Genomic DNA, 72,089 nt, shown 5'->3' with positions numbered 1-72,089 from the left:
AGAGGATTGGGAAGTCATATTAATAACCAGTCAATATTAATGTTTTCAATAGTACTTAAATATAATATCAATTTGATTATCACACATTTTTTCTTACATTCCAACTGTAGGAGAAAAAAGGAATGCTACTATGACGAAAAGTTTGTTGCATCCGATAAGAAAGTAACTGAACACCTAGAAAAAGTGTACGGAAATGAAAAAAGGGTATGTCATTGTACAGTTGAAATGGGGCCGTTGTAATATACACATGCAACTGTATTTGGTTTCGTTGCTTTTTAAATTGTGCTGTGTTTTATAGCGCACGATGTAACTACAAATACATGTGGAGACACCAGTTGGAGAGCTGCCAAGAATATTTTGAAGAAGAAAGCGAAGCTGGATGAAACTGGACTGGAAATTGCTGGTTGCAGACACGCTATTGCACAGCATTCTGTTAACATGAAGTTTGGTGAAGTTTATGGATATGCCCATTATTTGCAAACAACTTACTTTATACCGCTGCATGTCCGGTATTTTTTGTATGATGTTGTTTGCAAATATTGGCCATGGCTTCGAAAACATGATAACCAAACTGCGCAATTGATGCGACCAGCACTTTCTGTTATGCATGCGAAAGCTCATTCGTGGTCGTGCCAGGTTTGTTTTGCTGTGTTTGGTATAATTATTTGGTTTAATTATGTGGGATAATTAAATAAGGCCACGGTCAAACGTGGAACTTTTCATGCGTCGAACCTAATGCAAATGAAGTGAAACAAAGAACTTAGCTCAACAAAGTTCGGCGTTTGACTCTGGCCTTAACCTTAAACCCATGTTAAGAGGCAATATTTAGATACAGAATCATGTTATCTACAGTATAAAAAGTGATCGCAGAGTTACAGTATATGAAGATAGCTGTATTCTAGCCTGTCGACACTTTTTTCACATACTATATTCTAAAGAAATGAAAAATGAAACTATTGATATGGAAAATGTCGGCAGGACGCGCTCACAATTTCCTAAATTAAATAATAGTCTATGTAAAAAATATAAAATTCAATTTTACTAACCTACACTGTTGTATTCTAAGGTTTTATGGAGGGGAAGGTGGCAGGATGGAGCTTGTGGCACCACTGGAGAGGAAGTAGAAATGATCAATTCTCATTTTTCAAGATTAGGGACGACTACAAAACATATGTTACCAGAAGGTACAGTACATATGTATCACCTTATTCTATCCCATTGTCATTGATATCAAACATTGTGATCCTATTCAAAGGGTAGAATGAGAACTTAGTCTGCAAGTTATTTCAATTTAATAAACCTAATATGGGAGAAAATATGTTGCAGGGTGTGGAGAAAAGCGTCAGTGGAAAGATCTTGGACAATTTCTAGGTGTATGGCACGAACCGTCGTGCAGGTGAAAACTGCTCCCCAAGCCTTGATTTTCTTATTTCTACCGTACTTGAGATAGAATGGACCAAATAGATCCACGCCAGTGACTGAGAAGGGTGGAGAAAACAACTTTAGCCTTTCTGGGGGTAAGTCAGCCATGAGTGTGGTGTAAGGATACTGCCTTAATTTACGACAAGTGACGCAATCTTTAACAATCTTTTTTACCAGGTTTCTGCCACGGACAATCCAGAATTTCCGTCGTGTCTCGCACAGGGTACGTTCACGACCCGCGTGGAATACTCGGTTGTGGGAATCTTTGGCAACTAATTTCAACACAACGTGGTCTGCTGGTAGGAGCATAGGATGGGTTTCGTCGTACGATAAAGGCTAGTGCTTCAGTCGTCCTCCAACACGAATGATTTCGTCCTTTTCAAAGGGGGCTAATTCTTGATAGCGTTCTTTCCAGTTTTTTAATTGCTGTTGGGCGGACTTGATCCAATACTGTTCGCCTGATTCTTTTTCCTTGGGAAGAAGCGGGCCTTGTACTCGACTTCGAGACTTCGCATTATTGATGAAGCGCAGGCAATAGGCTAAGACGCGACATAATTTCTGCCAGTTTGAAAATCTGGATGGGTCGATGATGGGACCTTTCACAGGTTGCAATGTAAATAACGGTTTGTTGACCTTCGTTTCGGGTACTTCTGGAAATGTTTCCTTGACTTCGGTTGGCCAATGTTCTGGACACTCTCTTAGGAACAACGGGCCATTCATCCAACGCTCGTTCATCTCATGGACCGCAATGCCACAACTAAGGTCATCAGCTGGATTAAGGTCTGTTGGAACATACCGCCAAACGTGGGGCTCCCAGGTGCTTTGGATTTCTGCGACGCGTACGCCAACAAACGATTTGAGTAAAGTGGATTCCGAACGTAGCCATGCAAGTACTATCATGGAGTCTGACCATAACGTCACCCTTATAGGTTTGATTTTGAACTCATCGTGGATGGTTTTTGCTAATCTTGTCGCTAACAAGGCCGCCATCAATTCCAGTTGTGGAATAGTCGTTTGGCGTAATGGGGCAACTCTGGCCTTGGCGGAGATGAGGCGTACTTCTGTCCTTCCAGATGACGAGGACCAAACTAGATACGCTGCTGCTCCATATGCGAGGACGCTGGCGTCAGCGAATACATGCAACTCTGGTGAACCAATGGGTGATGGTGGTTGTAGGCATCGAGGAAACTGTATGGTCTTTAATTCTTCGATCTCCGCAAACAACTTTCTCCAGGTCAATTGCATTTCCATCTTCCAAATCTCACAACCGACGCAAGACCTAAAGGGTCGAACAATCTTGAGATGTTGGACAGGATCACTCGCTTGGTGTATGGCTCTGCTTGTGTCACCTTCACTTCGAAATGTATGGTATCCGTCACTGGATTCCAAGAAACTCCTAGCGCTTTGACTCCTTGCTCTCCATCTAAATTGAATTGGTTATTTTCTTTGACGCTTTCTTTAGGGTTGGAAGTTTCGGTGGTTGGAAGGGAAACAGGATTTAACTGGGACGTCACTTTGGTACCTTTAGACACACAATCTCGCACTTTCTTCGAAGAACAATGCCACTCTTTGATTGGGAAACTGCCAGTATTCAAAATCTTCTCGATATCAGAGATTCTCTGGATAGCGTCTGTGTTTGATGGGCACGAGTGAAGCAGGTCGTCGACGTATCTGTCACGCTCGATGATTTTTGATGCTTCTGGAGTAGTCTCTGGATGTTCCTCCGCTATCTTTAACATAACAAAGCTCGCCATATCTGGTGATGGTTTATCGCCAAAGGTAACTCGAAGGAGAACATAGGTTGACGGTTCTCGAGACGTTTCCATGTCTCTCCAAAGGAATCTGTGGACCTGACAATCACTTTCCGGTAATAAGACTTGTAGGAACATCTTCAAAATGTCCCCAGCAAACGCGACTGCTTCTTCTCTGAAGCGGAGTAGAACACCAAGCAAATTCCTGATTAGACATGGACCCTTGTACAGCAAAGAGTTCAGTGAAACTCCTTGGTAGGGGGATGCAGGATCAAACACAATCCGCAGGGGAGTGCTCCTTTTCTCTGGGCGATACACACCATGGTGAGGCAGGTAATACACAGGGCCTTTCGTATTCTTGATCTCCAGATCCGTCAATCTCTGTGCCCATCCATTCTTTTCATACTCAAGAATGGCGTTCGCGTAACTCTTGGCTTTACTGAGATTTCTTGCTAAGCTTCTTTCAAGGGATTCGAGGCGTCGTTTTGCAAGTGGGTAGTTGTTTGGAAGGTTGGCCGGATCTCTCTTCCAAGGGAGGCCAATCAGGTATCTTCTACCGAGCCTTTTACATGATGATTCAAACAAATCCACTGCTTTCTTTCCTTCTCTGGTCATGGTTTCTTCTGGACAGCTACACTCGGGCGCTCGCACTCCGACTGTTTCAAACTGATAGAACTTCTCTAGGTCAATCTTCCGAGCAAAATTCAAGTAGCTCATGCTTGGGTTTCGCGTGGCGGAGTCCGGGCCGATGACATACCATCCCAATCTCGTTCGTTTGGCGATAGGCTGGAAAGGAGAACCTTGTCTAACTTCGTTCTCCGCGTGGAGATGGCTATACTGCACCCCGAGGATGAGATCTACCTGACCAGCACGATGTGGAAACTCTATGTCGCTAAGGTGATCGAATGACTTTAACCAGTTACGGTTGATTGCAGGGATACTGATGATGGTTTGGTCTAACTCGTGGGCTTCAATAGGGTAAGATTCTCTTCCCCTAAGTGGCGAAATCTAAAACTGACTCTTCTACTGTCATTCTGGGTGATACGTTTGCCGCCAACAACGGCTATGTCAACTCGTTCTCATTGTCCTTGCAGTCCCAGTGACTTCGCGAAATCCTTGCGAATTACCGTAGTACCGGCGCCGCTATCAACGAGCACATTCCCTTCTAGAACTCTTCTGTTTGCGGATTTAAATTGGACTCTTACAACGGGCATAATACTGTCGCTATCGAGTGCTGATGTTGCTAAACTGAGTGGTGCTGGAGGAGGTTCGGTGTTCGGGTGGAGTCGTTGGTGATGAAAACGAGAACAACCGTCTATACCACATTTTGTTTTGGACTTGCATTCTCTAGTCAGATGACCGCGATTCAAACAAGAAAAGCACAACCGTTCATTTTTAGCGTGCTGAATTCTTTGATCCGTTGTACAATTAGAAAAGGTCGGACATTCAACAACACGATGCTCTTCTGAACATACGTAACATTTCAACGGTTTCTTAGAGTTCCCTTGATTAAAGTAAACACCATTTCTTTCTCGGGCTGGCTTTCGAGAACTAAAGTTATAAATGTCTCCAAAATCTGGATCGAATTCGGCTTTTACGCGCTTTCTGAGGAATTTACTGATGTGCTCAAGGGACTTTCTCCCCTTTCTCTAAGGCCAGACGCGACGTCTTTCCACTTGTGAACAAGGTGATCGGGTAATCTCATTATAATCTTGCGGAGATTGTCGGTAGCATTGACGTCTGCTAAATGATTAATTTGTTTCAAAGTCGCTACGCAATTTACAACGTCGAAAGACAGTTCTTGTAACGCTTGTTTATCGTTACCTTTGATCCTTTGCTCATCAATTAATTTTGTAATATACGCTCTTGCTATAACGCTTGGCTGGCCAAACTGTTCCTTAATGATTTTGAGCGCTGTTGCGTACATAGTTCCCTGTGAGCCTAATCCGCTTATAGTACGCTCAGCCTTTCCGGTTACATGCATTTTCAGTTGCGCCATTCTCACGTCGTCAGACAGATGTGGCTTATCATGTATAAGCAATTTGAAACGGTCGATAAATTCAACGTACTTAAGTGGATCTCCGTCATATTTAATTAACTTTATACTTGGAATATCTTTACTAGCTTCTAGTTTATATAACGCTTCTCCTATAGACATTTTTGAAACTCCGGTAGGCAGAACTGTTTCTTTAAACTCAATCAAATCATCTATCCAACTGTCAAAGGATTGCAGCAATGACAGGTTAGCTTTTAGATCAAGTTTCGGAAGGCCGCCGGCGCTGACTTGCTCTGGATTTTACGTTGTTAAATCACTAGTTAAATTCCGCCGATTGTCTAATTCCGTATTATCTACGCTACTGTTGATTACCAACTCGCTGTTTTCAGTCGTTTCCCTGGTTTCGATCTGTACGGTGGGGAGTTCCTCAGGGGGGTTTTGATGTAATTTTACACTATTGCCTCCGGCTGCTATATTTTCGCTGTTGCTAGCTGATTGTCCCGAAATCTGTTTACTAGTTGAAGACGTTGTGTTAGCGTGTTGTGGCACAGGAACGGACTGAATGTAGTGTTCAACATATTCTTCCACATCGTAAAAGTCTTTGATCAAATTATCTTCCCAACTGTCCATGGCTGAGGTTTGACTTTCGTCAGCAAACTCATATAACTCAGCATGACACTCACGCGCTAACTCAAAGTCCTTGCGGATTTCTATCATTACTTTTTCGACTCGTTTGCGCATCTCCGGGCCCTGGTCGATAAGCTTTCTTACTCTATTAATGGTTCGAGTCATCTTACCTCGTTGAAGTGCGCGCTTTTTCTTTATCTTGCTCATTTGCGGGTTTAACTCACCAACGCCATGTGTTACTGTCGTCTCTTGTGATACTTCGCCTACGCCACTTTGGCCTTCTTTATCGCTCATGATTTCACCCAATAACCACGATAATTTGCCTGCTATCTCGGTACCAGATTGTACTACAGTCCTCTTTTGAACATCTCAACGTGTTAACCAATCTTCAAAACTTGTTTCCAATGGGCAAAACCACGCTCAACACCGTAGAGATTTTCGTAATATTTATTTATATATTCTAAAATGATTGCGTTTGATTAGATTACATTATATTATTGATTGGTGAATAAAGAACTTAACACATTACAAATAAAGATTATAGTACCTGAAGAGTGGGTCTCTACGGCTTGAAACAGCACTTCATTTCATTTCATACACAAGCTATATGCTCAATATCAAACTCAAATCTCTTTGTTCTTATCCTAATATATATAACTGTCCCGAATCAAATTACAAATCAACACATATCCTATTGCAGGCAAATCAAGTTGAATCAAAGTATAATCAAGATAAATTAAATATGACGTAACAAATATAAATAAGATGTAAAGTTCTGTCCAAAGGTGGACTGTCCGAAACACTAAGTGCCCAAAGAGTAGAAGAACTTTGCTAACAGAGGATCTGGACATGAGAATTGCGAAGCTCAGCAGGATATTGCCAGCAGGATGTTTTCCTAACACTAATGGTTGGCTTCTCCATGTGTAAGACCCTTTGCATGATTTGCATCTTTTTTCCACTATTGCCATTATTGTTCCACAAACTTTTATGTCAACACTTGGCGATTCGGTCTTGCAGTGAAAGCAGAACAATGAAAACAGTTAAACCAACATACTGTAAAAAACTATAAACTTTGGCTCTGTATCCGCTAATCTAAAAAACAACAGGTGTAATAAGTCGCAATAATATTTCTGTGTTTTTCAAAGTACTTTATGAATTATTCACTGATGCTGCGTGTATATAAAAACCTACCTTGCATCTTGTGATGTGCCCTCTTGTATTTCCTTTCCATCGTCTTCGAGCTCATCATCAGCTGATGAGTCTGTTTCTTCATCCTCCATATTGGCATTCCAATCTGGATCTTTAAAATTATCGATCAATTCATGTTCAGAGCTGTTTGGCAGTGATCCATCTTCATCATGCAAAGCCTCATTCAAGATGCCTATATCTTCACCAGTTTTATTTTCATCGGAATCGTAGTTACTTCTGCTCTCGTCTTCAGACGAACTAGAGGACATCTCTTGTTGCAAAGATTCAACGATCTTAGAAAATGATAATTTCTCTAGTGAAATTTTAGTTTAAAAAAATAACAAAATATTTATAGTAGCTCATTCTAAAGAAATCACTTAAACAAGCCCTAAAACAATCATGTAGATTGTGGTATCACTTTCATAGTAATCATGTAACTTTGAACCAACCTTTTTGAGGTTTTTACTCTTCTTCCTTAGTGCTGTTATTTGCCACTTTCTCTTTAAAAGGCGTTTTTTTTGCACAGAACGTACTCTCTGAAGGTGCTCTAGTTTTTCTTTTTCCAGATCACATTTGGTGCACGGAAGCAATTCCTGATCTTCAGATATAAAACTTACTTCGTTTAGATTGTCAGAAAGAATCGGACTTTCGCATCTGTCTCTTGTGTGGGCTAATTCAATTTTATCTGCTTCATCTTCATCTGAAGTTGTGTGCTCTTCCTCGTCTTGGTTGGAATCACACGATAGCGGCGATAACTGGTGACATATTATCTGTGGATAAAAAAAGAGATTGTTATAACAAATAATATTCAACACGCAAAAAAATATTCAAATATTTCTTGTCAAGTTGTTTTTAAGGCTCACCCTTCTTTTAGCATGTGATGTAGTTGGCATTTCATCCAGGATGACAGTATCCTTAGTTGGAACAGACCCTGGTGTTAGATATCTAGCTTTTGGTTTGAGTTCGTCAGGCACCCCAACATGATACCTTGTTGCGAAGCAAGATTTCTCGAAATGCCTTGAACATATGACTGACGATTTGCTTGGAACAAAATTTGGCCGATGTCTTCGCACTAATTTTATCCAGTTTTTCCGCTGTTCCTCATTCTCGATAAACTTGTGCATTGATATTCTTCAATGTGATAGGTATTTGTGCAACTGCGCAATCCAGGACCTCCACAAACACAGTATTTACCCCTTTTCGTCTTTTTTATGCTAGAAGCCATTGCTCGATCGCGTTCGATAGAAATTGAATAATGATTGTTGCTGCGCAGTTTTTATAGAGGGCTTCTGTGTGAATGCGCAGATGTGATGGCAGTGGAAATGCGACAGTGGAAATCCGCCCTCCGGAATTGCGCACAGCATGTTTTTAAAAACACATAATTTTTAACGGAAACAAAACACGCTAAAAGGTTAATGCCTAAAATACGCAATCCACCTTGGTTTATGTGGTTATATATCTACGCAGTAACAACTAATATTTTAGCATAAGTGTGTATACCCATATTGACGCAGCAACCACAATCAGTGACTAAGGAATAAATTGCGCGTAAACAGGATACCGATACAGCGCGTCTAATCACCACAAATAGACGAAAATAGGACTTGTCAAAAGACTGAAACGTCAGGCAAACGAGGTACTTAAATGTCTATAAATCTACCTAGGTTTACAGAATAACATATTATACAAAGTTTGCTGAATCAACGAAGTGAAGTCCATGCATTTGCTAAGCCAATATTATGTAGATACACTACGAATGTCTACAGTTCAAATGTTAAAAGCTACATTCGGCCACTTATATAAGCGATTAAAAAGTAAAAATTGATTAAAAGTTTTCTGCGCTTAGGAGCAAAGAACCTGGGTAGGAGGTTGGGCTTGAGGGCGTTTGTTGAAAATATGGCGTATGAAAATTACTAACTGACGTAACATTCCTGTAATTTAGTTTATGGCTAAATTTAAAAAACTGAAATAACTAGCAAAACCACTTCAATCTTGTTCCCCGAGCCCGTGATAACCTTTGGTCAGAGCAAATCGCAGGCTTGAGGAACGAGATTATACAAATCTGATTTATGTACAGTAAAAAGACTGGGAATGAGTCATACCGACGAAAATGGTCAAAACGCAAAAATGATCAATTGTGAAAATGGCGTAAACATAAACACAGATGGGCATATCAGACCATTTCGTCTGCAAACTTTCTTTAATATTGTCCACAGGACATGTTTATACTTACGTTGTGAAATACGTTTACAGATTAAGGCTAACTTTGTCCGTCATAGTATTTAATAAAACACCATTTTTAGTTGTACACAGCAGAGATGATTCGTTCAACAAGTGACGAGCTGTTACGGGCTTGTAACATCAAAGCAGGCCAAATAATGTTAATAAAAAAAGCAGTATGTGAAGTTAAATTGCCTATCTTGCATGTGAAAGTGAATACCCAGGTCCTATACCACAAGCAAATCTGCCTCCAGAAATGGCTCAGCAAAATGAAGTGTTAGATATTTCCAAGTTCCCTATCACGTTAAATGTGAACACCATTCCCATCCCTCAAGAGGTTAGACCAGTTTTTAGAACAGAGGTATCAACAAGTGACGACAAGTGGCTTACTTTCTTCCAGTTACCTACAAAGGTACACAAAATAATTCTATTGTGTTACCAGGGGCCAGTTGTATAAACCTAACCTTTAAGTGCAGTCAAGAACAAAATTGGCCAAGAACAAAAATGTATTTCTGAGTTAACTGATGCAAAATGTAGTTAGAGTTTTAAACAACCGGCATCAGTATATGTAATATCGTTTTTTACGATCAAACTTGTTACACATTCATGTCTTAAGGACTGAATCAGTTGCAGCACACCGTTTCACTATAATGATACGTTGCGACACGACTGTAGACAAACCCTTTTTAAATTAACATTCCCACACATAAAAATGCATAGTTCGTAACAAGTCTGTAAGCCAGTTGTTACGATGTTCACAAACTGTCTACAAGTTTTATCATACCTGCCTGTTGTATAATTGTAAGTCGTCAAAATTGACCAAAATGGTAAGGGGTAAGCCTTACCATTTCCGTCAATTTTGACGAATTTTTCAATTTTGAAAAACCAACCAAATATGCTCTAAAATTAAAGATATTAGTCTTAAGTAGCCATTCTTAGCATTTTAAGACACTTTTTGAACAATTGAAAAAGTCATAAAAATTGACCAAAATGGTAAGGGTAACGCTTACCATATTGGTCAAAATTGATGACTTTTTCAATGTGCCAAAAACCAACCAAATATGCTCTAAAATGAAAGATATTAGTCTTAGGAAGCCATTTTTAGCATTTTAAGATACTTTTTGAACAGTTGAAAAAGTCGTCAAAATTGACGAAAATAGTAAGGGGTATATATAAAAGAACTTTATTGACATGACCTAGCTATTTACAGGTATTGTCAAAGTTATAATGACACATAATAACTTACACTAATATACAATAATAACAAAGATAACAGAACAAGTATGATTATGAAAATCTTAGAGTTCATGAAGCAATTGATATTATACAGTAATTGTATTTGTATCATTATTTTGATTTTCGAGGTTATTTTGGCACATGTCTCTAACCTTGAAACACTTCATAATAAAATTTGAGAAGAGATTTGTTAACACTGGGTCTGCATTGATCATAATATGCGTTAACAAATCTTCTCTTGAACTTTTAGGTAAATCTAGTTCGAACATGTTTTTGAGAATATTATTAGAATTGTTTCTCAGATTGTCATAATTTGGACATTCGAAGGCAAAGTGAAATTCGTCCTCAATAGCATTCAAATTGCAATGTTTACATATCCTCTCTTCCCGAGGTATTTGTTGGTATCGACCATATTCAATTAATAATTTATGGTTACTTATCCGTAATTTTGTATATAGTTGTCTTTGACATGGATTTTTTATTATAGTTAGGTAGTTTTCTTGTTTATAATCATTCTTAATTTTGTCATAAAAAGTAAGTTTAGAGGAGTTGCTCAGTTCATGTTTCCACTCTAAAATGTAGTTAGTTTTTATTACGTCAATTATACTTTTTATTGTGTTTTCGTTGATAAATGACTCTAGGTCGATTGGTTCTTGTAGTAATGGAAAATGTTTTTTCATTTGGTTTACTATATTTGAGTAGAAAGATTCTCTACCGTTGAGATATAATTCTTTTGAGGTTATAAATGCTAGTTTTGCTAATGACGAATTTGGTAATTTGTATAGATTCTTGATATAAGTTAGTATTTTCTGAATTACATGTATTAGTAGAGGGAATTTACCAAGTTCTCCTCTGCTTCCATTATTACTTGCTTTCCGGTTTACGCCTAAGTAGAGTTTGCAGAATTTTAGGTGAGTTTTTTCAGTCTGGGTTTTGTCCCATTTTGTGAAATCTATGCCAGTGTAGGATCCCCATACTTCTGAATTATATAGTAATATAGGAGATATTAGGCCCTGTTCATATGACCCCGCTTACCGGGACGTCTCGCTTACCTATGATCTAGTCGTGTGTTACTTTTACTAGTAAAACTTACAACGCGTTCATATGAGAAAACGAATTGTCCCGCTAGCCGGGATCTCGCCTTTGAGAGGCGAGATCATAAGTAGATGGGATAAATCGATTCCCATATGAACACGCTATCCCGCTTGGCGGGATGAAATCTAAACACTATAAATACTCGATTTTAACGCTAATTTGCACGATTTTTAGCAAATTTTACGTTTGGGTTAGTACAACTTATCAAAAATATTGCTTAACTAATGTCCTACGATGCACAACAATCATTAAAGGCAAAAAAAATCGCGTTAGCGATCGTTTTATTCTGTATCGATGAAAATTATTTCCACAAAGTTACCATGGAAACGAAGAATTTTTATCTCGGCAAGCGGGATGAAAACACCATATGAACACATGGAACTTTTCATCTCGCTAGGTGAGACATCTCAGTAAGCGGGATCATATGAACAGGGCCTTACACCATCAAAGATCCTACATGCTAGTTTCGGAGGCAGTTCATTACCAATGTTAAATATCATGTTTTTATGTTTGGATTTATGTTTTTGCAAAATCATGATTTTCGTTTTTTTTAAATTGATTTCGAGTGACCATTTCTTACTCCAGGTGTGGAGTGTGTTTAGACAATTTTGAAGACCGGAGTATGATTGCGATAATATTACCAAGTCGTCGGCATATAAAAGGCTATTGATCTTATTATTTGATAATAAAAAAGGATCGGAGCTTGTTGTTTCCTGGAGCAATTTTGGTAATTCATTAATGTAGAGATTAAATAAAATGGGACTTAATACACAACCTTGGCGAACTCCTGTAGAGTATGGAAAGAATGAAGTTCTATGATCATCAATTTTAACTGCACATTGGGTATTTAAATACAAGTTTTTAATTAAATCATAGAATCTACCCCTATTTTGCTCTCTAATAGTTTCAATAAAAGGCCATCATGCGAGACAGAATCAAAAGCTTTTTTGAAATCAATAAAACAAGCATAAATTTTTTTGTTTTGATGGGGTTTTATGTAATTGTCATGTAGGGTTTTTAAAGTTAATATATGATCAGCTGTTCTATTTCCTGGCATGAATCCTATTTGTGAGGGGTGTATTATATTTTCTTCTTTTGTATAGGTCATTAGTCTGTTGTTTAGAATTGAACAAAAAAATTTTCCTAGACAACTTGATATACAATTTCCCCGGTAATTATTGGGGTCTTGTTTGTCACCAGATTTAAAAATGGGAGTAATAAGCCCTTCACACCATGGTTGTGGGAATATGCTTACACTTAAGATGGTGTTGAACAGTTTAATATATCCTTTTGCTAAAATGTCTATCCCACATTTTATCATTTCATTTTTTATTTTGTCTGAATAGGCTGCTTTTCTCGTTTTCAAATTTTTAGCAATGATCTGTATTTCATGTTTAGTAATTTCCTTATCAAGCACATATTCGTTACTAGTTTTTTCCTTGTCTTTAAGGATTTCAATTATCTTAAGATGTTCTTCATTTATTTCGTGCTTGTGGTGAAGTTTTGAGAAATGACTAAACCATTCATCGTCTTTTGGGCCATTGTGCCTATTATTTCCATTTTCAACCTCGTCAGTACTATTTTGTAGGGTTTTCCAGAAGGAGTTTGGGTCATTTTCTGCAGCCCTTTCTAATTCTATTATTCGGTTATTTTCAAATTGTTCTCTCTTATTTTCTAGTGTCCCTTTATACGTTTTCAGAGCAATATGCTATTCATTTCTTAGATTAATGTTTGTGGGATCTCTGTGTTTTCTATTTGCAAGTTTACGGACTTCGTGTCTTTTAAATCTGCATTCTTTATCAAACCATTTTTTATTATGTATATTATTTATTTTCCTTCTAAATTTTTTCCGTTTTGGCTTAAGTAATTTCTTTGATGCATCAATTAAAATATCTTGGAACTGTTTCATACATTCATTAATGCCGTCTTGGTCTTTACTGAATGTACGTTGTGTAAAATCATTTAGCTTTTCCTGGGTTTCAATAGATTCTAATTTTTGCCTGAATATATCAGTTGAGTTGCTTGACCATTGAAATTTGAGTGGCAGTTTGTATAGAGGAATGTGTTCGTCAACGTTGCTTGTATTAAGTATTGGTTGATAAATATCAGTCCATGCAATCAATTGGCTGTGATCCGAAAGATATGTTGGTTTCTTTACCACAAAATGATTAACATTTTGAAATATTTCTTGATCACATATTATATAATCTATGCTGCTTATGCCATTTTTTTTATGGTCAGAGGAATTGATGTTGTTTGAAAGTGGTTAATCTTATTGAATGCTGAATAATTTAAAGTCTCTTCATCTTTTACCTAGGATGATGAGTCTGTGATTGCCCCAATGCTGATTGGTGCTGGGGAATATGGGGCAATCAGCCCTTTATACCTTGCAGCGGAAGGGGCCATCATCCTCAAATTCACAAACACAAATCTGATAAAAGCTATTGTGGTATTGATGTGCTCATACTATGTATACAACATTACTTACCCTGTAAGAGGAAAGAATGTTTATGCATTTCTGGAGGCGGCGTTGCTTGGAAACACGGATGAGGCTAGAAAAAGGGTGACCATCAACCGCCTGATGCAAGAGATGGACTTGTAAGCCCATATGGACAACCATATATGGCATGTACTATATATATTTTTATTTAGTTGTTACAAGCGTTCTCTAGCCACATCACTAGTACTGTACATATTTATATTTTTATGAGTCTTAGTTCTTTGTATACGCTCCTTTTAATGGTACAAAATTGCCTGTCTATTGTGACAATAGTTGTGACATCATAAAACATGGACATATTTACCATGTTTCATGCTTCAACGTAAATACAAGTTTGACTATACCTGATTTTCATTAGATAAGGTAGAGATTGTGCCACTTGTTTGGAAAAATGACTTTTCATACGTTGACTTTTTTTCAAGAATTCAACAAGTGAGCTTTTTCAAAAAACAGAAGTAATGTCGGCTTTGAATCTACATATACACAATGTGTTTCAATCATGCAGATATGTATGTGCTTTCATGGATCGGAGGTGATAAAGTCATTTTTCGTTGCTATGCAACCTTGACGATATTTTGCTTTGCTGTGATGTTTTTTAACTATCAATTAACTACAAATACAGACTCGGAGCTTGAAAACAAATCCTCATTGGACTTTTCCAGGCACACAAGTATTATTAAATTTTAACCCCTGCCCTAACCCCGAAAAGTAGGATTATTTGCAGACTTTTAACCCCCAATATTAGAGTAATTTTAACTCCAAACAAGACACTTTCTCAAGCATGTAGTCGTTGTGCATATCTATTTGTGACAAAAAGAAAAGATATCTTACTAGTGATTAGTGAGTACTACAAATTACGTCATTTGAAAATGTCTTGTATACTGACAGTAACATAGTAGATGTACAATTATAATCAACTCGAGAACGGTTCAGAATTTAAAAGACTTTATTCCAAAAGCACAAAATTAGAACAAAAAGAGACAGTTCTGTTTACAAAACTTGCAGAATAGTACACATACATTACAGATAGAAGATTGTGCAGTACGATTTTCATTGGACCAAGAGTTTTTACAATTAGTGCACATAGTTGCAATTTAGAAGGAAAAAATATTTCATTGCAACAGTCCAAATGTATAAGAAGTTTATAATGGTAATTGTAAAACGCACATTGAATGGAGGGTTTTGGTCCTTAGATTTCGAATTACTGATGTTGATATTCGTAGTAAAACTAAAGTTAAGATACAAGGTACACACAGGGATATTGTACGTTAGCCAATAGCCATGTCTTCAAAGAGTTAACAGTCGTTCATTAAGGAACTTGCGAAGGATATCCATAAAAGTTACCCCATGACGTGGAATTTCAGGAACAGTTTACGGCATGCTTGCCAGTCCGAAACCTTGAGCAATAGTAGCAGACATTTTATAATTGTAAGTATTCACCCTCTACAAATAAAGAAATGAAAAATATGATAATCCGAAGACATTAAGCTAAAGGCCCTTTTAAACAACCAAATTTGCTTTGACAAATTTATTACCCTGCCGGCATGCAGTTGAGTGTATTCAATCACAACACAATAAGGTTGCTCACGCATAACGACATAATAAAATCATTTATAACCAATCTACTTGTTTGTATGCAGTAGGAAGAGAAATTTGACAAAGAAAATTTGTTAGTGTAAAAGGGAGTTCGATTATAAAATTACTCAACTGAAACTTTATGTAGTGTGTCAATATAGACAACACGCAAGTGCTTACTCTGCGAGCTTCTGAGGGCTCTAAAAGCTTTCATGTAAAGATAAATTATGTTCTTTTCATTGTTTACGAAGAGCAATATTTTTGGACATACTTTATAGCATAATTAGTGACAAGTTTCCGAACTGTCTCATTCTTAAACTTTCCATTCTAAAAGAAGACAGAGAGGAAAAGTTATATATTTGAGCTTACAATATAGTAGATTAACGATATACACATAGTAAATAAATGTTGGATACAGTTACAATATTAAAATGATTAAACATACCTTGCTTCCATATAATTGTCGAACACTCCTCATATCAGATTCTTTGCTTTAGGAATAACACTTCAGTGTAATTACACCAACACCCCCACGCCAGTCTTCTTGTTGACTGGCCTTTCATTTGAGCAATTTCTTAACATTTGATGGTGTTTGCTGCCATGTCATAGCATAACAGGAGGAGCAATTGGTTTTTATAACTGGTATCATTGGCCTGGTTTGAAAATGCTCAATGTATTCTAGTGTAGCTGTAGGCCTTTCCACGAATAGTGCATGTAGGTTTATGTAGCGTGAGTGTATTTCATAATACAAAGTCCACATTTTAGACAGTGCAAATTTACAACAGCTTTTCTGCACAGCGACACCACAATGCGACACAGTTCTGCTACTGGATAATATATGAAAATATACTGATTCCTGTCATGTGACCCGACATATACGGGAAACAATATTACTAGTTTATATCCTGGTCCAAGAAACTGTAATTGCAAAACTGTTGAACATGGCTGTGGGCGTATGCGTAGAGAAGTTTTTATTGTATATCAAATTGCACTGTTTCAGTATTTGGTAGAAGAATTTCAATTTGTTTACAAGGTTCTGATCTCTGGCACTCAACGGGAGTTGGTATACAGCTAATTCAATTAAGGTTGTCAACCGGGAGTTGGTTACAGCAACCAATCGGAATACATCTTTACCATCTTTTGCATGTGTTTATATTTAAATCAGAAGGTACCGTTGCTTTGTTATTTTAATTTTCACTGTCTATAAATTGTCCGAATTATATTGTGTGGAATGGCAGGGCAGGGGAGTAATTCGACGGGAATAAAAAAAGACGTCGAAGGCTATATTCACGGAGTGTCTGAAATTAAAATGCCAGCATCAGGAAACCGGTACTTCGACTTCAAAATTCAGGAGCGAGAAGAGAGTGTCTGGGTGGTTTGTTTCAGCCCAGAAAAACGGAAAGATATAATCGAGAACTAAACCCGCAAATCTCCTGTAAAACTCCTCGATGTCACAGCGAAGAAACGCAAATATTAACATGACAGTATAGAGTATACCATGAACAATAGGTCGAAAGTCATTCGGGAAAAGAATATCGCTTTTCCATGGAATACAGTTCACGAAAAGGAACAAAATATGGTTAATGAAATAAAAGAATCAAGTATCAATGGTGACCCTATTTCCATTATGGCAAAAGTGGTTTGGAAGGGAATGAGCAAAAGCGTGTATTCTCACACAATGAGGAAAACCTTGCTGAAGTGTGAAGCAATTATAGCCGATGCAACTGGTTCAATCAAAGCGACGATTTGGGAAGACATGATCTCTGACTTAACGGAAGGGCATTTGTACCTATTCGAAAAATTCAAAGTGAGCTTTTTCAACATGAAGTTTATCAATGGCATACGTGAGTCGGTGGTAAAGGAAATCGAAGACATCGGAATACCTGAGGTTATTTAGATTATTTAGATTAGGAGATTATTATTATTTAGGAGATTATTTAGTGAAAATAGACTTGAAGGATGCATACCTGACAGTACCTGTCTGGAGGGACCACCAGAAGTACTTCCGCTTTCTTTGGAGAGACTCACTTCTGGAGTTTGCATGCCTTCCATTCGGCCTTGCAAGTTCCCCACAGGTGTTCACAAAGCTTATAAAACCAGTTCTGTCAGTTTTACGTCCGAGGGGCATTCGACTCGTAGCTTATCTGGATGACTTTCTCATAATGGCAGAATGCAGGCAACTTACCCTTACAGCATGCAGCGACAACACTCAATCTTTTGGAGGGACTAGGGTTTGTGGTAAACTACCCAAAGTCACAGTTAACTCCATCCCAACAGATTGAGTTTCTGGGGTTCTTGGCCAGCATGAGTTTGAGTCAGCCAAAGGACAAAATAAAGAAGGTCCTTCAAAACTGTCAACAACTCTTAGACAACCCTATAACCTTGGTGCGGGAATGGTCAAAATTCCTGGGCCTACTATCTTCATCAATTCAGGCAGTATTTCCAGCCCCACTGCATTATCGATACATCCAGCAAGCCAAGAATTGTGTTCTGAAAAGACAGAAATCTTACAAAGCTCTGGTCAACCTAGATTCAGAGGCCCTTCACGAGGTCCAGTGGTAAAACAAAAAAAAATATTACACTTCAGGCTGCAAGCAGCCCCTGTATAATCTACAATTATCTGTTTATTGAACAACTGGGTTGAAAGATTTTAATGTAAATAGTTGAATTTGTGCATATTAAATGCATATGATCGATGCAGGAATAATCGTAATCGTGGGAACTAGCGCTCATATTGACATTGTACATTTGGCTAAATCAACACAATATCGTAAATAATATGAATGCTCACATAGGGAAGTGATCAAAATTATTGTTTTGCAAAGAAAACTCCATTCTAATACATGTAGTTATCCTTACCCATTCTGCACATCTTAACACAACATATTTGTCTAATACATCATTTAGGCATGGTGGTACGTCACTCTCAACCCACGCTTTAAAATTTGGAAGAGTACTTCTTAGGATGCGCGTGATATGTTCCTATATGTAAAGATCAAGACAGAAATGTTAATTATGAACAAGTGTTTTCCCTTGACGAGTGGAATTTATAGAGTGTGTAATATGAATGAGCACACACCAATGTTCGCATTGGTTACGTGACCATCATTTGCAGAAAAATTTTACCTTTCATGGTTTAGCTTTGCCAAAGTCGTTTTTTAATTCTTGCAAAAGAGATTGCAAAACTTTTTCATCAATCTGTTGGTCCTGTGTTAAAACTTTTCCAAGAATAGTCTGTTGTGTTTTTTGGGGTTTTCTCGACCTTTTGTGGTTGCGCACACTTTGAGAGATGTCCCGTTTAAGTTTTAACTGAAAAAAGGAGCAACGTTTCATTACATCTACATATATATTAATGGCAAAGTGGTTAGCAGAGTTAAAGCTTTCATTGTAAAACTGGTCTACAACGAACTAGTTATATTAATTTATTAGGACCTCTAATTTTCGGTGATACGCACGAATCAGGATATGTGTAAAGCATATAGTGTGATGATAGTATATTTTATGATGTTAAGCAAAATATTGTATTCAGTATATTTGTATTTATTGACAAACATATCCTTAAATCCCTAAATCATGCCTTTATCTGCCCCGAAAATAATAACTTCTTAAACAAAGACTTACATACTCGCACAATTCTCCAGGTAACACAATTGCATCTTTAAGTGCTGGAAATCGTGCTATAAGATGCTGGCAAGTCAAGTTGTATTGAGTGGGCAGGTCGTGTGCACATCGACATGTAGAATCTTGCTGCTTCTTTAATTAGTCGCGCTCTCACAAGTAGTATCGATCTCTGTTTCTCGGCATTCACAACCACCTGCCATATATCATCTTAACGAAAAGCAGCTTTGTGAAGAATTTTGGCTCGCTATGAATTTCCGATGTTATACTGTGACTAATGATGGCTCTACATCCCATCATACTTTGTACGCTGAATGTTTAAGGTTTGGAATTAAGGGAAATCTATAGATACAAATACTTTCATGCCTGGGGATAAAAAAGTTGCTAGTGCTGGTGCTGTTGTCTACAATTAGATACAATGGGCCAATTGCAGAATTGCAAAGCATCACAGTAGTTTAATTACATAGCAAAATTTTTCAACATGGCGATTGTATTTTTCGAAAGTGGCACTGTGCTAAACACGCAAAATATTGAAGATAGCGTTTGTAGCGGTAATTTTTTTAGTATTACACAATCAAAAGGTGAGTACTGTATTAAATGGAAGGAACACATTGTGATTTTGTGTTTGCCCGAATATTTCAATGATCGGTTTAATTGTAGCGGCTCGAGAGGTAAAAATGTTTGCACACTTGACGATCATGAAACAACACATGTTTGATCAAACGTTCTTTTCACAAACAAAAACATTCAAGTTGTCTGGCGGCAAAAATAAAAACAGTTACTCTTTGAAATACCAAGCTTTCACATTTCAAAGGTTTTGAAATATTTAAAAAGTATTTTAAGTACTATTCACTGCTGTTCAAGTTTCTCCTTGGAGTTTTTTAACAACAACATATTCATGCGAGTCAAATTTTATGCAAGGTCGCTTGTCTCGAGCAAATTTTGCAGCCTTTTGGTTTGCCATTTATTTTGATATATATGGAAAGCGAAACAAAGAAAGTACCCGAAGATAAAAAGTATGGGGGAACAACGTGTTGTGTGCCATTCTGCCGAAGCAACAATGTTAAAAATACGGAATTATTGTTCCATAAATTTTCCCTAGATTCAAGCTTAAAAGAAATATGGCTAAATTTATTAGGAATACAAAGTCAACCTCTAAAAAGCCACAAAGTTTGTTCCTTACACTTCCCCGGTGGAAAGAAATCTTTTGGTGCATTGCCAACTGTTGCAAAAATATCATGCAGACAAACGGAAAACAGCAGTCGTGGAAGGGAACATACATGTGTAATAAACAAGGACACAACCACTGAAGCAAACCAGTTTCAACAGCACAATACTACCTTTGATGTACAAGATTCGAACTATGAAAAATTGAAAAATGATCACCAGGGGCGGATCTAGGATTTTTCGTACCTTAGTCAAAAAGTTTCAGTCAAGAAATTCGGGGGGGGAAGACGTTGCATTCGTCAGGGGGGGTGCAGATGCAATGTGACTGTTTCGCCAAATATCAGGGCTCATCAGTATGCCTAGGAAACGCATGATACTACAAAGATATTGTGTGATTCTCACATAAGAGCACATGCAGATTGTTTTTATGCACCAGCAGTGGCCCAGCACCCGCCTTCAAATCTTTGCACTGGTGTAGACATTGGTGAATGTAGTAGCAAATGATGCTTTACATATTGCAAGTAACCATACTTGATTAAATTTACATAAGTGCAACCACAAATATGCTAGTTTGATTGAATATTTTGGTGTTTCTCACATCTATAACAAAACAAAATATGAAGATCATCCAAGCCTTCCTTTGGAGTTAAGTGTGGTTGAATAATGCAATTAAATAGCAATTTACTTCTTTGTTCCCCACTATCAGGATAATAGGTGAAAGTATTCCTATTTAAAACTGAAGCAATTAAGACCAATTATACAGAGAAAGGATGACCATTTCTTCTCACTGCAATTATATAAGTATATATATAGCTTCCTGTCTAACCAAGTCATATTTCATACAACCAGTATCTATAAACATCCCTTAGAAACAGACATTGGTAAAAGGTTTATATTGATACTTTGGCTGAAGTATTGATCATGCTCTTCCACAACAGAAGAAAAACAAGGGTGCTGAGAATAAAAATCAGCATTAAGGAAGAGCTCTATGGAGGTCAAAATTCTCAATAGCTCCATTAGGCTATTGTTATACTCACTTCTACAAAGCACACATAGCTATACAAGCAGTTTCCAGTAGTGTTAGATCTAAGAGAGACTAAGACATGAATGAAACTTGGTTTTATTACACCTAGGTAAATCTTAGTCAGTCACTTAGGTGTAGATGAATAAATATTAACCTAGTAATTGATAAACTTGATAGCAAAAACATCATGTTCCACTTTCATGAGCCATTAAGTGTGAATAATTGGCAATATAATTATAGAATTGTTATATAATAAACTAGTGTTCATTGTTTAAAATGTAATCATGCAGGAAATATGGCCATTATAATAATTTTGAATAATTATTTTTGAAATTAAAACACAGTTCAGTGCTCTAAGCTTTGCCTTAATACATCGGGTTGTACATATCACAGAAGGTATTACGAAGTTCACATAATACATTATTACACTGCTCGATTCCTCTTGATGCATATGCATACGCCGCAGTTATATGGAAATTAAAGCGAAATCCTATGTAAATTTCAATGTGCAACGTGTAAATTTCAACTTTATAGCTTGTGCAGCTTGACAGTTCTAACAGAAATTATACAATAACCAATAAACAAATGCACGAAATCTTTGTAAAATGTTGTTATGTTTACCTTAGGGCTGTACAAAACTTCTTTGTTGTCTTCCGAACAGACATGGGGATGTACGATTCCACAACAAAATTTCTCGTGAGGCAGACGCTGGTGTTGTTCAGTTCGTTAAAAAATTGCTCAGTTGAACGCTTTGCTGCGGCTATTCGCTTCTTCAGATCGGCCTCAATAATTTAAGATATAGCTGATCGTCTTTCTCCAAAGCACATCTCACGGCGTTGTAAATTAATAAATAGTTTTGATGATAATTTTTTTTTTCGAGTTTAATAATTGTTTGAGTTTTCGTTGCTGTCAAAACTACAATGACGTCAATCAGAAAGGCCAAGAAACCTTGCTGTTTGCATGCTCTCAGGTCAAGGTCAGATCACACTAATCGATCAGAAAAATACAACCAATGAGAATTCAGATAGATTTTGAATTAGCCTATTGAATAGCTCGATTCGAGCCCCTGATCGCTTCACCGATCAGAACCCCCCACAGATCGCGCAAAAAGAGGGACAGCCAATCAGATGACTAGGATTTGATGACAAAGCGAGCAAAATTCATGCATAAGACCGCTTTTCTGCATGCTCGTGCTTGAAGGCCTAGTCACAGAACTCTTTTAACAACTGGACTGCCAAACATCACCCAGTGAGTGACATCAGCCCAATCAACTGTGTGTGTTTAGCAACTTGACTGCTATTTCATTGAAACACTTTTCTTGGCAATTTTTACCTTAGTCGCGTGATCGCTCTGATCACCCCTAGATCCACCCCTGATGATCACATAGCTTTACAAAGAAAATATGATGAGTTATCATCTAACAGTGTGCACTGCGATTAGAACATGTACTTGCCAGCGACATAAATTTTAAATTCTACACAGGTGTCCAAAATTATGCAACATTTAAAGTTTTCTTTGACTTTCTGCAGCCAGCATGTAATATCTTAACTTATGCTAGATCGAGTAACAATGTGGAATACTCGGCACGAGAATCAAAAAAGCAGGGACGAAAAAGGTCTATGACACCAGAGTTGTTTATGGTTCTAGTTTGCCTTTGTTGCAATTTCATGGGGGTTGACATTGCTCACAGATTTGGCATTTCAGAGGCTCAAGTTTCCCATATATGGGCAACTTGGTTAGAGTTTCTATATCACAAGTTAAGAGCCCTTCTTTTCTGGGCATCATATAATTATGTGCAACAAACTATGCCACAATTTTTTAAAGAAACATATCCAAATACCTGTGTAATGTCTCCCCATTTAACTTTGCATGCAGACATAACACCTTGCATTTGATAATCAAAGGCCATTGAGGCCGACTCACAGATGGGATCAAATTAAAATGAGAGAATTGATTTGGAGCATTTTGCAGGTTTTCACTGCATTAAATATCGTACAGGCACTCTACTGAATTTGGTGAAATGCACGCCTGTATTCTAAAAGCTCATTACAAAATCACCTCGTAGCCATTCCATGATATCGCCAGAAAATTAATAGCCTGATTTTGAGTATTTTCTCCCGAAATCTTACCATTGATTGAGGAATCAATTTTGAACAGGACAGCGATTTGTCAGTCATGCTCAATGAGTATGAGAGAGCTTTTAGAATACAGGCATTAATATGTTAGGAACAGATATGTTGGAGTTATGACAAAGTGAGCATTAAATAACATTAAAAACAATTCAATTTCAACGAGCTTGTGTTTGAGTTTAACAATAACCGATTACCAAAAAAGTGTTCATTAACCAAGCACATCTACCAGATTTAAATTAGAGGAGCTATAGTATTGTCAATTAGTATAATTAGGTTAATTAGTATGCATGGTATAGCTTTATACAGATGTTAATATTCGCATACATAATGTGGTATATAGATAAACGGTTTTCAAAATATAGTCCGATTCTATGTGTACTTTACTGAGTAACGACACTATATTTGGCGACGAGGATGACCTAAAGAAGAGAAATGTCTAAGGTTAATAAAGGTTTAGAAGTAGGAGAAGCTTCCACGACAGACGATGGTGTTCAAAGTCAGGTTTCAAATCAACAACAACACAGACATGGTCCACAGGATATTAAAATGAAGCCGTTTTCGACAAGCGAAAATCCAGATGAAACTGGTCAACTCTGGCCGAAATGGAAAAGGGAGTTAAAAACAAGATTAAGGTTCTTTCGTGTAAACAATATTGACGATCAAGTAGACGCTATAAATATCTATGGAGGTGAGCTAATACGCGAGCTCATAGACACTTTACAGAATGTACCCGAGTGTGACGGTGATCGAGACAACAAGTTCGAGAAAATTATTGCCAAATTGGACAATTATTTTATCCGGATAACAAACTCTGACAGCGCTTGTAGCAAGTTTGCCGAGATGTAGCAGAATAAGGATGAATCAGTCGCTCAGTATCATTTTCGGCTAAGAAATCAAGCCGGAAAGTGTAAGTTTTCTGATTTAAACGACGCCATTCTAAGTAAACTTTTACAGACGTTCCAACCATCAGTGATATCAAATTCAAACTGGAAGGAGCCAAAGTCTTCAGTGTATTAGACATGAACGAGGGCTACCATCAAATTGAGTTAAATGAGCAGAGTCGACATCTTACCACCTTCCATGGAACCCACTAAAAGTAGTTTGTTCATTTTGTCTCAAGAAAGGGAGAAGTTTAGTATTGTCAATTAGTATAATTAGGTTAATTAGTATGCTAGTATAGCTTTATACAGATGTTAATATTCGCATACATAATGTGGTATATAGATAGACGGTTTTCAAAATATAGTCAGATTCTATGTGTACTTTACTGAGTAACGACACTATAGGAGCAATAACCGTAGCTGTCTTTACTTTTTAGCTGTCCTTTGTAAAGCCTTGAACAGATGAATTTAAACAAAGTAAACTATATATTATAAATGTACACCTCATACGGTACATGGAATAACCGTAGCTGTTTGATATACAATGTTAACAAAACAATTTAAACATAATATAAACTATAAAAGAGCACTCTTACAGTGTATCTTAGTACAATAACATGCAGTATTGCTGTCCGATGTACAGTGTTCATGTGAATTTGGCTGGTAATTCTTTCTCAGTTTGCAATGTTTAAGTTCTTTTTCACATTAGTTGCAATACTTCTATTGTTGTAGGTGATGTTTGCTTTTATGGTTAGAAGAATTTTTTGCAGTTCGTCATCTCCTAATTCATCTAAACTAGCCACGTTGCTATGGCTTTCATTTTGATAGATGTCGAGCAATGCTTGTATAATATGTTGTTTCATCAACAAAGATATCTTCTGGCCCTGTTCATTGATAAAGAAACCATTGGCATGGACCTTTTTTTGACAGAGATGTGATAACTGAACAAGGCCACACACACTACATTTTATTGTCTTCCCGACATTGTGCAGAACCATCGAGTTCGCACATTTTTTGCAAGATAAGGATCTGTGTATTGCCAAAATCCCTTCTGGAGGACAAGAAATGGTGAATTTCTTATAGGTATTGGCGAGATCATCATCAGGATTTGCAATGGTTTGGCTAACTTTAGAAATTTTTTTATAATTTTTATAATTTGGTAGTTAAAATTTTAAACCCTTTTATAACAAATAATAAACCTTCCGTGATTTGCACACGCAAGTATATAAAAACCATTAGCAGTCCGGTTGAGCTGTCCGCATGTGAAAAAGCGGACCGGAAACAAAGCAATTTGATTGGCTAAAAAGCATGGATACTGGGCAGTTATATTTGCAAAAGACTACAGATGCAAGTTTTAAGAAATAAACATTTTCTTCCTTCCATCTAACGCATCTGTTTTCTCTGCAGCTTTACTTGGCAGTACAAAATTGCTCCGACCTTTTAAAGTATAGTTAATAATGACCTTATTAGTAGAAAAGTGTTTTAAATATAATCTAATTAATCTTGAGCCGGTTGTTCCAAAGCCGTTTAGCTTGTGAACAGTGGATAAGTGAAAAAAAAAATAGTATCACACATTTTGTGAACATATCTTATGCACTAAATATTTTTAGTTGCAAACATACAGTAATTGTTCTACTCAAGTTGAAATACTTTAGCTTGTTGTTGTTCAATGGATCCACAGGTTAGTTTAAATGAGCTTCGAACAACCGACCCCTGTAACATATAAGTAGTTAAGTTAGTACTTACTAGATTGCAAAATGATATCAATTATTTTGAAACACCCTGTACATACATTACATACTTACTTTTGTGCAAGATAAGTTCATTCATGGCAGCTTCGTCAGATATAAAATTACCATGACCTTAAATGCAAAAAATTATGATTCAATATGCTTAATAAAGTGCACGCATTTAGATCTGTTGCAAGTATAACTTTCGAGCCAGAAGATAATTTTTTTCAAAATGGACAATTGTAAGCATTTAAAAAGATATTTACCTTCATCCATAGCAACTTCAGTTATGAGAGTAGCATCTGGTGTAGATGCCGCTTCTGGTGTAGATGCCGCTACTGGTGTAGATGCTGCTACATGGGTAAGGGGTACTTTATCAGTAAACGGTTTAGATTTGCTTCCAGCTTTAGTCCACTTCTTATCAATTTTACTTGGCTTCGAAGTTACTATTGCGAACATGGTTAAAAGAGTTTATTCGAATTTGGTTAACTTTTTATGTAGATGTTCTTATTAATATATCTATATTAATAGATCTGAGTCTGGCCATCTCCTCTTTAACCTTAGGATTAACTTTAATTTTATTCTCACTTAAATTTAAAATATGCAACTTATCAATGTTTCTAACTCCACTAAGACCAAATGCAGTGCACGTGCTCTCTAGTTGAATTTGGGAAATCAACAACTGCTTCATCAAGGGTGTCTCCCTGACAACGATGAATTGTTTTTGCAGCAGCTGGCCTTAGAGGGAACTGCCTTCATAAGACTTCACATTAGTACTTTTTCCAATTTTAAATTGACGAGTTATTTCTAATATTGGGGCCCAGTAGCTTTGTATTTGTGTGTTATACAAGTGTAAATTTTCTTTACGACAATTGTGTCCAATATTAGGTTCTGAAAATAAAACCCATATAATACTCGGTCTACTTTAATTTAAAACTTTGTAATCAATCTTACAAATTGTGCACTCACTTTCATTTGTCATTCCATCATTGACAGAAACGTTGGTGGTTAGATCATATTTTGCTGATGTAGCAACTGAGAGAACGGAATGTAGCCCCATAGTTTTAGTGGAATCTGATGGGATCCTCTGTTTATATTGGTGCTTCTTATCATCAGAAATATCGCCTACTACAATATCAATTGCGTCTATTTCTGCTTTATTATCATCACAACACTTAAACATTTTATTATTATGAGCATCCACAGATTTATTAGTGGTAAACCAGTGCGTAATATTTGAATTGCAATTGATTGGTTGGAAAATTAGAGTTTTTAATTTTTCAATATCATTTTGCAAATGCCGCCCTTCTCGAAGCCGATTTAAAAGTTCTGCAAATTCCTTATCTTCTTTTTGTCTCATTATCTGGGTTAGCTCATACATTTCAAAATATTCTTGCCAAGCATATAGAGCCAATGGGCCATAATCCTTGTAGCTGTTTTCAAAAATCCTTTTGTCAAATACTGGTTGCAGCTAAATAGATCCCCTACAGCGATAATACTTACACCTCCAAATGGCATCTTTGAACCCATGATCTGTTGCAAGCGTAAATTGACAAATTGAACATACCACTGCCAACCATTGAAATCTCATCAATAAGTACTACTTTGAGCTTTCTTAGCTTAGATCGAATCGTATTAAGTCGGTCGTTATCAAGGGCAGTATAGTGAAATCCTTTGTTTGCAGGTAATTGAAGCACAGAATGGACAGTTTTGTCTCCAATATTGTAAGCAGCTTTACCGATTGGAGCAAGTTTTATTACTTTTGCTTCATCTGGATTCTCTCCAACAATATGGTTTAAATACCTTGTAACTGCCTCATATAAAGCATTAGTAACCCAGCTTTTTCCTACTCCAGCACCACCACTTAAAAAGAGCGATAATTGATCATCACTGACCTTGACAGAATGAAGTATGTGGTTGAAGAACTGTCTTTGTTCCTTATTCAGAGATCTGACAAGCTTCCTAAAGTCAGTATCATTCATTGGATTAGTTATTAACTCTACATTACTTGAACTGGGATATATTCCAATATCATCTATCAAGTGATACTGACTGTGATTTGTATTTTCTCCAGGATCAAAACAACCAAACAACTCACTGGCGTTTTTTTGGCTAAGTTGTTCTTGTTCATCTAAATGTTGCGTATTAGGTGCAACAGTATCCCAATGATTACACTCGATTACAGGATTTTCTAAATCTTCTTTGATTGATATTCTTTGATTGCTTTGTCGAGAACATCAGATTGAAATTCAAATTGCTGCTTATTTTTCAATATTAAACCTTCCAGTGACTCATACATGTGCAAATAACTTTCACATGTTCCCAAAAGGTCCTTGAGTTCATTTCTCCAAGGAATATAAAGCATGAGTTGCTCTCTATAATAATTTTCAGGATCTTAACTTTGTTAAATCTTACAGAGCGAATGATTTTTGGTGTAGATCTTTTGACGAGTGTTAATCCTCCCTTTAGCTGATACTCTTTTTGGTTAAGGTCAATTGTTTCATCACCAGAAAAATCATCATCAATATTAGGTTCAAAATCACATTCGGGTAAAAAGTCATTCTCATTCTCGAAGTTTGAATGGTTTGTTTTATGACGAACACAGTTATACCAAGCAGCAAACTCTGCTAAGCACACATGCTTCAACTGATTTGGTCTCCTTTCATATCGTTTAATCAAATTATCAGATGCAATATCTTGAGAATTATGTGGCAGAGCTTCTATTTGATCCCTAGATTTTAGTAAAAATGTTCTCTTTCCAGAGTTTGATGTATTAATGAAAACACAATCACGCGACGATTGACGCAGAGCCATTTACAACACTAAGTAAACTAAGTAAACAGCCTCTTGAGCGCTTATTTCAATAGAATTAAGAAATGTATTGCCTATATGTCTAATCCGACTTGACAAATCTTTATTACCTAACTTTGCTTCTTCACTAGCTTTCTCCAAAAGTTTGCTCATCCCTCTTTGCCCTTTTGTTATGTAGGACAAAATATAAGCAGCACAAGCATAAGGATCTAATACGTACTGTATGTCCATGTTTGCCCTCCAAGCTTTGAGAAGATCGACATTGTAACTATTAACACGTATTTCAGATGGCGATCGCTTAAGAAAAAGAGTGTCACGCTGTAGTGTATATTGTATAGCCTTTACATATTGATCATTTGTGAGATGTATTTCTTCAAGAAATTGCTCATGATTTTTGTCACTTCCATACTTCATGGCAGCAAGTTTATCGACAACCAGCGCAGAGTTAGTTTTTATTTCCTCAAGCTCTTTTTTATCAAGGCCTTCTTTAGCTAAAGGCTGCAGCACAATTGTTTCACGCATAGTTGGCACTGGAAAGTCGAACCTACACATGTTTTTCCCCTTTTTTTGCATGTTTTTGCATGTCTATGTAATTGTAAGTTTAATAAATCTGCCTTAATGTCTTGAACATCACCACTACATGAAACATATTTTTCAACAAAGGATGCCACCTCTGAATCCGAGTTTTGGCCATATACAGGTGCATTTGTAACCCAAAATAATGCATGTATGTGTTGGGAACCTCGTTGCTGAAATTCAACCCGGTAAAAAAAGTTGCACTCATCACCAATAGGCTTATGCTCACATTTAATAAAGTTATTGATAAGCAAATGAACCATGTGATCAAAGTGCCGGGCACATGTAACTGGATCATTTTTTATAAGCTCAGATTTCTTTTGCCACGTCATCTCTGCTATTTCTTGATCACTGTAGTCCTTACCCTCGACAATTCGGCCTAACATTCGAAGTAAATGTGGCCATCTAGTCTCAGCTGCAGAAAATGAGCAAAACCATGTTTGTTTCCTAAGTTGTCTGATCATAGCAAACAAGTCCTTTTTGCATTTCTCAAAATATGGAGGGGAACCTCTTAGATTTCTCAGCACTCTAAATCCTTCATCAAGGTGAACTAGCTTTTAAATGAAAGTTTCAGATTTCAAGTCACCCGCTTTGTACTTTTTTCCTTTAGTTTTACATTTCCGAAGGGCAATGGATGCTGTATCATGAATTCTCCTAATTTGGAGCTTTTTTAGTTGGTAAAATATATTGTAACAACAGATTGTGCAACCCTTCTATCCCGACTTTGCATTTCCCATTTGCACACTGTACTGTAATGAACTGGAACTAATCTGTTGCTGTTGTCTACTCTAGTTTCTCCACAAAAAATAGTTGGGAAAGACAGAAATTCAGAATCTTTATCAGTAAATAAACCCAAAGGTTTATTATCCTCCCCAGGTGCAAAGTTGAATACTAATTCGCTATCTTGAATCGCATCAGGTTCAACAAGCAATGTGTCCATTACTGGGGCTGGGCGCTCTTCAATTTCACACCAGTTATCATCAGAATTGTCCTCAAATGTTTCAGAATTAGTATGGTCTTTCACACTGCTTTCAGGTTCATGCAGCTTACTGATATTATTTAACTTATCCATTTTCCCCTCAATAACAGGAGAAGAGAACACAAGATCTTGATTAGTATCATTTTGGTCACCTTGTTCATTCATACATTTGGGTTGTTTCCCAGTTCATTTGCATATGTATCTAGAAAAGCATCATTTACCTGTATACCTTCATTTACAAATAATTTGCTATTCTTTACAAGATATTGAGCAGCCATTAGCACCTTCACAGGCCGAATAGTCTGGAATTGGTAGTGGTGTTTATAACTAAGACGCCTTTTTAATTTGACTGGAATAGTTTGTAATTCGTTTTTTTTTTATTTAAACATATTTAAATTCTCAACATTTTCTCCAAGAGCTAGGCTCATCGAGGGAGATCATGTTGAATTATTTAGAACTAAGGAGTACATTGTGTTTAAATAAAAGATACACAAATATTGGATGATTTATAAAGAGAAAGAATATAGTTAGCTCTGAGAAGAGATTTCAAAATCTAGAGATAAATTATTACATATTAATATTCAATTAAACTGGTGAATCTCTTGGTTTGAAGGATATACAGTTGAACATTCCGCATCAAAATTTGATTTTCTTCATAACCAAGCGTTTCTGAACCAAATAGTAATGTTTCAACTATCTGATCCTCCGATAAACTTAACCAGGTGGCGTGGAGCAACTGTGCAGACGAGGAAAGTAAGCATTGTTGCTGAGCAGCATATCGAGGACAGTGCAGAAAGAAATGTTTAATTGATTCAACTATTCCCCATCTACATTTACAATATGGAGAAATTGCACAATTAATACTATATAAATAGGAATTCAACGCACAGTGACCTAGACGAAGTCTGCTATGTAATATTGAACTGAATCGATTTAACGAGGTATTATAGAGAGTGTTATATTGCATTCCATGAAATGTATTACGTAGTTTACTTTTGAATAGTGATAATGGTTCCACATTGCACAAGTTTTTATCAAGCCCATTCTAGGCTGCAGTTGCTGACGGGAAAAAAGATTTTTTAAAATATTCGGTACTAGTAGGAATATAAGTAAAATTTTCATTAGATCTAAGATGATAATCAGATCTCTGATGGACATATGGAGGTAAAAGATCGCGAAGGTAGGGTGGAGTGAGGCAGTTTATTATTTTATAAAGCAACGATAATTTATGTAAAAATCTTCTAGTTTTTAGATCTTCCCAGCATAATTCGTTCAATAATCGTACCCTATTTGTTCCTTTCATTGCTCCTGTAACTATACGAGCCGATTCGTTCTGTATTCCTTCTAAAAGATTTGCTTCGCTTTCAGTACATCCGTCCCAAATGACGTCAGCATATTCCATCAGAGGTTTAATAAGACTTTTATATAATGATATAAGGGTTGATCTATGAAGCTTATATTTTACACTTTTTAAGAGATTTATCATCTTGCTAGCTTTTTTGTGTATACTTTGAATATGGTAATTCCATGTAAAATTTGACGTAAATTTCAGCCCTAGATGAGGGTCCCCAATAGGCCTTTTCAATCCCGAATCCCGCACCATATTTACGACCCAATCCCGAATCCCGATAACAATTTCTAGCCTATCCCGATCCCGTCGATCCAGACAAAATCCCGACTAGATTGCGTAGCAGGTGGTCAGTCAGCTACGCAAGTTAGGACAGTTAGATTCCGACTAAAATGATAATAGTGTCAGACCGTGTCAGTCTGGTGCTTTTGTTTATACTGACTATACTAGCCCCGCGGGCAGAAACTGTCCGAAAAAAACCTACAAAAATACACGAGTTTTACTGTAGTTTTTCCAATAATTTGCAAAAAACGACTCAACAGAAAGATAATTCGTCTATTTAATATTCGACCTGTGGTCGACTAAAGTGGATGATTTGTCCAGCATAACAAGTCAATTAAATGAAGTTGAATTACAAGGCAAACTATACAGACCCATATTATCAGTATGCCTAACGAATGAGGTGTGATAGTTCTTTCATAAGAACAATTGCAATATTTGTGAACGGACTACTATACACGGCTAGTAGACTATAAAAAGGGGAAGCTCTAAGTATATTCCCTATTATCCCTATTGCCAGTGAACACAATTCCACGGTCCCTAACAAAGATCAATAAATTGTAGAACACCAGAAAAATAGGAGATAATAGTCCGGGTGAGTTTTGTAGTACGTAAGGTCAAGTAAGTACAATTTAACCACGTTGGTTCCATTACATAACGATTCTGTTATTAAAACGAATTGTTCTCCCGAATCTCGATACAGCACCAAGAAGAAAATTGGCTTCAGGGGCCAATGTTACCAGACCTGCGTCATTTTCGATCCTCGCATCTCCAGTAGCTACATCGTCTACATCTTCAGACTCTTCATCACTACTTGAGTCAAACTCTAAAATCTCTAAAGTTTCGGACGTCTGTAGGTCTTCTTGGTCTTCTTGTCTGTCTTCCATCTCATCTATTTCTTCTTCCTCGGCTTCTGTCGTCATGGTATCTCTTTCTACTTCAGGGAGATTGTATCCACTTTCAAAATCAATTCTCTCTCCAGGTTGAGTCTCTCTATCATACAGGTAACCAGGAAGCGTCCCAGCTTTTGACATTGTGGTCTCTTGTCTTACTGAGCGTTGGCGAACGGCGGCATTAACGGCATATTGGATAAGGAAATGGAACGATCGAGGACAGGGTACCATGATTTGGGATTAGTGTAGTAAAACGCAGCCCATTTTGTCGTTCGCTTCAAACCTTCTTTCACGGCATTGCCGAAGTCTCTCGCATAGTCCAGCACCGTGCATAGTGGAGCTTTATGATGGACAATTGAGTGGAAATTTTCGACATCCATTGTTGTACAACTTAGCAAATTTAGGTTGCGGTATTCAAATGAATGAAGAACCGTCGCCAGTCTTTCCAAACCAATCTTTATCATTTCTACTGATTCCACGGTCTTGTTTGCTACCATTCCTTCTGGTCCGTTTAGACATTTTGGCAAATTTGGGACTCGTGCTGTTAAAACGCTAGTTAGTAGTATAAATCGGCTTAAAATAAAGCCATCTATACATTTAATTAAGGTACTATTCCTACTAATAAAGACAATAAAGTCTTAAAGAAATTATACTCAGTACTAACCTTACAGTTTCCCTCAAGGCTTGGACTGTTCGTACCGATTGCGATAGCTGTGCGCGAAATTTTTCTTTGTGCAAAAATGAATTTCCACATTTCCCTCTCTCGTAGTATAAGGCGACACAGTTTATAACATCAAAAATCTGAGTGCTTTCAACGACTTCAGCGACTTCGGAAAGGCCTTCTTGACGTACATTCACCATTTTGGAATTTCATACATAGGCCACAGGGAGACCCTTAGGTACTATTAAGGACTATTTAGGTCTAGGGATAAGTAGTCTAAGTAGACACAGTGTTGAGAAATGTCGATCTTGTCGATCAAAACGTAAATAACTAGAATAGCTGTTTCAATAAAAATTCCTTATCCTGATTTTTCTTCATTCCGATCCCGTATCACGTTCGTAAAACTTCGTAAATCCCGCGTCCTGCAACTTTCAAAAATCCCGAATCCCGCTCACTATTTTTTTAGATCCCGCTTCCCGTTGCCAAAATAATCGTAATCCCGCATCCCGCAAAACCTATTGGGGACCCTCCTAGATGAGTATGAGAATTAACTTCTCGTAAAGTATTCCCATTTAAATATAGTATGGGATGTACTTGTCCATAAAGTTTTTTTGAAAATGTAATACTTTCACATTTAGAAGGATTCATCTCCATTAGCCACTGTTTACACCACTGACTAATTTTATTAAGATCCGAATTTAATTTTAAGGAAGAACTTATTGGGTCGTCAGTTATGTCAAATAGAGATGTGTCGTCAGCATAAAGAAAACAGTTGGATACAATATCTACACCAATATCGTTAATATATATAAGAAAAAGTAATGGCCCGAGCACTGATCCCTGTGGGACACCAGCTTCAGTGTTTAACCAACCTGAAGTCTGCCCATCGATAACAACTCTTTGTTTTCGGTCTGTTAAATAACTAGAAACCAACTTAGAAGAGGGTCTTTCAGCCCAAGAGTTTGCAATTTGTAGAGTAAACCCTTATGCCATACCCGATCAAATGCTTTAGTGAAATCAAGAAAAACCATACGTACTTCTTTCCCCATATCCAAGGCTTGGTAAATTAAATGAACAATATAGGTTAATTGGTTAACAGTACTATCCCCAGGTCTGAATCCAGACTGAAAATCGCTAAGGAAATGTATTTCTAATAAAAATTCATACAGCCTTGCAAATACGATTTTTTCTGATATTTTTGAAATAGATGGAAGAAGAGATATGGGACGGTAATTCTCTTTATATTGGCTGTCGTCTTTTTTGTATATAGGACTTACATTAGCTCTTTTCCATTCAGTAGGATATTCTCCTTTTTGAAAGCTTAGATTAAGAAAATTTGTAAATGATTTATGAATGCCACTACTGCATAGTTTGAGGATGTTGTTTCCAATACCGTCAGGACCACAAGCTTTTGTAATATCGACCCTCTCCAGTAACATCAGAACTTCTTGTTCTGTTGTATGAATTATTGATAATGTTTTATCAGACTGGAAATAGGTTAATAACGGTAACTGACAATTACTATTGTTAATTCTAGACTGATTGTAATTCGTTTATTGATCTTGGTAAAACATTCACAGTTGAGTTTACATTTGCTGGGACATTTACAACATTTCCATGTATTTTAAATTGACCTCCTCTTGGAAGTTCATGAATTTGCATGAAAGGTATGCGTGGAGAAATTAATCTTTCTTCAAGGGAGGTAAGACTTAGTAGATCAGATTTTTGTGGGAATTTCATACCATTAGCTTTCGAACATGCAGGTACCTTCCCTTCTTTCAAGTTCGAGTGGCAAGTGTAACAAATCCATTCAACATTGTCAATACTTTTAACATTAGTAAGACAAAGCTTAAGAATATTCTCAGTACACATGTCATAAGAACTTGGTTTGCACATCTTAACAGATGTTCTGTACCATAACTGATCACAACATGTACAGATATACTCAGGGCCAGATTTGACAAGATCATGAAATGCCTGAATGTATTTTTGTCTCTCATTGACATCTGAATATATCATTTCTTGTGGATCATATTTGGGTCTCTTACATTCTAATTCATGCTGTACTTTACCATGATTAAAACTGCATCTTTTTCGCTTCATTGACTCTTTTTCAGTTCTCATGGAACTTACTTTTTCTTTTGGGCTTTCTAACTTCTCTGCTAGTTCTACCTCAACTTTACCAGTATTTTCACTTTTGCCTTGTTTCGAGAACATGTAGTTGTAGAAACATAGTGAAGTTCAAAATGAGTTGTTTGCTATACTTTCAACAAATTGTTCTGGATGATTTCTAATGTAATCTACAGCTGATGAGCGTACAATTTGATGAAAGTTTGAATTTTGAAATAATTGATGAGAAACTGCCCTAAAGAAACAATTTAGTACAACATCATAGTGAACCCCAGTTAAATTCTGTAGGTAAATTCCCATTTGACTAGATACTGGCAATCTATCTAACATAGTTCGAGAAAATTTAGACCATTTATAAATGTTACCAAACTGTGAATAAACATAAATATCTACATTGAAGAGGGAAGTGGCTGCAAAGATTTCAATATCAGTCCCCCACACACCACAGTTCCTCATGTTACTCATGGTTAAATAATCATGAACTGAACTATTAATATGAGACCTAAGGACATGTTCTATGCTGTTCATGTGATCCACTATTTTTTGTCTTAAATCATGTGGTATGTTTGTCTACAGGTTAAAAAATATGACAATGCTCTAAATAAACAATTGCCATCCCCTGTAATCTGACAAAGTTTCGCTGGATTAGCCAGTGGTTTTGATGTCGTTTCATTGCGTCCAAATATAAGTGGGACATTCATCAAAGAGCATAATGACTGCTGAAATTTTCCCGATAAAGGATAAAATTGAAGCGATCTATTGATACACAGACGAGACTCGTTCATGATAAATGATAGCACACAGCACTACAAACGCAAAGCGCAGTCCACATATAAAAATATAGAACGTATTGAAACTTACGTGACGTTTTTGTATTCGGTGATCTCTATATCATGAATAATTAAATAAACACGATCAGCACTTGTAACACAATGGTAAGAAACGAAAGAAACAGTGAAAACAATGTGAAACGGTATTGAAAACAGAGGCGCTTGTGAAGCAGGAGAAATATTGTGTGTACGTTTGTGTATTGACCAAAATATTGTGACTTTTTTGTATTCGGTGATCTCTATATCATGAATAATTGTTTTTCGGTGATCCCTATATCATGAATAATTAAATAAACACGATCAGCACTTGTAACACAATTGAAAGAAACAGTGAAAACAATGTAAAACGGTATTGAAAACAGAGGCGCTTGTAAGGCACCAGAAATATTGTGTGTATGTTTGTGTATTGACCAAAATATTGGCAACACTTCAGCCAAAAGGTATATCAGTGTGTTTAACAGCAGATCCGATGGGTCAAGCAGCAAAAGAGATAACAATTAAGTCAACTAAAAAAATCACTCACCTTTTCAGCATATGTCCTTGCAATTGTAAGAGCAATTGAAAGACCGCATGGTACAACAGTCCAGCCTGATTTCCGGTTCTGAAAGACCCGAACGCAGGCAAACTGTGCGCGCAAAGCAGGCTGGTTGTTTCCCATTGTTCAACTGCCCCACACTCAAGTAACCACAATGACTCACAGATATTGCTACGCAACATCCGTGAGTCAAAAATGATGATGGTTTCTCTTAAGTTGTGGTTTTTCATTAAGTACATGTAAATAGAATGATGGGTCAACCATTTCTTTTTTTGAAAACGGTTATTTCACTTCTCCTATCCCAAATGATGATGGCTCTACATGATCATGTAGCAAACAGTTTGGGCTTGCACCAAGCCATGGGGCTTCAGTGTTAACAAATAACCCACACTGAACACATGCACTCATCATCAGGTCTTAAATTCTTTTGCTCTAAATATATTTGAATGGCTGTCTGCTCATTACTGTTGCCCCACTGACAGGCGTCTGGGGGCTTAGTAACATTACTTGCTGGTAAGATGATTTTGCTAAGAAGCAGGGGTGGATCTAGACTAGTGCCACTAGTTTCTGGAAACTAGTCAAATGTTGCCAAACGTGTGAATTTACAACCATATTTCTGTATAATAACCTTGCGAAATCCCCTTTACATACAATATTTTTACTGCACCACACACCCAAGGAAACGGAAAATCGCCGCTAACCTTCTGGACAACGGCTGTAACGCGTCTCCAAAATCACTCGTCCGGAAAGTGGGAAACACACAACTTCTGTGTGGTGGCTATGGCAAACTTTATGGACATGATGGCACGACGCACTGTTGGGATTGATGAACAGTTAAACCAGATAGCTCAACAGCAGATCCAAAAAAATCGTGAGAAGATGAGGTCTATTATTAAGACCGTCGTCTTTTGTGGTCATAATGCCGTGGCATTGCGAGGTGCAAGAGATGACAATCCCGACGACGAAACTCTTCAGGGTAACTTCCAAGCTTTGCTGGCGTTTCGTGTTGACAGTGGAGACAAGACGCTACAAGAACACTTTGAGAATGCCCCTCGAAATGCTACCTACCGTTCGAAAACGATACAGAACAAGATCATTAACACTGTTGGCAGCTACATAACTTCAAAGATCTCAGCAGAAATTGTAGAAAGCAAGCTGTTTTCAGTGGTGGCAGACGAGGCAGCTGATATCTCCAACAAAGAGCAGCTCTCTTTAGTGCTACGATTTGTTGACTCAACTCAACAGATTCGAGAGGAGTTTGTTGGCTTCTACCATTGTGAAGCTGGAACCAGTGGAGTGGCATTGAAGAACATGATCCTGAAGGCTGTAGCTGACCTTGGTTTGTCAATGGCCAACTGCAGAGGGCAGTCTTATGATGGTGCTGGCAATACGGCAGGAAAGTACAATGGTGTTTCTACACTTATCCAAGGTCAGTTTAGGAAAGCATTGTATGTTCACTGCATGAACCACCGCCTCAATCTCTGTGTTGCTGACACTTGCTCCAATTATTTAGTTAAAGACATGATGTCTATTGTAAGGAGCCTTTCTTCTTTCTTCTCTGGTTCTCCTAAATGGCAACAGCATTTAAAGGAGAAGGTTAAGTCATTGTTGCCCTCTTCCAAGCATGAAATTTTAATTAATGTTTGTGAAACCAGGTGGATTGCTCGCCTGGATGGCTTGGATAGAATTGTTGAGCTTCTTCTCCCAGTTGTATGTACAATAGAAGATATTGCTCACAATAGGAAAGGGGGGGATGAAGAACCTGATTCTGGTGACTGGAATCAAAAGAGCAAGGCAGCTGCTATAAAGATGCTGCATAGTATAACTTTTGAATTTGTAGTTACTTTAGTCATAGTTAGGTATATACTAGACCTAACTAGACCTGCAACTGTAAAACTGCAAAGGAAAGAAATGGACCTTTTGAAGGCTCATTCAGAAATTTCATCTTTGAAGAGAGCTCTTCAAGACTTGAGGTCCAACATTAATAGAGAACACAATAAACTCTATTTGGAGGCAGTGGAACTTGCAGCTACAATTGGGCTTGACCCCTGTAAGCCCAGAATTATTCCAGTACAAGCACATAGAAATAATAATCCATCAGATTCTGTTGAAGGGCATTATAGAGTAAATCTTACTGTTGTTTTTCTTGATCATGCATTGAATCAACTTGAAACTAGGTTCCCTCCTGAAGCCTATACATGTTATAGTGGGTTTTCTATAGTGCCTACTATTATGTTGGCAAACCCATCTACCTGGAGAAATTCTGTTACAGAATTCTGTAATTATTATTCAACCGATATTCCAAATGTTATTGGCTTGCCTGCAGAATTAACTTTATGGCAAAGAAGGTGGGAAGAGAAGGTTGCAGAAGTTGGTATTAACAATCTTCCTGATAGGGTATCTAAAACTCTAACAGCTGTAGACCCTCTAGCTTTTCCAAATATTTTTACTATTTTAAAATTATTGGCAACTATTCCTGTCACCTCTTGTAGCTGCGAGAGGTCTATTTCATCTCTTAGACTTCTTAAGAACTATTTAAGGAACACCACAGGTCAGGAGAGATTAAATGGTTTGACCTTAATGCATGCACATAAGGCAATTTCCCTAGATTATGACAAGATCGTTGATATGTTTGCTTCCCTTCATCCAAGAAGAATGAGGATGGTGCACATTTTATGTAGTGATGACTAATTCATCATTTTTGTGTTTGTTTCTGTATATAGATGTGCATGAAATTGTATTATTGATAAAACAGCTTAGCATCAAATGTGGTATAACAACTGCCCGACCTTTCAACCTGAGGGCCTTCGTTAGAAGAGTTAGTATGATTTTTTCCAAATCCCAATTTCTTGTCTTCCTTGCCTCCTTCTTGAGGTCCCTTCTTTTGAGATGGTGGTTTGCTGTGACATACTAACATATATAATAAATACCATTATTAACAACAAGATTTGCAGAAGAAGCACACATCTTAAAACGTTTTTGAAATGTTCCTTGCTCACAATGGTGAACAGCATATGATTCATACGAGTAAAGAATCTGGTCATCCAATGATATCCTGTTATATAACCTGAAAAGAACATTGTAGTTGTGTTCCAGTTCATAGCATACTACATTGCCAGTGCCATTGTTAACCCAACATTCCTCATGGCTGATGTGAAGATAACAGAAGAAGAACTGAAGAAGAATGATGTAAACCTAATTTCTTCAAGGTTCCGTTTAGGAACCGCAAATGCCTTGAAAGAATATAAACCTAAGATCGATTATCTCTTGTGTTTTCTGCAGTTGCTAGCTTCAATTGGTGGGTTGACTTCCAAAAATTCAAAACCATCACACATGCTGTTTTTCAATGAAAACCAGCTTATTTTAGCAATTTTTTGGCCTAATGGAACTTTCATATTTTAATAAAAAACTGTTTGAAAAATGCCCAGAATCGCGTTTCAGAGGTTCTGGAAATCAAAATTTTCCGGGGGGACATGCCCCCGGACCCCCCTAAGGGGGGCTCGCGCCTACCGGCGCTCGATTTAGTGCGCGATGGAAACTAGTCACAAAATATCTAGATCCACCCCTGCTAAGAAGTGAAGTAGGGAATACATTCTCTCTTCGTTTCATTACAGTACCAAAATGTGAGGCAGTTAGACGACCTTATTGTTCATTAAACCATAGTTTACATTGGGATTGACCTCTTGTAGTGCATTCAATATCAACCATTTTTTCTTTGGTTGTATAAAGAGTGCTTTTAGTATATGGCATATACTCCTGAGAAGGTAAATATTTGCACACTTCTGTAAAGTCAGGAACAGTAATTTGTTCCAGTATAGATTTTCAAATTTCAACATTGTACATTTGATTTCCAATAGGTCTGCATCATTAAATGCCTTTTTAGAAGGTAATTCCTCAACAAATTCCTGATAGTGGAATGGTTCACAATTATTAGATGCTAAAAGGCCCTGCAAATAATCACAGTGCCAACAGTTTTCAAACCATCTTCTAGTTTTTTTAAATCTTTCACATTTACATGCTTAGCAAAAACAGGTGCTGGGTTGTTGTATTCTGCAACATAATGCTTCTCTGTCTTGGAAGTTGCTTTGCTAATTTTTACTTGGTCAAAAAGCACTGCACTGTCAAGTTTCTCACTAGTATTAGGCACATGCCACTGTTGTAAAAGTTGTGTACATGTTAAGTCATCTAAGACTTTAGGTAATTCAAGTTGAATATAGTCCAAAATTTGGAACAATAGGGCAGCTACATGTTTACAGCAGCCACCTTTTCCTGCTGTACAAGTACAACTTGCATGGGATAATTTACCAGTGTCTTGGCCTAGGTGAACATATACAGCATAGTGTGCTTTTTTCAGAGGCATGCACAACACTTTTAAAGAGGAAAAACTTTTCCTGGCCTAGGTTTGACTTTAACTTGGGTAACCATCTTATATTTAATAGCCGTACTTTTTATGCTTGTGAGCATTCGGTGGTTTTCCAAGTTTACTTGAGTGGTCAGTTATCACATGTTCAAGCAATAATGCATGTGTAAATGGGGGAATACCACGAAGAATTTGAGCTAAATGTTTTTGATATTTAGTGCTTTTACCGGATCTTCACGTGGTTTCTGATTACACCTCTTCTCTCGAGCGCGTTCAAAGTTCAAAGTATTAAGTGATGTTTTGTTACTCTTCACATGAAGCCAAACATTTACATGGACTCTTACAACAAAGACAAATAGCATATTTCAAAAACAAATATCCATGTTACCAAAAAATGTTTCATTTTGTTACTGCTCTGGGCCTGTATTTCGCTAGGCGGAATTTTGCGCCCAAACAATGTTTTTTGCGCGGAAACTGAAAAGTACAATACTTTCAACTTTGTTGCGGGGAAAATGTCGCTATATATATATGCGCGCAAAATTCTACCTAATAATATATTACTATTATTGTTAATATTCCTGTTGTGATTCGTATGTTAAAATATTTTTAAAACTAGCTGCTTCTAAAGACTTTGACTTCAACGAGCTGTAACTCGCAAGACAACGTTCTCTCCTTTACCCTTGACAGCAGGAAAAACGCTCCCGGGTCTATCCTCAGTGGGTCCATCCATCACTGGGGGAATTGGTATTCATGACACTGTAAAATGGCTATTTTCAGATGATTCGTTTTTGCCAAGTGCAATCTACAAATCCTTTGGGCAATTGAACATTTATAAATCTTTTTTCTTTATAGCAAATTTACTCGCGAAATCATAATATAAACCAGCCTATTTTAAAACAAATTAGAGATAAAAGTTAGAACTTGATATAGCATATATTGACCTACATATTGACGTGATTGACAGTGTTCTCGCTCACAGGTATTAATTCATGTACAGCCCCAGCAAGTTAACGCTCACTTTACGTGTTTTAAACCTGCTATTGCTATTAGTTAAAATGGATTTAGTTTACTAACATTTCATATAACAGTTCACTTGGACCCTAAAATGAACTTGCTCCAATAGGAAAAATTTAAGATTGGTTTTATAGAGTTGAATACTAGCACCGAGCATCACCTCATATTCATATGTTGATATCGCTTGAAAATGCACCTGTGTTTGGTGTTAATAAAGATGAAGATGTTGTTGCTTATATTGATAGCATAATTACGGTTTTTTCCTCATTCATCATTCTGAAATCTTCAACTGACTTAAAAGGGTCAAATACTGTTAAACATTGTAGCATTGTCGACCAACATGCAGGTATGTATTTTGGTCTTTGAACAATTTCTTGGTGAACAAGCTGAAAAAGAATTTCACTGATGTTCTCTGCATTTGCAAGACAAAAGCACTTGTAAGAATTTAAAAATTCTAATATATCTTTATTGCTGCAGAGCGAGCGAGCCTGAAGAGAGCGAGCGTAGCAGCAGTCCAATTTGTGCAGAGAGGGGGTTCTGAACTAAATTTTATTTAGCGCAAGGACTTGTGGTCGTGCGCCTTTTTTATTCGTAGAACACAAATTTTAAATTCGCTCATATCCATGTGCTTTTTGATTTTGATGGACAGGATCTTCAAATTTTTGTTAAACTTTAAAGCTTCTGTTCTATTTTGACTATTCAAGGTAAGATATTTTCATCTTTCGTTTACATGTTACGTTTACAATTATAACTTGTATATGTTCATCAAACGCTAAAAGCATACAATCAATCATAGCTAGATTCAAGCTGTTTATAAATACGAACTATATAAATTTATCTAGAATATTAAGATGTACTATCCAATTTGCTAATTGTTTTGCTTGAGCAGTTGAGGTGTCAGTGCTGTGAAGCAAATCAAGTCTTACATACAGATACCTTAAAGTCTTTTTTATCCGTTGACATTTGTATTCTTTTGCTGATTTCAATATTTTGCATCAAATGATGTTTCAAGTATGCGGCTTGACGCTTGCAAGTCGTGTTTAATAGTCATAGTCGCAGATAAAATATGCAATTGATCGTCTAAATTGCCTGACTGTCAGAATCACTCAGATTTGACTTATTTTATATTAGGTTACTGTAAGCGTAGGCATATGTTTTTATTCCTATTTTACAATGAGCTAAATGTTTTTGATATTTAGTGCTTTTACCAGATCTTCACATGGTTTCTGATTACACCTCTTCTCTCGAGCGCGTTCAAAGTTCAAAGTATTAAGTGATGTTTTGTTACTCTTCACATGAAGCCAAACATTTACATGGACTCTTACAACAAAGACAAATAGCATATTTCAAAAACAAATATCCATGTTACCAAAAAATGTTTCATTTTGTTAAGCATGTGCTACTGCTCAGGGCCTGTGTTTCGCTAGGCGGAATTTTGCGCCCAAACAATGTTTTTTGCGCGGAAACTGAAAAGTACAATACTTTCAACTTTGTTGCGGGGAAAATGTCGCTATATATATGCGCGCAAAATTCTACCTAATAATATATTACTATTATTGTTAATAATCCTGTTGTGATTCGTATGTTAAAATATTTTTAAAACTAGCTGCTTCTAAATACTTTGACTTCAACGAGCTGTAACTCGCAAGACAACGTTCTCTCCTTTACCCTTGACAGCAGGAAAAACGCTCCCGGGTATATCCTCAGTGGGTCCATCCATCACCGGGGGAATTGGTATTCATGACACTGTAAAATGGCTATTTTCAGATGATTCTTTTTGCTGAGTGCAATCTACAAATCCTTTGGGCAATTGAACATTTATAAATCTTTTTTCTTTATAGCAAATTTACTTGCGAAATCATAATATAAACCAGCCTATTTCAAAACAAATTAGAGATAAAAGTTAGAACTTGATATAGCATATATTGACCTACATATTGACGTCATTGACAGTGTTCTCACTCACAGGTATTAATTCATGTACAGCCCCAGCAAGTTAAAGCTCAATAGAGGCTCACTTTACGTGTTTTAAACCTGCTATTGCTATTAGTTAAAACGGATTTAGTTTACTAACATTTCATATAACAGTTCACTTGGACCCTAAAATGAACTTGCTCCAATAGGAAAAATTAAAGATTGGTTTTATAGAGTTGAATACCAGCATATTCATATGTTGATATCGCTTGAAAATGCACCTTTGTTTGGTGTTAATAAATATGAAGATGTTGTTGCTTATATTGGTAGCATAATTACCTGTAACAAACCAGAAGATGATTCAGAACTACTTGGTCTTGTTAATAGACAGACACACAGACATTCTCATACTTGCAGGAAAAAGTCTAAAAATATTTGTAGATTCAACTATCCACAACCACCAATGAGATGTACTCAGATCCTTTATCCACTTGATGAAGACACCTCTTCAACTGTTGCTAAAGCCAGCAAAGAATTGTGGAAAGAGATTAAAACGAAACTAAATGATTTTAAGGAAGGTAAAGACATTACTTTTGATTAATTACTACAAGAGTTAGGTGTTTCAGAACGGCAGTATATCCTTGCTATACGATCCTCTTTGAATACTCCGACAATCTTTTTAAAAAGAAGTCCAAATGAATTAAGGATTAATAATTACAATCTAATTTGCCTTTCGGCATGGCGAGCAAACATGGACATTCAATATGTCTTAGATGTGTATGCCTGTGCAATGTATATTGTATCATATATTTCCAAAGCGCAAAAAGGAATGAGTGAATTGCTTCGTAAAGCTTGTGCAGAAGCAAAAGAAGGTTATACAAACATCAAACAGCAAGTTCGCGATATTGGGAACAAATTTTTGAATTCTGTTGAAATAAGTGCACAAGAAGCAGTGTATATTGTTTTGCAACTTCCAATGCGAAAATCTTCACGTAATGTAATTTTCATTAACACATCTCCTCCTTCTGAAAGAGTCTAATCACTTAAACCATTGAGTGAAATAGAAAAAATGTCCGATCAATCAGAGGAAATTCACTCTGGTGGTCTTTAAAAAAGATATATAGAACGACATGATTGTTTGCACAATGTGACTCTGGCTGATTGGGCAGCATTCATTCAAAATGCTTTAGTTGATGAATACAATGATATTGTTTATCAATCATTTGATTGTAGTGATAAATACATAATCAAGGCACAAGATAGCGTCATTGGAGCCTGTTCAGCTGAACTGAAAGAAAAGATAATGAGACAAATACCACATGTTCCTTTGAAAAATTCAAAACAGTTAGCTCATAAATTGCATATTGCTGTAAGACAGCGAACATAAATTGCGTTGAATATACGCACTGATGATGGTCTGACAAACGGTGCAAGTAATGTCATTAAACATGTTCAATTGACTGATAATACTAAACCTTCCGGCATCGTTTGGGTTCAGTTTGACGACGAAGATGTTGGAAAGAAAACCCGACAAGAAAATAGAATTCTCCATGCTCGAAGTACATCTATACTAAGTACTTGGACACCAATAAAACCTGTTACAACGCAATTTGCTTGTAGGTAAAACAAAGTCTGCTCAAGTGGTAAGAAAGCAATTTCCTTTGAGGCCAGCTGCCGTGAAAACGGTTTATCGATCACAAGGTGATACTCAGTCACAAATCGTCGTTAATTTAAAAATAAAAGAAGAGCAATTCCTCATATTCATTACGTCGCCGTAAGCCGAGTAACAACAATCGAAGGGCTATATATAACTGATCTCTGCGAAAGTAAGATTTCCGTCGATCTTAAAGTTGTAGAAGAAATGCACTTACTTGAGAAATGAGTATAAATTAGATCTTTGTTTCATTCCGTTGCAGTGATGAAAATTCTGCAAATGCAATTCTTACAAAGTTAGCAATGAGTATCGATCTAAGTAACATTTCCAAATTTAACATTCCACGTAACTTTATTTGGGAGGGCACAAAGTGAGCACTGTCACAGAGATCCTTTGCACCAAATAACAAAGTGTCAGTAAAATTTACTGACGATCTGGGGAACAGTGAGGTTGACTTAGGGGGACCAATGAAAGAGTATTTTACACTTGTAATACAGTGGTTGGTTGCCTCCCAGATATTTTGTGGCCCACAAGATGCTAACTTTGTGATCTAGTAGCATTGAGCGAAATGAGTATTACTTGCAGGATTAATCATAGTCATGTCAGTATCTTTCTTTGAAAATGTTTCAAGTGTTTGCTCCAGTAGTTAAAAGCATTGCTATTGATATTCAAGATGTTGATAACAAGTTGCAGGAGTCCCTTTTATTACTCTATAATGCTCCTAATATTAAAGCTGCTACAAAGCTACTGGACAACAATAAATTCACAACTGTTCTTTGCTGGAACCCTTGTACCTATTAAGACATTAGAAGACAGCAACCGTGAAGTGGTTAGTGCTTGGGCATGCCAATATATCTATTGAGGCTTTCAAGAGCAGTCTTTCAGCGTTGGGTGTTCTTGACTCAATTTGAGGACACTTGGAACCTTTTCAGACAGTATTCTGTCATTTCCCATTGAATCTCACTTCCAATATACTTGGAAGTTGTTGCTAGTCCTGTTGGCTCAAGGAGGGCTCTCATTGAGAGTTTGGTTCTTTTCTCACTAGAGAGATTATCTGCAAGATGTTGAGGATGGAGAAGAACCTCTTCAACTAAGCAATATCCTTTTCTTCATGACGGGATGCAAAGTTTTGCCACCACAAAAGTTGTATCCAACCATCGAATTTTTGCATGATGATGAAGCGTGGGGGGGGAATCAAAATTCCCTAAAGCTAATACATACTCCAAATACAAAATGGACTTTGGTTTGCCTTAAACAAAATTAATTAAACATTTGTTATTGATTTATTGTCTGATTCATATTGTCTAATTACTCTTCCATGTTGAGGTGTTATTTGTACAATTATTCATTAAAAATTTTAATGGTGAGGCAATGGAAATAACAAAGCACTAAAATTATATCACACTATATCATGGTTACAGATTATAAATATATTAAAAGTAAAAACTTTATTATTTCCCTCACCACACATTGCCACCAGGATATTCAATTAGTTGTGTATTCATGTTTGTTTTTGTTAATATTATTTTCAAATAATCCTGGATCGTCAAATGTGCTTTATACATTATAGTTGTGTTCACAGTCAAGTTTTGCTTATGACATATTATATGTAACATTTTTGAAAGCGTAATGAAAACAAAATTCTAAACATATTAAATTGTTTTTCAGTACCTGCTTTTCTATCTGCTTTGCTAATTTCAACTGAAAACATTACTTTAAACTATACATACTGCATGTAAAATCAGTTCATCTGTAACAATTTAAAACTTTGGAACAATATTCTTTTTTCATTTAGGAGAATAATCTGATAAAATTTCTATATCATCTGACAATACAGCAGTGAGGAGGTCCATCCGGTGATTCGGAATTCCCAGACTTCCTTATTTTATGTGGATTCCAAAGTTGTGAAAATCTTGAAAGTTTTGTGTGAATAATTTTGGTAAAACAAAATTTTAGGCATTTGGCCTGAACATCATCACTGTCGCAAAACAAACCAATGTCTCACATGTCTTTAAAATAAAATATCCACCAATATCCACTGTGCAGTTTTTTCTTAACTACCCCAAAACGCTTCAGTTTGTTGATTGGAACATGATTTCCCATAAAGGAAACTATATTCATAATTGTTAAAGAAACGTTGTAACCCAGCAACATGAACATTTTCTGTCCCACAATCTGCCTGTTAATATTTCCTGGCGGTTCCGCCCATTTGCTGTACACATTCAATGTATTATTGAGCAATTATAGCAGGATTATTGTTTGAGGGGCCAACCTCTAACCCCATCACCTATCTACTATATCCATCGATAGCCTTATGTATACAAAAACCAAAGAGTTTGAGTTTATCATATCCGTCCATATGCCATATATGATTCAGACCTTGTGTTACATATTCTTAAGCAGTACCTTGATCTACCAACAACACCTTCTGGATCCAATATCTTTAAGAGGTCCCTTACTGTTTCTTGGTCAACTGTACTCCCACTGTGACTCCCACTTCCTTGTCCCCGAGCCGGTGCGGAGCACCATGCGAGGGTACTAATTCCGCCTGGAGATTAGGAATTACACCCGGGACCCGGTCACGTCTTCGCAAAACCGAGCAAAATGACATACTGTACCAAGGTCATAAAATGTATTTGTACAGCAAACACGAAATAAACCTCGAAATAAACAAAATAGACTCCTACCATTTCAAGGATTATAATCGAGTTGTTCCTTTTCACCGCTAATTCCTCCAGTTCTGATAATATTTTAAACTCTTCTCAGTGTTTTATCTGTTATTTTATTCCAAATTTCATAGTTTGTTTTCGAAACGTTTTTTTAAAAAATAGTTTGCAAAATGACAGTTAAATTGCTGACGTTTTTCACTGAAACACAAACGTTTCGTCTTAGCCAATCAGGAAGTTGCTGATTACCAGTCTACACTCGTTTGCATTTCGTGCATGCGCACAAGTACCATGACCATTGAACGTCCATGACATTTGGGCAACTTTGGATTCCGCTATGTTCTCCCGGGTCCCGGGTGTAATTCCTAATCTCCGGGCGGATTTAGTACCCTCGCACGGTGGATAATCCTTGAAATGGTAAGAGTCTATTTTGTTTATTTCGAGGTTTATTTCGTGTTTGCTGTACGAATACATTTTATGACCTTGGTACAGTATGTCGTTTTGCTCGGTTTTGCGAAGACCTGACCGACTATTTAAGGTTTTACATCGTTTTAACTTCCAAAAGAGTCCTTAAAAGTGTAATTTGGAGTTTTAATATAACAAATATCACTTTAAAGGTTTATATATAGTCGACTGCAATCACTGCATGAATTTAATAATCGAAAAACAACATTCGACGTTCACTGCTTGGTTATTTATAGTGTATAATTTACATATACTATTTTTTATCATTTTTCAGCATGGTAAGAATAAATTCATCACGGTGCATGGTTTTCAGATTTTTAGGTTTTTCTAGTTACTGTTTTTTTTACATAATGTTGAGTGTATTATTGACAGATTGCATTGGAAATTTATTAGTTTTTTGAGTGTATATTTGGAGAAAAAAGAGGTCGCTACACTTTTTGGCAGAAATGTATACTTGACTCTTCCGTTTTAACCATGATAAGGAGCAGAACAGAGGCCCATTCAATGCTGGTATTAAGAAAGGTATAGATATCACTTTTATTACTTGAGTGTCAAGGATCACAATCCAATCAACATCTAAGGTACTCCCAGACCCAAAAAGTCCACTATGCCCGGGACTGTCGACCCTCATATCCGATGCTATGCAAATTGATTTGTCTTTGACGCCATCCAGTAAAGCAAGCTGCTCGCTTTTCCATACGTTGAAAACCGCAGGGATGACGTAGGCTTTTTGAAGATTTGTAAATTCTCTTGGCTTGATGGTCAAAATGTTCAACGAATCCATAAATCGCAGGACTTTGCTAGATTCCATGCCTGTGGTTAAAATACTGGATGTAATCATCAAATTAAGGATGGGTAGACGATTAGACACTGGCCCGGTTGTCCAAGAGAAATTATCCTCAGGATGAGGTGGACACAAGACAGAGATCTTACAGTAACTTCCAATTTTGCTCTCGAGGATTACCCTACATAGAGCGTGGAACTTGAAGCAAAACTGAAAAACATTTGCATTCGATTCTTCCCAAACTATAAACTTTATCTGATCTTGATAACTCTTATTACTTGTAAGTGTAGTTTGTTTTTTATCTAACTGTTCTGTTTCTTCTCAATCGCTTTCACTCTCTATTTAATTTAAATACTCGTCATCACCACTTTCATCAATGGAAATTCCATCAGATGGAATCTCGAGGGGATCAGAGGGCAAAAACTGCTGACTTTCATCAAGATTTTGTTCATCTACAGTTTTCGTGGAAGATGTTTTACAAGTTGGTTCTATTGTGCTGATGTCTGTGACGGTATTACTCAAAATATTTTCTTCGCAGTCATCAACTATCTCTCCAAAGTTTGCAGTATTTGTTTGGGTCAAACACAAAATAAGATCCGGCACAAATAATCGCTTGCATAAGTAATCAGCAAGGTTTGAGTTCCTTTTGTTTTAACATCTTTATGTGGCGACGCCACCGAAGGAGTTTACGTTCTTTTATTTTTGATAGACAGGATATAGTCATTGTCCGTCTGTTTAGAACTTTTCCAATCGTTTCTGCTCAATCGTGTCGTCAGAAGTGTCTATAGACATTTCCTCAGACATTGCTTCAGGAGATTGCGCAGGTTCAACATTTTCTTTATTTTGTTCCTCAAGAATACATTTAACTTCTTAAAAAAGTACATATTTGCTAAAAAACTTTTATATGACAGTACAAAAATTATACAACAAAAAAATCTCAGCTGGTAAACAGTATGTGTATCAGTTGCATCTTACTTTTTTCCTTTTCAGTATTCCTGTTGCCCTTTTCTTTAACTCGGAACCAATTTCATTTATTTTTTGCAAAGGTTTATTTTCAGTTGGTATAGCATCTGCTTTCAAAAGAACTTTGCACTTACCCGTAAAACCAATAGATTGTAAAAAATTCGGGCAATGCGGCAGAACATAAGCATCAGAACTGAAATTAAGTGAGCATATGTGCGAAGATTTTGTCGGCACAAAGAGCTTTCGCCTGCAAAATTCGATCCATTTTTCCCTATGTTTCTTTCTCTCGTCAACTGATGCCTTTGGAAACTCAAAAAAATGCAGTTTTCTGTTAAAAACATCTTTGGCTGTCGCTTGTACAGCCGTAAACAGAACAATACATTGTGCTTTGTAATGTACTTTGTTTGAAATTGATGCAAAAACAATTAAGAGTTTCCCTGGTTGTGACGTCACAGTTCGATTATGTTCATAAATGATCATATGGAAAATGATTTCAAGATGGCGGCGTAGTTGGGAAATTGCGATGGAAACAAGACGTGTTTATGAGCTAATAAAACGTTAACGAACCATGATTTCCTATTTACTTAATGTGTGTGAGAAACAAAGATTACTTCAAGGTAAAAAAAAATATATTGCCGTATCCCTTTAAGATCAGTTTTCCAGTGAGAATCACTGGACATACGACTCCCAATGGGTCGTAAACGGAACTGACTGTACTCAAAATCCTGCGGCGTGTAAAGGGTTTATCCTTTAACGTTATTCTAAATTGGAATGTGTCCGACTCTATACACCAATACGTCCCGAGCGATCGTTGAATCAAGAGGGTATCGTGACGTAGATCGAGGTCTTTTATCTCCTTGGCGCGTCCCTTGGCTGGAACGGCTTCCAGGACGTCGATGGAGTTACTGGCAAACTTATGAAGGCAAAGTCCCGCTTTTGCACACATTGCTTGTGATTTTGTGATAAGATTGACAGCGTCTTCTGTTGTCTTGACTGATTTTAAACCATTGTCAACATAGAAATAATTTCGTACGAAATTCACAACCTCTTCTCCGAATTAACTTTCGCCGTCTTGCGCTGCTTTGGAAGACCAAAGTTTGCGCATCCTGGGCTGGATACTGCTCTGAACAAATGCACATTCATATGATATGTTACAATGGGCTGTAATGTTATATGAAGTATATGTAATAATATGCAAACCTGCAGTACCAAAATAGTATAAAATGGTAGCCATATTTGTACATTATAGTCTTTCAATATAATAATGTTCTAAAACATAACATAACATTGTTCTAAAAAATTACATGTACAAGACAAGGCTCTTAGTGTTGTTATATACAGAGCAATGCTTTCATCGTGCTCTTGATTTCTTCCATTGAAAATGTATCTTTCGTAAGTTTCGTTTAGTGCCCCGATAGCCAGCTGTTCAAAATTTGAGAGAATGCTCTGTAATGTTGGTTCGCCTTTGAATGTCATTGTGTTGTAGGCCTTAAGCTCTTCAGTACCAACAGCATGTAGAAACATAGACACAAAACTTTTCTGGACGCTCCTCAAGTTGTGCTACAATGGCGTAATTTTCCCATTGCTGTATCCAAAGTCTCCAGATTTCAGCGAGATTGTCAGTGAGATAGGTTTTCCATCCTTTTTTTTTTTAACTTCCCGCTGCCACCATGTTATGTTTTAGAACATAATTATATTGAAAGACTATAATGTACAAATATGGCTACAATTTTATACTATTTTGCACTATCCTACTGCGATGGATAATAAAAAAAAATAGTTAAAGGGATAGTATAGAGACATATTGCTAAATAATTTAGAATTAGATATAGTATTAGAAGAATTCAAGTTTTTTTAAAATATTTTTTAATAATAGGGATGTAATGTTATATGAAATATATGTAATAATATGCAAGCCTGCAGTACCAAAATAGTATAAAATGGTAGCCATATTTGTACATTATAGTCTTTCAATATAATAATGTCCTAAAACATAACATGGGCTTAGTCACGTCACCTTCACAAAAAACAAAGGTAATCTCTGTGCTCTTCAGCTACCATAAAATTATGGAACGTCTGCTCTTTGTCGCACACGTCACAGCAATTTCTTCTTGCCAAAATCTGTTAAGCACTCCTGTAAGCTTATTCATCAGATCTGGTCCTTGAAGGAGGTGTTTATTGAGGCTTTCTTGTTGAAACGTGTCACTGCAGTCAAAAACAACTTGGAAATTATCTGGTTTCTGGTGGTGGTAGATTGGAAAGTGAGGGAGGTACCATGTTCGTCTTGGCTGGGATTCGGATGCACTGTCTTTGATTCTGCTTTCATGTCCCTTGGTGACTATTTTTTTCATAAATTCTGAGTAGTCTTTAAACAACTTTGGATCCCTTTCGAACTTTCTCTTCAGAGACATCACCATTTTGACGCAATGTGGACGATTATCTGGTAGATGTGGGGGAGTTTTGTCTCTAAATGGGAGCAGCATTTCCCAGTGCCCATTGATTCCTTTTTCAAGGATTTGTAAGAACCTTTGATCTTCAATCGAGTGAATTGTGTTGTCTCCTTGCTCCGCCTTTCTTTCGGAGTAGTCAAGTCCCATCATTTGTTGGACATCCGAGGTCGTGTAGATTTCTTTGGCCATCAAACTGTCACGTATAACGATTGCATTGATCTTGAATGTCTCGTTGCTGTTGTTCCCCTCGGGTCCTTTGCATACGTCACCTATTATTGTCCATCCCAGGTCGTAACGCTCCGCCCATGGCTCATCATCTTTCCTGTTTTCTACTTCTCTGGTTTTCATTGCTTGTGGGACATTTCGGCCGATTAGCAAGCCAATTTCCACTTTACGTTGTTCTGGTATATATTTCGCGATGTCTTTTAGGTGGTTCCATTGGCTGGCTGCTCTTCTCGTCGGAATGTCAGTATAATCTGTGGGGAGATCCTCTCGGGTATAGGCTGTGGGTAGACGTATCGATTTTTGGTGGGATGGCGTTGTGGATCGTGTAAAGCTGTTGCATGCCTCTGATTGCATGTCCCACACTCAGGTTTGTCTTGATCAAATTTTTTTGCAATGTGACTCGTCGATTTTAGGCAGTTAAAACATATTCGTTTTCCTCTCATGAAAGTTTTTCGCTGATAGAAGGTCAACGCAAGACATTATTTATAGAATGATTCTAATTCTTCATTTCTATTTCCTTGGTTCACTCGTGTACCAAAGGATGTGATGTTCCTATTCGAATTCTTTCTTTTGGTCCTTTGGTTGTCAAACTCTTTTCTTTGGCTGTCTTCTTGCTTCGTGATTCCACCAAATTCGAGCATGTTGACATGATGGGCAAGTGTTTTCATTGCTTCTACAAAACTCAAGAATGGAGGGAAACTTTCCTCGCCGTTGGTCTCTTTGTATTTCCACACCTTCCATTTCCATTCGTTCTGTGACCATCCAGGTAGTTTTTCTGTCAACTTCACAATTTCTCTGGAACAATCGAAGCACGTTAGGGCAGTGTACTTACTCATGGCCACTTCAACTTGGTTTTGGAAGTCGCTAAAATGCAGGAGTTCTCGGTTGTAGTCTCTCCCAATTTTAGGCCAATTCGTTAGCCTCTTGTCGATACTCGTGGTGAGAATGCTGGCATTGCCATACCGGTATTTCAGCTCTTCTCGGGCTCAACAATAAGGAGTATCGGCATCGTAGAGCAAGTCCTGATAATATTCTACCATCTTCAGTGGTTCTCCTTTCAGAAACTGGCATAGATAATGCAACATGGTCTTGGAATCGTGGGTGCTCGGGGCAACTAGGGCATCAAAGGAAGATTCCCAACGCAAAAATTCCATTTCGTCACCTTCAAAAACCTTCGGTGTAAGTCTTGGCAATCTCTGGAGGGATAGTGCTTCTAAAATAACTTTGTTGCTATCGCACAGCTGACTCTTTTCAGGCTACTGTGTAGGAGAATGAACTGTTTGTTCGTTGCTGGACACCAAGGGCTGTTGCAGTACTGGGGTTGGAGATGTGTTATCTGGTTGAGGTGTGAAGGAGGGTGCATTACAATTCATGGGTTTATCCGGTGCTGACCTAGTTTGCTGAACTGGGTGGGGTGATGGGGTCACGCTATCTTGAGTTATTTTAGTCTTCAGGTTGTTATTACTCGTGTTAGACGTCGGAAGCTCTTTTTTCACAAATACAGGAATTCCTTCTTGGTGATTTTTGGCTTGTTCATAATTTTCTGCTTCAGCTAATTGTTGCCTTATTCTCAGTTTCCTTGTGGGCTTCATGCTTGGCTAACAAATTTTTTTGTTCTATTATTTCCTCTTCTACTACCATTTTACTTCGGAGCGAGGCTACTTTAGCACGGGCTTCTAACCTTTTCTCTTGGATAGAAGAGGTAGTACGAAAAGATCTTGTCTGTCTTCCAGTAATGAAGAACAGGGATTAGGCGCCCGGATATTGTCGATTTCATATTTTTGCATATTTAGAACCAACAAAGCTTTCACATTTTGCCGGTCGTTTAAAACAGTTTGACACTCTGTTATATAACTTTAACGCTGTTCAGGTTCGAGCAGTTTTAATAATTTGTCTAAGCCCCGGGTGAATTCTTTAACTAGAGTCTCTAGTTGATCAATTTTGTATCTAGTCGCTGCCTTCCTCTAGCGTGCTTACTTCTGTTTTAATCGAAGCCAATTTATCAACTAGACAACACATTGTTTGTTTGAATATATTTATCTTCAGATTTAAGAGGTATTCTTTACCTTTTTGGCTTACTGTTCTCTCTCTAGTGCTTCGACAATACTTCGTGACTTCTTCTGGACTCTTTTGATCTTTGTCTGTGCTTTCGTGGATGATTTCAATCGCATTTGTATTTCCGTTTGTCTTGTCCAAGACAGGACTGTTTTGGCTGGTTGACTTTGTCATTGTCTGATCTGTCTGGGGTTCCATAACGCAATTTCTAGAGCTGTTTTCAGTTGCTGCGTAGATATTTCACTATAGCCCTAAAGCTGTCAACTGGTTATGGGGCTTTGAGTTTCAACATGTTTGCTCTCATTTTATATTTTATTAAGATAACGGTGCTATATACAAATACAAGAATGCACAGGAGTTACACGATATACCTCGAGATACATTATACAAGATAGAGACATAAAAACATTAACAAACTACTTACAAATATCTGTGACAGGTCTCTGGCAAAAAAACATTATAGATAAAACTATGACAACAGGCCTTCAAGAAAATGTCTATCCTTTTTGCGTGCTTCACCAAACAGGCCTTAAAAGGCTCATAACCCGGAAGTACGTCAGCCAGAAGTGGCGGCTGTAACACATTGTATTTGCCCATCCAGAAAGTTTTATATTCCCAACAATATTTTCCTGTTAATTATCTTCCAATCCCCTCAAGCAGATTGCACAATTTCATTCAAACAAACAAATCAGATGAAAGAAGAAATTTTAAAACAGCTCTGTTCAAAATGCAGCTTTATTCGTGTTGTTTTTGCCACAATATCTATCGGAATATGTGTGAATATACCTGATGTTCGCCAGATCATTCATGTTGTTCCTCCATGCAGCATGAAAGCTTATTTTCAGGAAACAGGACTGCTGGCAGAGATAGCAAGCCATGAGTGGCTTATTTATAATGGTAATAGAACGAATAGGAGTGCAATTAATGCCAAAATCATACGAGTGATTACAAAATCAACCGACCGCACAGCGGGATTTGTTAAGCAGGAGTATGATTTGGCATTAATTGCACGACTTAATTCGTTCTATTACTTATTAATTATCCATCTTCTGTAATCAAACTTAAAGAGGGGGAAAATACAAAAAGACAATTTTTGAAGTGCAATATATTAAATTTTCTACGATAATTCTTCTACACAAATTTTTAAAATTTATCATAATCAAATTATTAAAATTTATCATATTCAAATTAACATATTATTAAATTCCGGATATTATATCCGATTAATCACATGACAACATTCCTTAAATTGAATTATTCTACACTCAACTGTCAACAGTCTCAACGTGAGTTTTTATAAAGCGTGTTCAAAGTTTATTTCAGTTTAATCTGAATCCGAGTCCAAGATAACAGCTCGTCGTCTTTTTCTGGCAGTTGAATTGTTCGTGTTTACCGCCTGATTGCCAATATTGAAAACACAGTTGTTGTATGCAATGCTAACTGGAGCCAGCGAAGAAACTGGGTTTTTGTTTGACACGAGGGTCGATATTTCGCGGTCAACAATAGTGGGAATGTCCAGCTGTTCTTGCCGAAGGATAGCGTTAGATGCAGACGCAATTTGCTGCCTGGCTTGAACTGGAACAATTGATGGATTTTGTTTGTTAGATATAGAAGCTGTGGAAGACAATACGATTGAAGCTGGAGGAATTGATGTTGTTGTTTGGGACGTCGCACTGTAACCGCTGATGATATGGGACAATTGCCTGCGTTCTTCCTCGCTGATTACATCGTAATCTTTCAGAGATGCTTCCGATGCATGACCAGTAATTTCCTTGATCTTATAGCGTGGTTGTCCAGCAGATTTTAGTTTTTGTACGACTGTTTTTCTCAAATCAAAAGTTGTTAGTGTCTGATCAAGCTGGATCCATACCCAATAAGTTGAAGTAACTACACCCTAAGAGACAGTCCCTTTTAATAAATTGTTAATAATTTTAACAAATTATAAAATTTAATAATGAATTTAACCTGCCAAAATTTTCATTTTTTGTTTATTAATAGTTGTAAATTACCATTAACACCCAACGCTTTGTCTGTGTCTGTGATAAGTAATATCACCATGATTTTTTGCCTGCTACTAAAGGTATACAACTTCTAAATTACATTATAAAATGACTTTTTTTCAGACCCATTTGGTAAGTCTAGAAAGGTATTTTTCAATGATGGTCATATTCCATTTGATGGAAGCCCTTTCTTTGTAATTGCAAAAAAGGTATTTGACTGTCACCATGGGGCAGACAGAAAAAAAGCATTTAAAAAGAAACTATCACAAGAAAAGGTAAGGCCCTCTGACATTCTGGCTGTAGTAATTTGTATCCATAATTGACAGTAATGATCAAACTTGTTCAGCTGAGGCATTCAGAGATGCCATGTCACGTTATATATTATTAGTGATGATGTTAGTGGTAACATCTTTTTTCAAATAACACATAACCAATGAGGTAGACATCTTATAGCAATTTGTTCTAAAATTTTTATACTTCTACAAAATGTAAGAATGATTTTCGGGACCCTTCTAGAATGAAGATCATTCATTTAAAAAAAGGAGATTTCTGCCACAGACTACAATTAAATTCGATTGTCCATCAAAGATCCATCTTTCTGAAGTAATCAAGTTTCCAAAACTGAAGGTACATACTGTGTGTACATGTACTTTTGTGAATGTTTGTCACTTGTCAGTTATATTGTACAGGTAAACACTACCAGATGAATTCTGATTAAATTTATTTATAGATCCGATCTGATACAGCACGGTTGAGGAGAGACATGTCAGAGAATATAAAGCAGAAAAATATCTCAAGGTGATAAGCCTCCTTTTGAGCCGAGGATTTGCATTTGGCTAACTAGAGAAAATGAACACAGAGATCATGTTATTGGCGAGGCAAGTAAATTTTAAATATTTTATAACTGTTTAATTATATACAGTATTTAAATGCCATTGTTTTACATCTTCATGTGCAAGAAAAAATTATTGCAGGTGGACATATAAGAGGAAATAGCGGTAATGAGAGAAATTTGCGGCGCTCAATTCAGCCATTTAAGTGGGATCAGTGTATTTTTTGTCAGTCAGAGAAACCTAAAGATCGTCTTATTTCTATAATGACATTGTCTATGTGCAAAAAGATTCTGGAATCTGCTTATCTCGATCACAAGCTCTCTGTGTGCCTAGCTGGTGTCAACGACCTCATTGCAGCCGAAGGGAAACACCATTTAGTTTGTTTGACAGCATTGGAGCGATCAACATCAAAAACAAAAAAGGAGTGCATTGAAACAGACCTTGCTTTTTCATGGCTATGCAAAGAACTTGAGAGTGGAGCAGAGCAAGGTCATATTTACCAACTGATAGATGTGTAAAATAGGTATGTAGAGCTTGCTAACAAATGGCCATTCAAATTCCTCAATTCCTCAATCATGAAATTCCTTAGCTCTGAAGATAAGAGGAGTCATCATTGCAAAAGCTGGCCACAAAGGATTGTCGGTAAATGAAGAAGATGCCGTAGGTTGTATACCAGAAAGTCTTTATATGTTTCTCTCTCTCTTATATGGGGGTCAAAGTGTTATTGAGAGTGACAATTTAGAACTGGAAAGTGAAGAGAAGACACGGAAAGTGTTTCCGTCACGGAAAGATTTGATATACGGTGTCAGCAAGGGGGAAAAATGGACACCCAAACATATTGGGCTCACAAGTACCCTTCATCAGGCTACAAGATCCAAAGATCTAGTAAATCTGTTTCATCAAGCAGGTCATTGCCTTAGTTACAAGCAATTACTGAAAATAGATACCGCTCTGGCAAAAAATACATTGGAGTCAATGGATCCAACAAGTGGTGCTGTGCTACCAAAAAATTTCGTTACAAATTCATTTATTCATTTTACAGCCGATAATATTGATATTCTGGATGAATCACTAGATAGGAAGAACACTTTTCATGCGACACAAATGGCTGCATATCAAAGAAGTAACAACAAAAATCAAGACCCGCTTGTTGCAATTGAGATATCTGCCGCTGAAACTTTAAAAGTTCCAAAAATCTGCAAGATGTCGCTTCTGTTAAAAGCAGTGAAGGAAACACCAAACCAGTTTTTCAACAGCCAGTCACCATCGATCTTTTTGAGAAAGACAACAAGCAATCGGAAGTGGAAACAAAAGCACAAGCTGCAGATCAAGCATTCTTTGTTTATTGCCAAGAGCGCTCGCAAAAACCCGGATGGACAAGATTTAGCCAAAACTACTCAACCACCAACCCAACAACCACATCTATCGGACACATGCCAATTATTCTTGCTCCTGCCCACGAGTATGATACACTTAACACTGTGATCAGGCGATGTATGTTTGTGTCAGAACACTTTGGGCAAGCCTACACTGTAATTACCGTAGATCAAGCACTGTATTGCGAATTGATGGAACTCAAGTGGAAGATTCCAGAATTTAATGAAAAACTGATTGTACGATTGGGCAGTTTACACATTTTGATGAATTTCCTCTAGGTAATTTGAAAGCATATGGCTGGAAGTGGATTATATGAAATGTGGATCGAAAGTGGCTTACTAGGAGAAGGAGCGGCAGAGTTAGTTTTTTCTGGCAAGGCTTATAGTAAAGCAATGCGAGCCCATAAGATAACTGTCCAAGCCCTATGGAGAATTTTGATGCCGAAAGTAATGTCATTCTTACAAGAATACAATAGCAAACTGTACAGTCTTTTATTGTCGGTGGTGACGAAGGATGACCACAACATAGATGGATTTGTTTCCATTTTTCAAGAAGAGCAATACTACCAAGCCCTGGCAGAATTTGTTACGGGTGAATGTCAAAACGTAAATTTCAAGTTTTGGTGGCAATGTATAGAAATGTTCTCAATCTTGCTTATGTTCACACGTGCCCAGAGAGAAGGGAACTGGGAGTTGCATTTGGCATCTTTCAAGAAAATGATCCCTTTATTCATGCACACGACTATTTCAACTATGCACGCTGGGGAATTGTCTATCTTGTAGAAATGGAGCAACTCCCAGATGAAGTGAAAGAAGAATTTGTTGAAGGCAACTTTGTTGTGAAATGTTCATCTAACAAGTTTAACCAAGTTGATCCCGATCACGCGCAGGAATGGCTAAATGGAACAGGAAAAAGGGCTGGTGGTATTGCTTTCTAATTTTCAAACATTTCAGAGATGGGTCTGGGCATACAGAAAAGAAAGATTTCTGGTCAACATCAACACAAATAATGGTGTTGAATGAATGAATGAATCACTAAAGTATCAGTACCTGGCGACCAGAAACAAGAATAGTTTAAGTGGAATGTTAAGTGTTGTAATTGAAGAATTTTTGCCAGACAAATATGCAAGGTAAACATGTAAATGTGTTTATACATGAACACACCCCATATTACTGTGAAAAAACCTAATTCACAACAGGGTTGCTGAGTTTTGATTTATAGAAGCATGCATGCACACCTATTTTATCTACCAGAAAACCAGTAAGTTTATTGTAGCATTCACTCTTAAATGTTCTTAATTAAACTGTGTCGCTTGTACTTAATTGATTTAGGTACCTAGAGCTCAACACAAAAAGCAGTGATGGATACAGACAATATAACTAAAAACTGCCACAATATTTAAGAGCCAAGACTATTTATTAAACACTGCATGAGTCACATTACATCTGCTGCTTAAATTTGTGCACAACACATTGAAGTTGATGGTGATTACAGTTCAGGCCAATTTAAAGTGAAATCCCAATCATGTGACACTTGGTACAAGCTAAGTTTTGGAGATGAGGCAAATATGCCAAAATGCACCTGCTATGATTTCAGCCACATTGGCCTACCATGTCGACACTTTTTTGCAATTTTTGCTAATTTTCCATGATGGCAATGGTTGTCACTGCCAACCAGATACAGAGAACATCCAAACATTTCTCTTGATGACAAATTAATTCCTACCAAAGGCAAAGCATCAGCTGACCTTTCTAATAAAGCTTACTCAAGTGATGATTTCAATGAAACCAGTGCAAATAATGACACAGGTATTATTAAAGAGATTTAAAAAAATCCAAGAAAATAATGTAAAAACAGATAAATTAGCTCAAAAAGAAGCCAGTGTAGGTTTGAAACCCTAACTTTGTTATTGTTATTGTACGTCGTTAATTTTCGTTTTGTTACTTCCTGCGACTACACACGCAGCTGCACCCAGTTTAATGTTTCATTGTATATCACTGTCAACTAGAGTAAGGTCGCTCTATTCTACAATTAGTTGTTTATGTTCAAACTCTATCGACGGTACTCAGCAGCAGTTTGGTGTGTGCGCCAACTAAGTAAGACTCTTTCTTTGTGTTATTATAGTTTGTAAACATATGTAGCTATGTTAGTGGATTTATTCGTATTTAATGCATGCCTGTTATAGTATTTGATTTGTCTAGATTGCATGACTTAGTGCGCTTTAATTCTTGTATTTTTAGTTTGAACGTTACCAACTATATTTCTATTCCGCACTCACTCTATCCAATATTCCGTTACCCGATCGATCAGTCACCATACCTTCAACCGCACAGTATTATAATCTTTATCATTAAAAATACATTTTATAACCATTCTCCACGCACATGTTATTCTATCATCGTGGTTATCGAATTTAGTGGAGTTCAATTTGTGGCGTTAACAGCACACCAAAGCAGCGTAGCTCTTAAAAGAATTTGGGAGTTACAGCCAGAAATTGCAGGGAAGTTCTCAAACAACTAACAACAATGACATACAATATAGAAAACCCAATTTGCTTTGTCAGAGACCAGTGCTGCCTTGAAACTGTTGCTGCACAATTTGTCAAAGCATCAAATTACTGATGATAAAGAAAATGTTCAAAATTCTGTTCTAGCCTGTGAGATTGCTCCTCCCAAAAATGAATTGCATACAGATACTGACGTTCAAAAGACAGCCAAAAATGATAAGTACCTGCCACTGCCATTGAGACCAAATAAAAAAAAATTTCAGCAAGAGTTGGTGAGTTAGCATCAATGATGCGAAAGTCACACCAGGTAGATATAAATATAGATGAAGACACCCAGTCTGGCATCACCAAAAATGGAAAGATGGATTCAAAGACAGGTAAAAAGAGCAAGAACAAAACTAGAAAAAGGGAGGCTGCAATAAAGCCTAATGAGGAATTGGGTGACAAAGAAGTTGTCATAACATCTATCACTTTTGGCCACACACCAGCTAAAAGGCTAAAAAGATCTATTGACCAGGAAGAATTATCACTAATCAATAATGGTGCAATGCTAACAGATACATCAATTAACATTGCCCAAAACATACTCCATGAGGCCAATTCTGATATGGCAGGACTAGAAGATACAACAATTGGCCCAAAACTTCTTTTTACAGTTCACAAAGGGAAATTTGTGCAAATTCTACACACAATGGTGAGATCCACTGGATATGTGTTTCTAACCAAGGGTGTAAAAAGGGTGAAACTAATTATTATGACAGTATGTACCAAGGTATAATTAACCCACATGTGAAAAAGCAGATTGCTAGCATGATGCAGGAAGAGTCTGATCATATAAAGGTGAATGTCAAAGCAGTACAGCAACAGAAATACTCTGTTGACTGTGGTGTTTTTGCAATAGCTTTTGCCACTAACCTGGTCTATGGGAAGGATCCATCTTGTGTGAACCTGAACCAGCAGATGATGCGAAGTCACTTACTTGGCCAGATGTCTCATAAGCAATGTTAAGTTCCAATTTTCAGAGCGAGACACAATGCAAGATGGGTTTATACGATGCCAGCAACATTCTGTGATTGTTTGGCTCTACTGTTTATGTCGCCTTTCGTGGTTTGAGAGTGCCAAAACTATCCACACTCAAGAAATGGTTCGGTGTGATAAGTGTGATGAGTGGTTTCATCAAGGATGCGCCAAGATTAAAAAAGACGTTTTAACAAGGAAAAATGTTTGGTGGATATGTCCCAAGTGTCTTTCATATGTGGATTATATTATTTTTATTACTTTAATTTTTTTCAGTCCATGTAGCCAAAGAAAGCTTTCTCACTCTGTATTTCTTCGCAAACGACAATCCAGTGGAACTAATATTATGAAAGTTATTAAAAAGATCTATTTCCGGTTTTGAAAAATATTTAATTTGTGATTTGAATTTAATTTATGCCAATGACGTCACGTCAATTTCATAGATGGAAACTAGTGCTAACATCATATCATAGGATAGTGTTTCCCTAGAATATATAAATAACATAACACAAAAGTATCTAATTGGTGTTATGTGTACAGCAGTAATCTAGAAACTTTCTGAATCGTCACCTAAAACAGTATAGTGCATTAATATATTGTTTGTATACCTCTCAATTCATTCTTTAAATTTGTCTATGTCAAATGTGTGGATCATATGATACACCAAGAAATGACTGGTACACTCTGTTGTCATCCTTCTTGAATGGCCTACTTGTTCTCAAATCATTAAGGATGACAAGTTCATCTTCTGCTGACGACCTGTGAGAGTGCAATGAAGACTTCTGATGCATGTTAACTTGACTCTCAAAAGCTTCCACAATCTTTGTCATTTCTCCAGATGCTTTGCTTTGATAATTGCCTTCTCAGTCTTGTTTGCACCCATGGAATTTATCAGCTTTTTCATTTTGCAGTTGAGATTATCCTGGAACAGGTCAATCTTGATGTTCTTGCAAGCACCACCTTTCCAACTCACAGTAGCAGCCCATTTGCAATGATGTGCTTCAGCTTCTGACAATAAAACTTGACATTGCAAAATGTTTACTAGCATCTCAATGGCATACTTGTTGAATCCGGAGGTAGAGAAGAAATGTGAAAGGAGCTGTTTCTGCAAGATTGTTAGGTATTCCCCTTTCCGAAGTTCAAACGAAGACTGGTGCCGAGTTTTCCCCCTATAGAATTATGGGGCTGAATATGGGACGCGGGAAAATGTAAATTTTTCAAATTCAATTTACATTTGTAAAAGTTTATTTACTTAAATGTAAACAAATATGGACTTATTAAGGTCAAATTCGGGTGATTTAGCACTCGAAGAAGAAGACATACCAGGTGCAAAACTTCAAAAACCCGTGGAACAATGTACAGTTGCAGTTTTGAAGCGGTGGTTATCATGCCGTGGTGCGAAAGTCACGGGGAAGCGAGAAGAGTTAGTGAAAAGGTTTGTTCTAGACTGACTTGCGGTTCCAAGGTTTTTTAAATCGATAACTTTTATTTGATATGTGCATGGGAGAGAAGCTTTATTTTTTAATCCCTCCTAAATAAATATAAAATTTTACAAGAATTGCTTCTCCTAAGATATAAGAAACGATGTGAATTCATGCATTATTCGTAATATTTGATATGTGATTTTCTCTTAAGTTGTTTTGTTTAAACTTCAACTTTTCATATGTTTTATTTATATTGTCCTGTTTTCTTTAAAAAACAGGGTCAATGATTACATTAAAAACGGACTACACAAAAAGTTAGTGGATCCAGATGGTGGTGTAAATTTGGCAAAGAAAAGAGTAGAGTTTGGCCTTGCTGAAGAAGTACACCCTCTAGAGAATGAAAATTTCCCTTCCTCTGGGTTTGAGTGTGGAACAGTCAATCTCCCAAGAATTTCTTATCGCAACATTTGGAAGTACTTGATAGAAGATGTCGAACTAAAAAAGCAGTTGTCCACAGAAAAGCCTATTGTTAAGGGCTACAATTTTTATAAATCTGGCCATGTACTACAGATTTTCTCCAAAAAAGAAGACAATAATCACTACGTTTTAAGCAAGGTTCGTCCATCAATGAAAAAGGGAAAAGTGTACACAGTAAAGATTATCTTTTCGTTGAATGGCGATATTTCCAATGCATTTTGTTGCTGTCCAGCTGGAGTTGATGGTCGATGTAATCACCTTGCAGCAACTTTGTTCTCAATAGAAGACAAAACTAGTATGGATTATGGTATGATAGCTTCTAAGGCAATTTGTGAGACACCATCAGAAAATGTACCATGCACATCAAAGCCTTGCACATGGAATGTTCCTGCAGGAAAACGCAAACTAACATCACAACCAATCCAGTCTGTAAAATTTCAGAAACATGAATATGGGAAGGTAACCAAACATTTTGCAAAGGAGTATGGTGATGTTCGAGCACCCCATGAAAGAAGTACTTCAAGTTGTGACCTGAAAGCTTTTTATAACAAAGTAAAAGAGGTTGAAGAAAAGACTGGCAAGATGATGGGCTTAAGTTTAATATTACCACATGATCTTCCAGAAGTTACTGATAATTCTGCTGATGCAACTGAGTCACAGGGTATTTTAGAAAACCTGCATCCTGATGAATATCTGTGGAAAATAACTTCACCAGACAAGTCAAATCCTATGTCACTAAATGAGATTTCTGCTAAGGCTGAACAAGTCAAAAAATGCTTGTTTAATTCAGCTAACAACCGTGAGCTAATTGAGAGCAAAACCAGGGACCAACATAATTCCATGCTGTGGTACAATGTGCGTAAGCCAAGAATAACTGCATCACAGGGAAAAAGATGTCTTTTGAAAAAAGCACAAGCCCAACAAAGGCAATATCTGAAATACTTATGTACAAACCAAAGGTACAAACATGTCAAATGAAGAAGGGAATTGAGATGGAATCAAAGATTATTGACAGGTTTTGTCAAGAAACAGGAAATACTGTAAAAAAATGTGGGTTTTTATATCTGAAAGTCATCCCTATTTAGGTGCTAGTCCTGATGGAATCACCGAGAAAGGAAATTTGATTGAAGTAAAATATGTAACTTCTAAAGAAGGTGAATCGATGGAGGACACCCTATGTAGATTAAGAATCTACAAGAAGAATGGAACCAACATTGAAATAAACAACAAGCACAAGTACTATCATCAAGTTCAGCAACAACTTTTTTGTAGTAATTACATAGCTTGTCATTTTGTTGTGTCAAATGGTGTCTGGTTGCACTCTGAAGTAGTTGAATATAATACCACCTTTTGGAATAATGTGATAACACAACTTGAGACATTCTATTTCGCAAATATTTTCCCAGAGTTAGTATACCCCAGGGTACTTTACAATGAACCACGCTGGAATAAGGTCATACCTTTTCCAACTGAGTAAATAAAAATTGCAAACAAGGTATTAGCAAGTTTATTAATCTAACATCTGCCACAGTTTAATTTTTTGTATTATTTAAAATAAATTATTGCATGCTGTTCCTTTCTACCCATTGGATGAAAACATGTGAATTATTATTATAGACAACTGCATTTTAACTACATTTTATGTAATCATTGGCGGCCAAAAGTTTGACATGCATGCAATGACAATCCATGCATCAGAAGCAATACTAGAAGTAGTAATAGGTATGACTCTATCAAAATAGTGCCAATTCTTCAGACGTTCCATGTAACGTTCAACATGTATTCGCAAACTGGCCACTTTCTTGTTATGTTCAGTTTCTTTTTTTGAAAACTGGCACTTGTCACTGAGGAAATTAGGCATGACTAAACTGGCACCACAAGCAGCTAGCTGGTCCTGGATTAAAAACCCCTTGTCTGCCATCACTAGATCACCTTTTTGTATGTGATTCAAAAATCCTGACTTCTCCACAATATCTGGATCACTAATCGATCCGCAATACAGTTCACTAGCAAATGATACAACACCATTTGGAGTTATTCCGACAAGTGCTTTCATTGTTGTGTGTGCTTTATAGCTTGAATAACACAAAGACTGCTTGTCAAGACTTGACGGGGATTCCATTCTGATCTCTGTACAGTCAATTATGGAAACTAGCTCTGGATACAGCTCTTTAAATACTGGGGGCATATAAAATATTAGTTGCTCTTTGCTTGGCCATACAATACACAATGGCTCTAATTCACACTTCATGAATTTGATCCAGGTTCGGAAAATTTCTGAAACTGTAGACACAGACACTCGAAACCTCTCCGCAAGATCTCTCTCTAGAAGTCCAAGCCTCAGTCGTAAGAGAACTAATGTAAATTCTTGCCACAATGATAGCTTTCGTTTGGTACCACTCTTATTTTCATCAAAGTTTAACCTTCTGCGACCACCATAACTGAGGTTGGCAGCTTTTTCCTTTAGCATATCAAAACACATAACCAGTGAAGCATAATTTGGAAATCCTGTAAAGAATGAGATGTCCTCATCACAGTCTTGATAAGCATCAATGTTAAATTTAGGTTCATGTTCAAGTTTATACTTGGATTTATCCAGTTCATTTTGTAATAGGTTTACCTCTTTCTTTAGCTTTTTAGCTTCTTGTTTACATGAATCATGAAGGTCAAATTGTTCAGTTTGTACTTTTGTGCTTATGTATCCCTTTTCGTCCTTGTTTTCCTTGTTTATAATTATATCGAGGTCACCGTCTTTGTTATCTGTATTAAATAAGGCTACTTGATTGTTTGGCAGTGTGGTTGAAAAATTATCCTTGACTGTTTTAGATTTAGATGGCAACTCGTATTTAATAATTTCACGGCGTCGCTTCACAGGCTTGGACCAGGGAAAAATCGTTGGTAGTTGGGTTCGGCATACCCTTTCTCCTTCGGGAAAATGCTTGCCACAAATCTTAGTGTTATCAGTCACTAGAAATTCCTTTAAATTGTCATTTCTTATCAGTCTCTTGTACTCAGCAAATACTTTTGGGTCTCGTGGAAGAGAGTGGAACTTCAATTCCGGCGAATTTCGCCAAGTATTTAAACAATTTGGCACACAACAACTGAATTTTCCCATAAATAGAATTTTGTTTATGTATTTTTTTAAAGTATTTTTCCCGCGTCCCATATTCAGCCCCATAATTCTATAGGGGGAAAACTCAGCACCAGTCTTCGTTTGAACTTCGGAAAGGGGAATTCTCTATTATCTGTGGCAACTGCATCCTTGATATCTGCAAGCAACAGGATAGACCTCAGCAAATTGACTGAATAACACCAAACACCATCAAACACCATCGTTGTTGGATCATTGTTTTCAAAGACATATTCATCTAGGAACTTAATTAAAACATCAATGATGTACTTCTTTCTGTAATCCTCATTTTTTACTTTATCACTATGAGGACAATTTGCAGTTGGTTTGTGCTTTATATCAGCTATCTGGAAAAATTCCATCAAAGCTTCAACTACAAAACACTTACCAACACTGAAAAACAGCTGCTCACAATCCTCATTGTGCTTGACATCTACTGCAACATTCCTTCGATTGAGCTTCTCACAAAAGAAACTGAGGGTACCTCTCTCCCTACCAAAACTCTTGTACAGCTTTTTGAATACAGTCTGAAAAAAGGATTATCAAATAAAATAAGTTGCACTTAAGAAATATGAGAATTAATAAACTCTAGCATGCATTACACCTGAATGGCCCTACTTAAGCTTCAAAAAGTCATATCTAGGTTAGAAGCCAGTTGTATAAAAAGCTACAGTTATTAGTAGAAAGAATTAGCCAATCAGAGTTGTTCATTATTAAGTCCAACAGTGATTATCTACCTTTATATTGGTCAGAAATTAGAATATTTGCAATAAGGAATCAATAGAAAGGCTACTCTATTGAAGTAAAAATACTTCAAGTAGTCCTGTTTTATAAGATTAATTCTAAAGTTATTAGGATTAAAATTTCTAGTAGAATATTTGTTTTCTGGAACTTTCTGAATAAATTCGTAGTAATAAAAACCTCGACAATGATAATTAGATTTAAAAAGAAGAATCAGCCATCTCCATTCTGTATTCTAATGGAAGAAGGGATAATTGTGATAATCTTTGTTTATAGCTCATATTGTTTGGATATCCCAGTGTAAATTTCATTGCACGACGTTGAACACTTTCAATTATTAATTTAAGTTTAATAGTATATGGTGACCAGACTTCACTTGCATACTCAAGCTGGGGTCTAACAATAGAAATATATAACAGTTTTGCTGTTTCAACATCACTGTTTTCTTTGCAAATTCGACGGATCAATCTCAAGTTGTGGTTAGCCTTCAGTGAAATTTCCTCTACATGGTTATTCCAATTCAACGTATTTGTTACTGTTAATCCTAGATCTGTTGTTTGGCCCACCCATTTAAGCATGGTGTAATTACGCATGGACAACTGTTCGACTTTGTTATGTTTCTTTGAAATATTTAGACCTTGCATTTTATAACATTGAACCTCATACTCCAATTGTTACTCCAACGACTTAGTTCCAATAAGTCATCTTGTAAATTTATATGATTGAATTTATTCTTTATTGTTCTGTACAACTTTTAATTGTCTGTAAATAATGCTACTGTCGAGTTGTTTGCAATGTAATTTAGCATGTCGTTAATGTAGACTAAGAACACCAAAGGTCCCATATTTTATCCCTGTGGTACCCCTGACGTCACTGCAAGCCAGTCCGAGTGTACACCATCAATCACAACTCTCTGCTGATGTCCAGCCAAATAGCTTTCAAACAATTTAATCTGTTGACTTTCAATTCCAAAATGTTTGAGTTTTTTGATCAAATGACTGTGAGAGACTTTGTCAAAAGCCTTTGCAAAATCTAAAAATATACCATCAGTCTCATTGGCCTTTCGACAACGATTCAAGAATCTTGGATATACCAGGAGAAGCTGAGTAGCCATAGATCGACCCGGAAGGAAGCCATGTTGCAGGTGATAAAGCTGGACAGATAAAAAGGGGAAACTATAGTTGAATATACACTTATCATGTTAGCTTTCTCTTCTGGTTTAGTAATGAATACTTGATCACGTCACTGACACTAGTCTAGTGTTTTGTCATCGACTTAACGTACGTCCAAAAGCGTTTCGGATTCTCATGAATGGTGGATTTGAGTTCTGATGCATATACTTGTTTTCTCCTTTTCAAAACAGTTTTTAATTCCCGACGTCGTTTCTTAAACTTATCCCAGTCAACTGAACTTTGAGATTTAATTGCTTTTCTACATCGTTTGTTTTTGTTTTTTGAGATTGAATAGGTGATGAGAGTCAATCCAAGGATGGTCGCTAGATTTACAAACTCTAGATCTAGGTATGTGTTGATCGACGGCCTGCAAAAACAAGTCGGTCCAGTTAGTCACTTTGATAAAGCCTAAGTCAAAGGGGATATTCCTTATAGTTTCTTTGAGCCCATTCTATTCAGCGTTTTTGAAGTTATAAAGAGCACGCTTGGTTGAATTATTTTGTTTAGGAATTTGAAGGTCAATTTGAAAGTTAATTAGTTTATGGTCAGTACTAATTATATCATAGAAACCATGCACATCAGTAATCTTGTGAGGAATATTTGTCAACAACAAATCTAGAGTATTGTTCTCATGGGTAGGGGAATTAATAAGTTGCCAAAGGAAGTTATCTTTCACCAGTTTAACAAAATAAGTATGAATTTCATCATTTCTTGTCAATGCCATTGAAGACCAATCTATGTGAGGCAGATTAAAATCACCCATAAGAATTACGCTCTGGAAAGCCTCTCTATGCACATTGGTCATTTCTTTAACAGTTTTATGTATTGTACATTTGAATTTGGTGGTCTGTAAAATATGGCTAGAAGTAGCTTCCCTCTTGAATTTGGTCTTAATTCACAAGCTACGAACTCAGCTTTATCTTCGAGATCAAATCTTCTCAAACTTGGAATACTTCTCCACACAGCCAATAGTACACCGCTACATTGCTTTCCTTATCTGTCTTTTCTGTGAATAACGAAATCGTTACCCTAATAATTTTGTTACTAAGTATGTCAGCCTTAGCCAAGTTTCGGTTATACCAATTACATCATATTCAAATGTAGAGGTATTAAGTTTGGCTGTTTTATTAACAATACTTTGAGCATTAAGATGCAGACTATGCATTAATTTCTGAAACCGCAAAGGCCTGCCTCACTTCAGATCCAAGATGTCGTCGAAGTGTTCTGTCTTTCATCTGGCATTAACTCAATCCCTTTCCATCTGGCTCAATTTTACAAATAGAGGCGTTGATTTTAAAGCTAAGAACTCTTTTATCTTTGAACGCTTTAGTATTGTCAACATAATCGAGAAAATACTGATTTATCAGCAAATACTTTAAATACAGCATCAGAGCTACAAACGCATGACCAACCAACGCCATGTTTCTTGCATGTAAAAATCATATGTACTGTAGGGCATCTTCCTTCCATCTCTTTACAAATTTCCAACATCGAACTTTGAGATAAACCAACATAATTTCTTTGGCTCAGGACAGATGGGTTACTTCTCCTTGCAATCTCAATGAGCTCGTTGTTGGCCACACTGAAAACTTGTTTTAATATGTTCTTTGAAATTTTGCACAGTGTTATTAAATATAGTTGTTAATTGCTTGTGGTGT

At 36.9% G+C, this 72,089-nt stretch overlaps 3 protein-coding genes and 2 pseudogenes across 3 annotated transcripts; 2 read left to right on the top strand and 3 right to left on the bottom strand.

The window, feature by feature from the left end:
• Positions 1-2,657: 2,657 nt before the first annotated feature.
• Positions 2,658-3,890, bottom strand: LOC114526564. The gene has a single exon (XM_028548163.1). The coding sequence runs from the start codon at positions 3,888-3,890 to the stop codon at positions 2,658-2,660; it is 1,233 nt and encodes a 410-aa protein (XP_028403964.1).
• Positions 3,891-4,252: 362 nt separating this feature from the next.
• On the bottom strand, positions 4,253-6,090 carry LOC114526563 (annotated as a pseudogene).
• Positions 6,091-28,501: 22,411 nt separating this feature from the next.
• On the bottom strand, positions 28,502-29,126 carry LOC114526504 (annotated as a pseudogene).
• An 8,879-nt stretch (positions 29,127-38,005) lies between these two features.
• On the top strand, positions 38,006-42,439 carry LOC114526562 (52 kDa repressor of the inhibitor of the protein kinase-like). The gene is made up of 2 exons (XM_028548162.1): positions 38,006-38,633; positions 42,417-42,439. The coding sequence occupies exons 1-2, from the start codon at positions 38,006-38,008 to the stop codon at positions 42,437-42,439; spliced, it is 651 nt and encodes a 216-aa protein (XP_028403963.1).
• Positions 42,440-64,755: 22,316 nt separating this feature from the next.
• On the top strand, positions 64,756-69,833 carry LOC114526561. The gene is made up of 3 exons (XM_028548161.1): positions 64,756-64,922; positions 65,190-66,049; positions 69,808-69,833. Exons 1-3 carry the CDS (start codon positions 64,756-64,758, stop codon positions 69,831-69,833), a joined length of 1,053 nt encoding a protein of 350 aa, XP_028403962.1.
• Positions 69,834-72,089: the final 2,256 nt, after the last annotated feature.

Source organism: Dendronephthya gigantea, unplaced genomic scaffold (genome assembly GCF_004324835.1).
Source record: "Dendronephthya gigantea isolate DGI-Jeju-01 unplaced genomic scaffold, DenGig_1.0 000039F, whole genome shotgun sequence".
NCBI classification, from domain to species: Eukaryota; Metazoa; Cnidaria; class Anthozoa; order Malacalcyonacea; family Nephtheidae; genus Dendronephthya; species Dendronephthya gigantea.
This window is presented reverse-complemented; position numbering and strand designations above follow the sequence as displayed.

What these genes read in the sequence shown, in the direction of transcription:
- LOC114526561 (XM_028548161.1), top strand. Translation starts at nt 64,756, where the DNA reads ATGGACTTATTAAGGTCAAATTCGGGTGATTTAGCACTCGAAGAAGAA. An exon ending in CGAGAAGAGTTAGTGAAAAG is followed by an intron (nt 64,923 to 65,189) that starts GTTTGTTCTAGA and finishes TTTAAAAAACAG; the next exon opens with GGTCAATGATTACATTAAAA. An exon ending in TGATGCAACTGAGTCACAGG is followed by an intron (nt 66,050 to 69,807) that starts GTATTTTAGAAA and finishes TGTTAATCCTAG; the next exon opens with ATCTGTTGTTTGGCCCACCC.
- LOC114526564 (XM_028548163.1), bottom strand. Translation starts at nt 3,890, where the DNA reads ATGAGCTACTTGAATTTTGCTCGGAAGATTGACCTAGAGAAGTTCTAT.
- LOC114526562 (XM_028548162.1), top strand. Translation starts at nt 38,006, where the DNA reads ATGGCACGACGCACTGTTGGGATTGATGAACAGTTAAACCAGATAGCT. An exon ending in TGTTTCTACACTTATCCAAG is followed by an intron (nt 38,634 to 42,416) that starts GTCAGTTTAGGA and finishes TTTTCTTTATAG; the next exon opens with CAAATTTACTCGCGAAATCA.